We start from the raw sequence: 72,089 nt of genomic DNA, 5'->3' as shown, positions 1-72,089 counted from the left end.
AAAGAGCATGTGTTTATTTATCCCTTGTGAATTTGCTTGGACTGTTTATGAGGATGTTATGATACTTGTGAGACTTTTTACTTGGTGTTGCATCTTTGAATTATTTTATAACTTATTCAGTATGGTGACAATTCCTGTTCAATTATGTTTGCTTTTTTTAATTATTACATTTTCCATGCTTTTACGACTAATTTACTGTGTTGAATGTATTTCCTGTTCAATCATGTTTGGTATTTTCTTTGACTACATTTTCCAAGCTACTATGATTATTAGATTACATTTTCTTTGACTACATTTTCTTTGTCGATATATTTAGCTACTATGCAATTTGGTTATTAGTAATTTGATTTTGTTGTTCGTATAGGTTGTAGCATATTTTGCAATTAGTATGAGATTTGCATTGATTATCGTTTATCAAACAGATGGGTTTGCTGTTTAGAATTTAAAATTAAATACAAAAACGAACAAGAATAGAAGTAAGACTGGTAAATTGGACATTGCAATAACCACTTTACTATCATTGTTGTTTTCCAAGCTTAGCTAAGAAGACTATAAAGTTGGATATTATGTGATTTGTAGTTGCATTGGATGTTTTTTATGTTCAGAAGTTCATTGTTGGATAGGTATTCTCCAGGGAGGTTGATCAACTTCTCCTTTTGTCAACATTTGGTGATTGCATTGGACTTCTACTTTACAGCTTGATTGTTTTATCTAATTCTATTTATGTATTCACATTTTTCTTCTTCTCTTTTTTCCCTAATTGTCTGTATTTTTTCTGGTGGTTGGTAAATTTTCTATTGTTAATCATAAATTCTATAATGGTATTCAATTGGCAAATATGTTGGGCATATGATAGCTGTTGGCTTGAGAATTATGGGCATTATCTTTTTCCATGTGATAGCTGTTGGCTTTGTAGTTATCTATTGGTTCATTTTGTGAGAAGTCTGCTTCTTGTTTTGCTGTTCTGTTGTGACATTCCAGAAGCATTGTTCCATCACCTGGTGCAGTCTGGTTTTGCATATATAAGAGATATGATGACATCTATCTTGACTCTCTCCAGATAGATTATAAAGCCTGGTGACTGATACATCTGCTTATTTTCTACATATACACCTGGTCTCTTTATGTATTCATTTGTTGTCTTTCAGATCTTCTGAACATTGATCTCCTCCTTGATTTTTTGTTGTGTGTCATCCAATAGCTTTTTTGTTTCTGAAATTTTGGGGTGTCTTAGCTTCTGAACCTTAATTTTGGGTTTTTAATGTGATCTTTCATGATCATGGGGTCATCAAAATGTCTGTTTTTGTTGTAACTTTCTGTGATATACTGATAATGAAATTGGTACATTCTCTGTTCTAATGAGTTCATTACATCCATTGTTATTTTTCACTTGGCTATTGAAGAGCCTATAGTTTTTATGTCCTGGTTTTGGTGTTTTAGTTTTGGTTAATTTTTCAGAATTTCCTTTTTTTTTCCTCTTGACATTGCATTGGGTGGTACAAATTATTTTGTGCTTCATCTTTGTGAACCATTGGTATCAGAATTTCTGTGGTCTCTTTCCCTTTATTCAGCTTTTGCTTTTCTTTTCTTTGAGACACATGCCTGTTTCTCTTATTCTATGCTTCATTTATTGTTCAAGAAGCTAGGATGGGGCTAACAGTGAATGCAGTGAACCTTTGGTTGGTGATCTCGAGCAATAATGGTATGTAATTTTGACAGTCTGTTAAATATTCACCAATAGGGTCACTCAGCGAACTGGGTTTTCAATTCTATTATATTTTGTAGTTGCAGCAATCTGTAAGTCATTATATTTTGGTTTCTGAAATTTTGGGATGTCTTAGTTTCTGAATCTTGATTATGGGGTTTAATGCCATCCATCATGATGAGCATGGGCATTTTTATATACAAACTAGGTCATCAAAATGTCTGATTGTACGAATAGATCATAAAAGTGTCAAAGAACCTATAGATTAATTTTCACAATATCCTTTTTTTTTTCTTTGAAATAGATTTTAGTTATACATTGTCTTCAATTCTATATCACAATTTTTGTTGTTACTTTTTGGACATTGTATTGGGTGGTACAAATTATGTTGCACTTCATCATTGTGAACCATTGGTACTAAATCTCTCTGTTGCTCTCTTTCCACTTATTTAGCTTTTGCTCGTCTCTTTTTCTAAACATGTGCTTGATTCTCTTCTATGCTTATTGTTCAGAAGTTAGGATAAGGCTAACAGTGAATGTGGTAAACCTTTGGTTGGTGATCTTGACTAATAATGGTATGTAATTTTCACTTGTTTGGATGGTCTGTTAAATATTCATTAATTGGGTCATTTGGCAAACAAGTTTTTGATTTCTGTAATATTTTGAAGTGGCAGCATTCTGCTAGTCATGTTCGAGTCTAGGGATGTTCAGACGTACTCTATATATGAAGTTTTTTCTTTTGCATTATTTCTGAATTTTTTTTTTATTCCTATATGCATCTATCTCATGTTACTTATTTTGGTTTTGTATCTTGATCAAGGTTCGTGATTTCGTACCACACCAGAGTTTCGACGTTCGCTCGGTACGGTATGATACTGTATAACGAGCGATATATCGTTCAGTATACCGTTCGGTATATATATTTATATTTATATATATATATAATTCGGTGATGTGATCGAAGCAACGTCGTCTCGTTTATATATATGTATATATATATATTATATATATATATATATAATTTATATATATTTATATATAAATATTCGTCGAAAAAGGCGATGTCGTAGAAAAAGGTGATGCGACGTCGTATTTATATATATATATATATATATATATATATATATATATATATATATATATATATAATCGTTTCGTTATGTAACGGGCAGTTTGTGTATCACTCAGCTGACGGACCGGTATGTACTACCCGTACCGAACAGTATTATTCAAAATTGCATACCTTGATCTTGATTATGTTATAAATTATTTCAATATGGTTAAAGAGATCTTACCGGTCCGTATCGAGCTGACTAGTTGTTGGTATTGTACGTATCGAGCTGTATCGAATGTATCGAAACATGGTACATTGGGGCATATTGATATACTACCCATACCGGTTCCTTGTTGGATTGGTATGTACCGCTCATACCGGTACGCTCTGGTACAACGAACCTTGAGTGTAAGAGTTATAAATGAGTTCAATATCTCCTACTGACATCCACATAGTTATAGTTGCCTTGTTTTTTGTTTTGTGTTTTTTGTATGTTCGGTAAATTAATAATTTGTTTGTTTAATGTTTTCTGTTTGGCATTTGTATTGTCACAAAAGTTGCTTCCTCTTGAGTATCTTCAAGAAAAAAGAAACCATGCCCATTGGTGAACATTTTGTTGGCAGCATTCTAATGCATGTTAAGGAACATCATCATGATAATTATAAGCTTCTCTGAGAGCAGTTGTAGGAAAAACTTGGATTTTGTTCTTTACTGGCAGGGCTTATGAATGATACTGGTGTTTTGAGTTCGAGACTTAAATAAGCCCATTAACTTACTCTAGGGGCTGTTCTGGTTATGTAAGCCACACATTAATATGAGCAAATACATCAGAATTTCTAAATTGGATACTGGTGAACCTACATGGTACATGGATGCAGAATGGGGTATTCATAATTTCATATTATTGTCTATCTTATAGCTTGAGCTAATCAGCCGTAAGTGTTATTTTTTTGGTAATGTTGAAAAGAAGTTTCAGGAGTCCCCACAAAATTAAATGTTTCAGTGGCATCAATGTTATACAAACTCCATATACAAAATTCTTGTAAAAACTTCAGTGGTGAAGAACCTCATCGGTTGTCTACATTGATTTATTCAAGGATGTGGAAGGCATTAACAATTTTTTTGTAGTTGAAAGTTTTTTTGTGATGCATCAATATGTTGGCATCTGTTTTTTGTCTTCTTAGAACTCTGACATGTATATTCCTTTTATATTAGAGATCTAAGAAATTTTTATTTTTTATCCGTTGTTAGTTGTAATTTTTTACTAGGATGTTTTTTGATTGTGATGTCAAAAGAGTGCTCTTAAGTGATTTAAAGGTAGCACAGTTGTGGTGTTAGAACACTGTTTTAGTGATCATTCAAGTATTTAGATGTTATTTTAAGCACTATGTAGCCTTGTTTGGGTAACTACCTTTTTATGTCGTGTATTGTGTGTATGCCCTATACTGTGTATATGTAATGTGTACTTGTTGTGTGTATCAAAACAACAGGCGTTTCACATTACAAGTCTTCCCTTTCCTTTTATTTGCATCAGACTTTAGATATTTAGTTGTTTTGTAATTATATATGAATTTTTTGCATGTCTTGCGCAACTGATGTGTGTTCTGTCTTGCAATGTCTATAATTCAAAGACATGAGAATGTCTTGGTTGTTGCATTTGGTAATGTGTATTTATGCTAGATTTATTTTCGACTACATAGATTAGTAATAACTTTATATGTTATATTTATGTCCCTGTTCATGTCTAGTGAATTCATCATGGAAATTTGATATTGCTTAGAAATTGTGATTGTTCTGTTTTCTGAATATTTGTCATGTACTCTATATGTTATATTTATGCAACTTTTGATCCGTTTTCATCCTTTCTTTCTGACTTGTTATCCATTCCACGCTTAACTGACGGAAATTGTCACAATGTTGTATAGTGATGTCATTTTATTCTCCTTCGATAGTATAATTTTGAATTGCCTTGCCGTCCATTCGAACCAAAGAATTGTACCTAAACTATTAGACATACACTAGTTTAGGTCTAAGAATAATATTGAGTATTAGACCTATATCTGTTTAGTCCCACATTGGTATAGGTCTAAACCATATTGGCGGGGAAGGGTGTGGGCGAGGCATCACACATAGAGCCACGAGGCCTTGCAGTGGGAGCATAGGGCGAGGGCGACGGACGGGCTAAGGGTAGAATTACAACAATTAGGGGTACTATTTGGGTAAAATGAAAATAAGGGGTATCTTTTAGAAAAAAAAGGGCATCAACAATATGTTTACGAGCTCTTACTAAACTACTCAGTTGATTTTTCTTCTTTCATGTTGTTAGGGTTCTCTAGTATCATCAATTGAGATGTGATCTGTCATGAACTTAAGCATTCTTTGGTAGTTTTATTATTGTTATAAAATTCTATTTTTTTATGAACCTAGAAGGTCGGGCAGAGAACTATGCCAATAATGATAGCTAATATTTAGATCTGGGCTGTTGGTTATCATTGTGTTTGAAACATTAATTATAGAAGGAAAGCGGAATTTGGGTTTCTTAGTTTCTTTAGTTGATTCTTGGTCTGCTCATGATGAGTTGTAGTTTCTTCAGTTGATTCTTAGTCTGCTCAGGATGAGTTATAGTGTTTCTTTTATCGGTTCTTATTCTGCACAAGAGTAGTATATGATGTATAGTATGTCATCTTATTCTGCACAAGAGTAGTATATGATGTATAGTATGTCAGATTATTGGGAGTCCTGACATTGATAGTCAATTTCAATGAGTTCAGCTGGTTGGTTCATTAATTTCATACATGAAATGGTTCTGGATTTTGGATCCGCATTTTGTCAGTGTCATGAGCAAGCTCTGGTTATTCTAATTGATTAGGTTTTTAATTTGCTGATACTCTTCTCCAAGGGAACCATACTCTTAGCTAGAATATGAGCTTTTGCAATTGAAGAATGTAATTGTTGTGATTGGTCAAAAATGGTTTTAATGTTCTGATACTCTTCTGGAAGGAACCATACTCAGTTAGAATATGGACATTTGCAATTGCAGAATATAATTTGTTGTAATTGGTCGAATAGGCTTTCCTATAATAACATGCAATTAGTAGGATTGGCTTGGTGCTTCCTTCAAATTTTTTAGAATCTTACTAATTTCTGAATCTTCCTGTCATTACATCTTAATATCCTTAAGAAAGTCGCTGGTCGGAAGTGAAACAATCGAAATTTCAACTTGCTCGGGTAGCTACGAAAGCGCATCTGCAAGAACATTCTCTTTCCCTTTTTTGTAAGTTATTTCATAATCAAATCCAAGAAGTTTTGTTACCTATTTTTGCTGCTCAGGGGATGATATCTTTCGCTCCAAAAAGTACTTGAGGCTTTAATGGTCGGTTTTAATTTGAAATCATCGGTCAATCAAGTTGGGTCTCCACCTTGTTGCTGTGCACGTAATGGCGAGCATCTCTCCTTATCATATGTTGACTTATTTTGATGGGAGGGAGATAATGCCTTGCTAGTGTATGTGAGTGGTCGATCATCTTGCATGAGAATGACTCCATTTCCGACTCCAGATGCGTCGGTCTCAATAATGAAGGGTCGGTTGAAATCTGGTAGTGTTAGCATCGGCGTCATCGTCATGATTGCCTTAAGTTTGTCGAAGGCAGCCGAGGCTTTGTCCGACCATTGGAAGACATTTTTTTTCAGTAAGGAAGTAAGTGATGCACTGATAGTTTTTCACGAACTTGAAGTAGTAGATCTACTGCCAGTTTTGCATTCCTCGGGGTCAGCCAGTTTTGCATTGCTCCAATTTTGAAAAGGAGTCTACTGCCACACCTTCCTATGATATGATATGTCCAAGATATTCCACCTTCTTTTGAAGAAAGCAAAAATTCATAGTGGTTGTTGTGTGTACAAAAGGTGATTTTCGGTATGTCTTCTTCGCATACTCGTATTTGATGATACCCGGATCAAAGGTCCAGCTTTGTGAATATTTGTGCTCCCTTTCATCTAGCAATTCATCTACTATTGGAATAAGGTATTTGTCCTTGATGGTTATGTCATTGAGAGCTCGGTAATCAATGTATATTCGTCATGTTCTGTCCTTCTTGCGTACATGTAGCACCGGTAAAGAGTAGAGGTTGCAACTGGTCGAATAACCCCTGTTTCGAGTATCTCTTTTACAAACTTTTCTATTTTATCCTTATGGAGAAGGTTTGTTTGAAAGAATCGTTATATAATGATCATACCGACGGGTAAGAGATAGGTTGTGCGGTTCGTCAAATATATCTGAAAATTCAACAAGCAAAGGAAGTAGGTTTGGATCTTCAAATTCTATTGGCTCTCCGTTAGTTTGCTGCTCAAGTGTACCAAAAAGCCGCTGCATGTTTTATGCAAAACCTTCTTCATTTGTTGTGTGCAAATCGTCGTTACGTCGCCCCCATGTTTCCTATTCAATATCACCTGTTTCTCCTTACTGTAAAATTTCATAATTAGTTGTATAAAATTCCAAGAAATATCATCTAATGTCGTCAATCATTTAATTTTGAGCATGACTTCATGATCATCAAGAGGGAGAAGGAAGAAATATGTAATTATCTTTTGGTAAGGCCTCATGATCAGCAATAGTTTCACTTGCGGGCGCCTACGATCATACTTCAAAATCCATCCATCGGCGACCTTAACGTCAAACCTGTTGTAATTCTCGATAGGTAAGGCCATTTGGATAGTAACCTTACTGTTTAGAAAGTTATTAGTACTGCCTGTGTCGATGAGAACAGTGATCGGTTGTTGTTTGAGAAGGCTTCCAACTTTCATCGTTTGCGGGTTTGAGTAGTCGGCTAGTGTATGTACCGTAACTTCGGTCGGTTGTGGCTCTTCTTCTGCATCTTCATGTTCAAGGCTCTCTTCTAGATGTTCAATGACCTCTTCTTCTATTGGTTCAATTATAAGAAGTCTCCCTTTACTATATCGATGCTCACGGCTCGTCACAATGCCAACATAACCCCTTCGCATATTGCTCCCGAAGCTCTTCTCTTGTTAACCTCTTTGGTGTGGGGACTTGGTCGACAGTAGGGGGGCTGAGGGCTTCAATATTACTGGTTGAGGAGCAACCCTAGTCTTTCGAGCTTCATGGTTCAATTGCTCCTCTTGATATCGTGCGAAAGAGATGGCTGTCATAAGCGTATATGGTTGTCGCGCTTTAACTTCTCCTTGGATCTCCGGCTAAGCTCTCAATGAAGGTCCTCAATAGTTGTTTTTGAGACCAATCACGAGTTCGATTAGATAACCTTTCAAACTTGGTTTGGTACTCCTGAATGGTGGAGGTTTGTCGGATCTTTGCTAGTTGTCCGTCAATATTCTCGTAATCGATTGGTCTGAAGCGGATCAACAGTCATTCTTTGAATTGTTGCCTTGAAAGGACTCCATAAGTATGTTCAAAACAGTCAAACCATTGTATAGCATCCCCTTCAAGATGTATAGCTGTAATTTTCACCATAGATGCATCCGCGGTTTTGTGATACCGAAAATATCACTCCGCGCGCGAGATCTAACTAATCGGGTCTCCTTCTTTCCATCTAGGGAAGTTCACTCTCATGCATGGATAGTTGGGGTCGGTCATAGAGCTTCCCCTCTCTTGAAAGTTATATCTTCGGGCTTGGTGTGATTGGGCAAAGCTCTATCCTTGATGATTTCTTTGGGCTTAGTGGTCGGCCCAATCTGAGTTCGGTAAAGAGCGTCCGAATCTTATCCTTCATTCGTGCCTCGAAGGCTTCGAATTTAGCATTGATTACCTCTTTAGATGTCATAGTATATGTCGCCAAATCTGTGATGTTAAGATCTCTCTTTTGTTGTCGGGTTAAAGATATGTATTGGTTGAGAGAGGTGATGGTCAAAAGAGTTGGTGGATTGGTGGATGTAGGCTACGGTTTAGGTTTGTTTTTGGCTATTTTGGGTGCAGTTTGAGGGTGTGGTTTGGTGGAGTTTTAGGGTTGTAGGTGAAAGTTTTGGATCTATGGTAGATGGTAGCAAAGGTTTGATAGAAATCGGTGGAAGTTGCAGCAAATATGTGCTGTCTTGTAAGAGTAGAATTGTCGTCGAAGAAACAACGGTTTCTCGACGTAATTTCCACCAAAGACTTGAGAGAATTGATGAGGGAATTGATAGCAAAATCACAGTTTATATGATAGCAAGGATATTTAATTTAATCAAGAAAATTTCGGCAGTATAACAGCAAGGAAATTGGTGCAAGTTGCGATTGTAGAATTCTCGTCGAAAATTTTCAGCGGGTTACAACGAAAATTTGCAGCAACACAAAATCGTTTTTAGAGATGAATTTCTTAATAGATCAATCTTAGATGGAAGCCAAGATGATCTATGAAGTGTATAAGAAATTTCATTCAAAAAAGATTGCAAATAGATAGGCTAAGGCAACAATATGCGCCTGAAATATTTTACAGCATAGATTTTTAAGTATAGCAGATTAGACGTAAAAGATCAGTGGTTTATATTGAAAATATTTTGATGAAACCAAAGGGAAATCCACTGTTAGTAAGTGTCAAAGCTATCATAAAAATTTCGTAGAGATTTGGATAGAAACAACATAGTATCAAGATCAAACAGACTGTGATATACGGTTGGAATTCTGCAATGTATCTTTCGTCGTAGAGATGAAAATTTTATGACGAAAAGTTTATGCAGCAATATAGGAATAATTTTTTTGGGCTTTTCAAATAAGGATAACTAAATTGCAGCAGTAGTAAGGTAGAAAACCAGAACCTGTTGCAATTCACGGGGAGATCAAAGGATGATCCGTGGTGGTGGAGATGACGGTGGAATTTGACAACGATCTCTTATGCAATTATGGGAATTGCTTTGGGCGGTTGTGGAGGGTTGATGGATGGCTATGGAAGGGCAGCGAGACGCCAAGAACGTTGCTCTGATACCAGGTGTTAGAACCCTTGTAGATTCTAAACTTGGGGTTGATCTCTTTAGGGGATCGGCCTCCTTGGAACTCTATAGGGGTTCCTCCCTTCAAGTTGCTGCTCAAAGGCTGCAGAAAAGATTCATCTATTGCTTATGAAAAGAGGTGGAATACATGACTATTTATAGGGCTTATAAACCCTAACTCATAATAGGACTCTTACTTAAGACTCCTACTTCTAACCAACTCCTAATAGAACTCTTACTCAAGACTCCTACTTCTAACTAACTCCTAATAAAACTCATATTCCTTTACAACTCCTTATTCTTCTCTAAGAAATAACCTCCTAACCCTAGCCGGCCTTTTCACATCTTTAATAGGGGTCGGCTTAGGTAGGTTTTACATGAATGTCCCTCTCAATTAGGACTCTCATCGCTAGAGTCCTAACAATTTAGCACCGTTACAAATACTTCAATTTGGAGTGGATACTTTTGTCTAGTTGTGTAATAATTTGGAAACTTTTTTGTCTTCACATTGATTGTCTAAATGGATAAGAGGGGGTGGGCATTGTTGTAGATAATGCATGCGAGTGGACGATCGTAATGTGCTGCTTGTGAACGTGGATGCTTGGTTGTGGGTTTCTGTTGTGTTATAATTTGAGATTATCGTTGGTTGCATTTGTGTTTGTTTTGACATAATTTTTAGGTTTATTGCTTGACACTTCCATTGCATGTTTCAAGCCTGGATGAGAAAACGTGGAGGGGGCAATAGCTGATCGGTACCTCTCTGTTGTAAACAATCCAAATGATCTGCGAGTATCACTACATGAGTGCATTGCTCAACCTGCCCATAGGAGCAACTTGTATGACTCTCATGTTTTCTTGATTAACATGTATTTTTTATTGTTAATAACATATCCAAGAAAAGTAAATTTATTAGTGCAAAAAGTATAATTTTTAAGATTTGCATATATTTTTTTTCTAAGTATATAATTTTTTTTAAATATATTACATGTTCATTTAAACTTTTGCTATACATAAGTATATCATCAAAATAAATCAATATAAATTTTCTAATATAATTTTGAAAAATATGGTTCATCATGTTTAGTTTTTCATTTGTCTCGCTCACGCATTCTTAGTAGATGTTATCTAGATTTTAAATTATTTTTTGAAAATATATAGGAATCGTGTAATTAATCCAATATGTTATCTTGCGTATGAGTAGGATGTCTATATCGTGTTTTTGTTGATGGTCTGCAATCAATGTATTTTTTTAAGATTCATCTTTTTGGTTCCCAACAAAACAAGAACTATACATGGATTCATACTTTCTTACACTTATTTTTGGATATCCTTGGTCTCTTCGGGGTTGTATTTATATGTTGGGTTATTTGGTATGCTTACAAAATCAATTTGATCCTCAATTTCTTAAATTAGTGTTTAATCCTTAAAAACTTCCTGGGGTAAGAGATATTTATTGTTTTTTCAAAAGATCAATAATAACACCAAACTTGTATCAATTTTATTAGTAATAATTAAAATATCTTTGTACATAAGTACAAATAAGGGTTGTTTCATGTTTAAGATTTTATTTACATCACTCATTTTGGTGTAAATATTTATTTATTTTTTAATAAGCTCTTTTTGTTCTCTCTTCTTCTGTTTCCTAATATTCTTATTTTTATCACTAATTTTTTTTTTCTTTCTTACTTTATCCCTAAAGTTTTGGTTAATGAAGACTCAAACTCCTCGTATTGTTGTTTTTTATATATTTGATATTAAAAAATTATCTTTGGAGGCAATGGTCGAAGCTGATATTTTTGCCTATCTATGATCAAAGAATAATGGTTCTTGAACCGATCATATATTATCCTTTGATCATATTGCCAAGGTTTTCCTAACATATAACCAACATACATATGTACTACATTACATCAAACTTCATCCTTATATTTACGAATTGAAAAATAAATTAACATTTGATTTATTTGTAGTACATTATCAATCAATCATTGTATTTTGTAAGGTTTTAGATGTTCGATAATAGGTAATTTCAGCTTCTCCACGAGCAAGGTGCTTGTCACATTTATTCAACTTCCATTATCAACATTCACATTGCATAATTTGTTAGTAATCAAATAATAAGTATGAAAAAGATTTTCATCATTTTAATTACTAAGTATGCATTGAACAATTAGATTTTCACCTTTAGTATACTATACATAGAATGTCATCATCATCTTCTCTCACTTTCAGATTTCATAATTTTATCATTCATAATTATAACTCTTTTATTAGGATATTAACGTGTCAAATGTTCATACCAAAGGCACTTGAAACATTTAATGCCTCTAGTTTGATTATGTTGATTCTTACCTAATTGATTCATTTTTGTCTTTGTTGTTTGATTTATTTTTGTTTTTAGTTTTATTAATTTTAAGTTTAATAATTAATGGGTTTATCATCATTTTTACTTTAATGTGATTTTCAAGAAGAATCCGAATAAGGTTTTGAATCATACCTTGTGCCTTTTATTTTGAGTTGTCTCTCAATCTTTATGGGTACATTCACCATGTCCTTAATCTCTACATATTGTTGCCAATCCCTATAGTAATAGCTAGAGACATCTCCTCATGATTTGTTTTATCTCCAACCAAATCTCCATGGGCTTTTTATCATTTCTATGTTTGTCTTTACATAATTAATCCCATCAAATAGTAACATAATTAAAAAATTCAACAACGATTAATTTTATCTTTCTCTTCGGAGTAGTTGTGATATTCAAAGATTAACTTCACTTTTTTGTTCCCACTTTAAATATGCATCTAGATTATTTTTCTCTTGAAAAGATGAAATTTTCATTTTGTTGCCGCTTATGATTTTATCCACACCATCAAAATGTCCTCTCTTAGTTTGTCTCGTAGGATTAACATCTTGATCAATTATTGTAATGTCATCTCCACCATCATCTTCATTATCAACAAAGGTTGATTCTCTCATGTTATGATTCACATTATAATCTATTAATTGTAACATCATGTCTTTTTAGATGATCGTTTACATCTCCCATCACTTTGAACATATGTTAAAATTGTTGATGCAAGAATTATTTGATGAAGAATTCATTTTTTTATCTTTAGACATGTTTAGAAAAACAAAGTTAGAATAACCTCACCGATACTTCCTCACGTGGTTCACTTAAGATTTGATTTATTCCACTTGTGTTTCACACAATTTTTGGTCGATCTCAATATTGATCTCACCACTCTTGTTTTGTACCTTTTTTGTTTTGTTCTATTCTTAGATTAACTAATATACATAAATAAATAATTTAAATTATGATAATTTGAGGATAGTAAAATTAGACAGATATAAAAGAAATTAAAAGATAGGCTAATTTAAAGATACGTGAAATATACTTCATTCATAAGCAAAGATTAGAATTCAAATATGAAAGAAGAATTTTTGGAATAAAGGAAGATTTTCATATCGAATCAAGAATTCGAACGAAGATAGAATTTCGTAATTGATAAGAATTCCTTGATTTTTTTTTAATTTTGATCTCTTTCTCTTCTTTTTTTTTACCATTGATCTCTCTCTCTCTCTCGCTCTCTCGCTCTCTCTCTCTCTCTCTTTGATATTTTTTACCATATTTTTACTTTTTGATTTTTTTTATTTTTTTTATATTATGAAGTGTGAAAAAAATAAACGAAAAATAGTAATAAGACACGAAGCAAAGATAAAGGAAGAATATCGATTATAGATATGGTGTTGAAAGAAGAAAAAAAAAAGAAAAGGAAAAGTTAAAAGATAACAAATAAATGGATACTCAAACTTATGTGTCGCGCTTTGATATCAAATGATGAAAATACAAATTAACATCATCTAGCGAATTGTAACAAGACGGATCGTTTAAGATTGAAGTAAGAAAAACTATTCTAATCATTTTATCAATAAAAAATTGATGAAATAATTGGAATAGTAATTTGATTTTCTTAAAATGTCACAAGCAGAAAAACTTGATAAGTTTTAAAGTTTCTTACAAGAACTTAAAAATAAAATACTCACCAGTGTTGAAAGATGATTATACTTTTTAATTGCCTCCTCACAAAGGGAGTCAGCTTTGTTTATATAGTACAAGGCCAAGTATAAAGGGGATAAATCTATTAAATATATTAAATAATGTTTATATTTTAAATTTATGAATGTAGATCATTTATGAATCTATCTTGAATTGTTTTGAATGATTATTCATGAATAAGCTCATAATTTCTAATTATTGAATTTTAAATTTTGATGATGAAATCAATTGGTAAATTGTTTGATCTAATATATATGTTGAGATAAGTGTGCAGGATTAACTACGATAGTGATAGACATGAGATAAATGTTGAGCCGGAGTTAAGATCGAGATTTTGTTGAAAGTTTGAGAGTTCGTCGGAAGTTCAGACATTCGTTGGAAGTTCTAACGGAATTGACCGAGATGTTTAATAGCTTGTCAAAGAAGCTTGCCGTAACTCGCTAAGAAGATCATCGTAAAGTCCAAGAGCTTGTTGGGAATCCGTTGGATCATTGTCGAAAGATCGTCGAAAGTTTGTCAGAAGCTCGCTAGAAGAACAATCGACACACCAGATAGAGTTTGCTTGTTTAAATGTCTTAAATATCGTAATTAGACCTTAAGTTGAGTTAGGATTGAGAGGTAATCTCACTAACTCAGTTAGGTGTCAATTGGGCCCTTAATATGGCTGAATTGGGCCGGTTGAAATAGCTTATTTAACACCTGAAGTCACGATCGGCGGTGGCACACCTAGGGCCAGCGGTGGCACTGCTTATGACTCGGCCTCCTAGGTGCTCTAGGCGGTGGTACCGCCTAAACTGTATGGTGGTACTATCGATAGTTAATGTTATTAAGCGGTGGTATCGCCAAAGCTCTGTCAAGCGATGGTACTGCCTAGACTGAACGGTGGTATTGCCTAGTGTTAGTTTGCAAGTGGTGGTATTGCCCAATAATGGTGATGGTACTGTTAGTATCCTGAAATCCGAGGATGTGACATTTTTTTGTTCTAATTCTAAAGTCATTGGGGTCTATAAATATCCGATCCTTTTTTGAATGAAAGGACATGAAAGTATGAACAATATCTTGAATTCTTGGGGTGTTAAAAGTATTGTAAAAGTACAAAGAGTCACCCCTTTCTAGTATTGTGATCATTCAAGAGAGGTGTGAGGCTTGTAAGGGTTACCTCCTAAACCCGTGAAAAGGAGAAAACGTTGTAAAGAGATGGTTGGTCTTTGTCTATTGAAAGAAGACCATTAGTGGACACCGGTGACCTCGACGGAGGAGGAATTAAAAGTGGATGTAGGTCACAACGATTGAATCATTAGAAATTTTGATTTGCATTTCTATTATTGTCTTTTACTTTGCAATTGCTTCACTTCCTCCTTGGTTTTTTACTTTTCAAGCAATCTTTCGAGATCGATTTTTATGATATGAAGAAATTTTTCGGATTGTATAACCCTATTAATGGCAAAGTTATTATTAATAGAAATGTTATATTTGATGATCCATTGCAAATGAAGTAAGGATCAGATGGAATTTTTATTTCACAAAGAAAGCATGCAATGGATCTATTCAAAAAATAACTTTGCCACTAACAGGGTTATATAATCAATATGCTTTCGATTGTAAGGAATAACCAATTAAGATATATTTTTTAGATATTTCATCAGGCTTATGATGATTTTGTGAATTCACCAAAGCATAAGCAATATAACAAAAAAATTTTAGATGTCTAACACTTGGTTTTATACCATACCAAGTCTCAAAAAGAGTTTGATTCATAACAGCTTTGTTGGTGAAATATTCAATAAATAAACTGCTATTACAATTGCTTCGGCCCAAAATTGATTTGGAATTTGTTTTCCTTTAAGCAAACTTCTTGTCATTTCAATGATAATCTGATTTTTACGCTCAGCTACAACATTTTGCTCTAGTGTATATGGTGTTGTCAATTATCTGTGAATATCATTTTCTTCATAAAAAAAATTAAACACATTAGATAAAAATTCACCACCTCTATCTGTCCGAAGTGTCTTTATGTGTCTACCACTTTGTCTTTCAACAAGTACCTTGAATTTTAAAAAATTATCAAATGTTTCATATTTCAATTTCAGAAAATATATGTAACTCATGCAGCTATAATCATCAGTAAACAATAAAAAATATGGAAATGGTTTCAAAGGTCCACATAAGTCAGTATAAATTAATTCAAAACAATTAGATGCTCTCCATGCTTTTCCAATAGGAAATGGTTTTTTACTTTGTTTACCATAAATTCATCCTTCACATACATCAAGTGTATTAATCTTGGGCAATCCGAAAATCATTCCTTGTTTACTTAACAACCTTAAACCCTTAATGTTAAGGTGTCCATATCTTAAATGTCATAAATTAGACTCATTCTTTTGAGTTGCAACAAGCGCATGCTTTTCAATATTTGACACATCAAGTGGAAACATCTTGTTTTGTGTCATGCAGACATTTACTATAATCAAATCAGATTTTTTATCTTTAATAGTGCATGAACTATTATCAAATATAACTGAATATCCATCATCTATCAATTGTCAAATACTCAACAAGTTATGTAATAAAGTAGGAACAAAGAAAACATTATCAAGGTATTTTACCTTCTCTTGATGTCTTCACCTCAATTGTTCCTTTTTCTTCAACTTGGATATACTTGTTATCTCCAAGCCTAACTTTCAATTTGTGAGTTTCATCAATATCTCTAAATTTTGATTTTATGCCTGACATATGATTAGATAATCCACTATCCAGAAACCAAATATTATTTGAGATATCATGAACTTATGAATGAGTCATAAATAATTTACTATTTGTTTCATTTTCCTCCATATAGCTTGCTTACTTTTCTCTTTTCCAGTAATCTGTCTTTATGTGACCAAACTTTTCATAATAGTGACATTGAATTTCACTATTGTAATTTTTTTTATCATAATTTGATTACCTTAGTTCATCATGCCCATCAAAGTGTCTATCTTCCTCTTCCTCTTTCATTTCTTCTACCATGAAATCCTCCTCTACCACGTCCTCTTCTTGTTGATTTTATCTTCTTTTGAAGTACAAGACTCCTCCTTAACTTGAAATGTTTTTTCTTCACTTTTTTCAAGTGACCTGTTCAACCTTGCTTCATGTGCTTGTAAGGAACACATTAGTTCATCAAATGAATATGTAGATAAATCTTTTGACTCCTCAATTGTGGCAACAACATGATCAAATTTCGGAGTTAAACTTCTCAAAACTTTTACAACAATTATATGATTAGGAAGATGTTCACCATAAGATTTCATTTGACTTACAATTTCAGTCACTCGAGAAAGAAAATCTTGTACCGATTCATTGTCTTTCATGAATAAAATTTCAAACTCACAACGAAGGGTTTAAAGTTTTATCGTAATCACCCTTGATGAGCCTTAAAATTCATTTTGAAGTATCAACCAAGCTTGCTTTGAGGTTATCGCTGCTACAATTCTCGAAAATATTGTCTCATGTATAGCTTGTTGAATGAAGAACAATGCCTTTGAGTCCTTCTTTCTATTCTCCCTTAGCCTGATTTCGTTATCTGGATCTGCATATCCACTTTCTATTAAGTCCCAAAGATTTTGAGACTTGAATAAAGTCTTCATCTTGATACTTCAAAATTCATAGCATTTGCCCGAGAAGATGGGAATAAAGGGTTGAGACATGGAATTGCCATTGAAAGCAATAATGCCTTGTTTAGATTGAAACTAGGCTTTGATACCACAAATGTTGGGGATAGAGGAGCAAGAAAAAAACAGAATACTATGATGCAAGTAAAAGAATCCATTCGATTTAGGAAAAGCGATGTAGTATTTAAAACAAGAGGATTGATACGAACACTTACAAGATATTCCCAAGTGTACACACTCCCTATATCCCTTGCTTCATGAATTATGGTCCTATTTATAGGACATAGTGGTAACTACCTCAATCATGGGTGACCACTACCTCACTCCTTATGTCACCCATGATTGAGGTAGTTATTGAAACTATCATATAATTGCTAGATCATGATTGAGGTAGTTATTGAAACCACCTATAACTACTAGATCATGATTGAGGTAGTTATTGAAACCACCCTATAACTACTAGATCATGATAACTATATAGATAACTATGAATCAAATATTATCCCAATGGACACCTCTTTATACACCGCAGCTCAATGGTGTCTTTGGAAGGAGGAATCGTACGCTGTTAGATATGATACGGTCCATGATGAGTTTCAACTTTACGTAGGTCTGATAGAGTATCTTATCCTCCTGAGAGATATGTGGGACATATTAAAGGAGAGGATGTTGAGGATATTGATCCTTAGACCTACGAGGAGTCTATTATGAGTATAGACTCCGGGAAATGGCAAGAAGCCATGAATTCTGAGATGGATTCTATGTACTCCAACAAGGTTTGGAACCTAGTTGATACGCCCGAAGGTATTGTACCTATCGGTTGTAAGTGAATCTTTAAGAAAAAGATCGGAGTAGATGGAAAGACAGAGACCTATAAAGCAAGGCTAGTGGCTAAGGGGTATCATCAAAGGCAAGGTGTTGACTACGACGAAACCTTCTCACCCGTAGTAATGCTAAAATCCATCAGAATTCTATTGGCTATTGCAGCACACTATTAGCAGATGGATGTGAAACCCGCATTCCTCAATGGGAACCTCGAGGAGGAGGTGTATATGATGCAACCTGAGGGATTCGTGTCCAAGAACTGCCCAGATAAGGTGTGTAGGTTACTTAGATCCATTTATGGACTAAAGCAAGCTTCCCGAAGTTTGAACATAAGATTTGATGAGGCAATTAGATCTTATGACTTCGTTAAGAATGAAGATGAGCCTTGTGTGTACAGGAAGGTAAGTGGGAGCGCTATCAACCTTTTGGTGTTATATGTGGATGACATCCTGATCATTGGGAATGACGTAGGAATGTTATCCACAGTAAAGGCTTGGTTATCTAGACACTTCTCCATGAAGGACTTAGGGGAAGCATCCTATATCTTAGGGATTAGAATCTATAGAGATAAATCCAAGAGGATGCTTGGCTTGTCCTAGTCCAGGTACATAGAAACCATTGTCAAAAGGTTTGGCATAAAAAATTCCAAGAGAGGTCTCATACCGATGAGACATGGGATATCACTTTCTATGAGTCTTTTAGACTTTTTTTGATTAGTTATCTCAATTGTTTGTTTCACAGAACTTTCAGTAATTAAGCCTATCCTCAAGTATACTTCCAGTAGTTATCTTCACTGATCTAATCAAGGTCTAATACACTAAATACAAATTGCATATGCTCAAGTCATTTAATTCAAAAAATATAGGGATATTTATAAGAATACAATAAAGGGAGTATCACTATGATAATATAATATTAATGCTTTAAGTTATTCAATAAATGTTGAACTATTGATATCATCTCTATTTCATCTTGGGTAAAATATTGGCATAGTTAGTGTTCATATAAAATTATTTATGAATGACTTATAACATCGTCATGAAATAATATTGTTACCTTTGGGAATACAACCCTAAACTGTAAGGATATCAAAAACAGTATTATCCTACCCTATCACATAATTATTCAAAATAGATTCTCCTTTGGGATTATCTAAATCTCCTAATCATGTATGATATTTTGAATATTATTTTTTAATATTATTTACGACTAATTCTTTAATATAATTTTATAGGTTATTGGTCCAAATCACTTTGGTGGCTACATAACCAAATTTAAAATATCATATAAATGATAAGACTTTTATTGTAATTCATATTTCATAAGCCTAATATCCCAGGTTATGAAAGGACATTTGTACCCTCAATGATGTAGTGATTGTGCAGTGTCAATGTGTACAACGATTGCAACAGCATTGCTGCTACTGATTGTAGTAGCTGTGATAGCATCGCTGCTAGAAGCCAATATCAAATAGGTGGCGATTGCACCACGCGCAATGGTTGTGACTGGCAGCTACGACACCTTGCATAGTGGTTGTGGGTGACAGTCATGTCACGTGCAGACGATGATTCTTGCGATTTACATTGCAACAACGACGCATTACGTAGTGGCTGTAGTGCCTCACCCAAGTGGCGATCGGGCACTACAACGATCATGACCCTCTCAAGTGGCGACCACCCTCAATGACACTATCACCAATAACAAACTATCGATAGTGATCCATCAATCAAACATAAGAAACCTTACATCATCTGCAAGCAGGTGATAAGATAAATTGAATAGAAAAACATATCGACAATACTAACGAATCCTTTATGCATCATAAATAAAAACATCTAACACTGTTTTGCAAGTGAAAGATGTTAACAAATAGATCAAAAGTATCTAATTTTAAAACCATAACTTTGATACCAATTGTAAGCATAAAAACATAATATGCTATTATTAAGTGAAAGAATTTTAATGTCAAAAATCTGAAATCAAATAACAATATATACGATGTGTATCTTTCAATGTTGTTCAAAAAATTATTTATCGGATCTATAAGCTCACCATCGTTGAATCTGAGATCTATGTGATGTCGATCTGCAAGAAGAACTAAACTCACTTTCTCCTCTCTTCCTTTCATTCATAGGACCAATATGATCAATGAATTTAGGAAGAAAAAGAATATTAGAGAAGATCTATAATCCTTTAAATGTCACGTGACTAGGGAAGATAAGAGAAGATATATAATCTCTCAATCATGTCATGTATCCACGCATTCTCGTACCTATGTATTTGTATATCCATATATTCAATTAGGCATGTTTTATTATTATGTTAAGTTTCCAAGAGGTCTTGTCTATTTATATGCGAGAGTAGAGGATCTAAGATAAGTAATTAGAAGAGTTCTTCCTATCAAAAATATCTCCTAAGGAATCCTATCATAATTAGACTTCTTTTCTATTGATTAATAACCGTTATCAAAATTTAATTATGTCTAATATATATTACCTAATTAGATAAAGACATAATATAATAGATATATCACTTAATAAGTCCTCCTTACATAAATCATCAGTATAAGATGATCCACGTTTCAATTACCCCTTCCATAGATACGTGTCATTCGTACAATATCGACTCAGAGTGAAAATACAATCTACGTTCCTCACCAGGTTCCATGACTCACTAGTATATAAAAATAATACTATCCAGCTAATCTTAAGTGCCTAATGATGACAGATGGTTCTAGACCGTTAGCCCTTCTTGAAGCACTTCAGCAAGTAGTGTTAATATTTGTTGAAACAGAGGACTGAGCCCCAGGAAAAATAACTAGTCAGACTGCAAGATGATTTAGCAACTTAAAATGGCTAATAAAGTAAAAGAAAGTTTCTTTGCCACCGTTTCCCAATCTCTTTATGACTTTTGAACATTCTTCACTACAAGTTGATCATTGTTTCCTTTGTAATATGGATTCTGAAGCTTTCGATCATATCTTTCATGCTTTATTGTTTTGGGACCTACTCCATTTTATGCTCTCTTACCACTTCAAATGGTTTGATACATAACACCAAGGAGCTTGGTTGGAAGAAGGTTCTGATATTGATAAATCTTCCACCGCCAAACTTTGCTACATCATTGCTACAGGTTTTTAATTCCATTGAAATAATAGAAATAATACCAAACATTACAATCGTTCGACCAAACCTTCCTCTTTGGTTTTTTGTGTTCTATTCTTTGCTAATGATAGTTGGTAGGTTGCTTCACTTCCTCATGATTGTTAGAGACAAGATAGCTACCAATCCCTCTAAAGAAAGTTGTGATCAATTGAAACAGATGACTTTGAACTTACTTCTTCTTCCTATTAGATTTTATGGTCCTTTTATAATTGAATAAGATATACAATATAATAACTAATTGGGTTCGGAAAAGAGGAGAAAGGATCTTCTCCTTGTACTCCTTGCAGACGGTGACGGTGCGTGCAGCAATCTTGGATCGATGACTGCAGCAATCTTGGATCAAAGATAGTGCTTAGCAGATCAAACGAGATCTCTGAAGAGATGACATCAAAAGGTACGCATCGTAATAATTAGATCTATACACTTGATTTCAATCCTGGCATATAAGTTATTTTCGCATTTCAGATATAACATAATTATAGATTTTATGCTTACAATTGGTATCAAAGCTCAGTTTTTGAGATCAATCATGGGGATATAAAGAGGAATAACCTTTGTATATGAACAAATACTAGAAGACCATAATACGCAGTGGAATAAAATGAAAACACAATCAAACAGAACACCAAGATATACGTGGAAAACCCCTTCAATGTGAAGGGTAAAAACCACGGGGCAAACTAGAGATAATCCACTATGAAAATAATGAATATACAAATCTCAATCTCTTGCCCAAAACCCTAGCAACAACCACAAGAGAATAACTGGGATACAAGAATCACGTCACTGCCCACAATATCTAAAACCTCCCCAAGTAATCACAGCAAGAGTCTACTGTAGATTTGATCTAACCTGAGATGAGAATACTGCTAGATGATTGAGAACAGTCTCTCTGCGTTGTCCTTGTCTTCTTCCCTTTCTTTCTCTTGTTTTTCTGCCTTGTTCTTCTCTCTTTGTTGCTACGAGGATGTCAATGTTGCTGCCTTTTTCTGCCTTTTTTCTGCGTCTGAAACGCAGCCCCCACACCCCCCTTATATTGATCTAGGGTTAGGTCAAAGGGGTGTGGGTTGTGGGCTGATAAAGCCCACCATGGGCTGAACCCACTTTGGGCTGCCAACCCAACAACCTCCCCCTTCAGCCCATAAGGGAGGCTATCCCATGACTCCTCAATGTGAAGCCATGCCGACCAACTGTCGGCATATCTCCTGTCTTTCTTTTGGTAAGGTCTTCGTCAACATGTCTGCTCCGTTGTCATTTGTATGAATTTTCTGAAGCTGCAACTGCTTCTCTTCAAATACATTTCGAATCCAGTGGTATCTGACATCTATATGCTTTGACTTGGAATGAAACATTGGGTTCTTACACAAATGGATGGTACTCTAGCTGTCACAATGCACCATATAATTTTTTTGTTTCAACCCCAATTCTTGTAAGAATTCTTTTATCCATAACATTTCTTTGCATACCTCTGTAGCAGCAATATATTTTGCTTCTGTGGTGGAGAGAGCAATACACCTTTGTAACCTGGATTGCCATGACACAGCTCCCCCTGCAAAAGTAAGTACATAACCTGAAGTGTACTTCCTCCTATCTATATCTCTTGTCATATCTGCATCTGTGTAACCTGTCAATATAGGTGGTCCACCTCCAAAGCTTAAACAAACCTTAGAGCTCCCTCTGAGATATCTAAAAATCCACTTCACTGCTGCCCAGTGCTCTTTGCTTGGATTTGCAAGAAATCTGCTAGTAACACCCACTGCATATGCGATGTCCGGCCTCATACATACCATTGCATACATTAAACTTCCAACTGCTGAAGCATAAGGAACCTTTTGCATTTTCTACTTCTCATCATCACTTGATGGACTCTGTTCTGAGCACAACTTGAAGTGACCTGCAAGAGGAGAACCAACTGGTTTTGCATTGCTCATACTGAATCTTTCCAATACCTTCTCGATGTATTTCTTCTGTGACAACCAAATCTTCTTGTTTTTCCTATCACGAGAAATCTGCATGCCTAGTATTTGCTTTGCTGGCCCCATGTCCTTCATTGCAAAAGACTCCCTCATTTCCTTCTTCAACCTGTCAATTTTAGACATATCTTTCCCAAGAATAAGCATGTCATCAACATAAAGTAAGAGAATAATAAAATCCTCACCAAACCATTTGATGTACACACAATGATCTGAAGCCGTTCTTTTGTATCCATTTTCTGTTATAAATGAATCAAACTTTCTGTACCACTGTCTTGGAGCTTGCTTTAGCCTATACAAGCTCTTCTTCAACTTGCAGACAAAATTATCTTTACCTTTGACTTTGAAGCCTTCTGGTTGCTCCATATAAATTTCCTCCTCTAAATCACCATGAAGGAAAGCTGTCTTCACATCTAACTGCTCAACCTCCAAGTCCTGGCTAGCAGCAATACCAAGAGCAACACGAATAGAAGACATTTTAACAACAGGAGAAAATATCTCTTCAAAGTCAATACTTTTCTTTTGACCAAAGTCTTTCACAACCAATCTAGCTTTGTACTTTGGTTGAGAACAATATTCTTGAGTCTTCAACCTAAAAACCCACTTGTTCTTCAAGGCTTCATTCCATTTGGTAGCAGCACCAAATCATAAGTGTGGTTCTTCTGAAGAGCATCCATCTCTTCCTGCATAGCAACTAACCACTTCTCTTTCTACTCACTCTCAATTGCTTCCTGGTAACTCTCTAGTTCACCTGCATCAGTAAGCATCACATACTCATCTGTAGAGTATCTTCTGGAAGGTTGACGTTGTCTAGAAGATCTTCTCAACTGAGGTTTTGCGGGAACTTGCTCTCCTACTTCTTCTTGCTCAACATGTCCTGCAGGTAAATCAACATCAGGCTCTACACTATTTTCCTGCACATCTCCCCCATCACCCTGATATACTAGAGGAATAATTGGGTCACAATCTGTTAATCCTTCTGCAAAAGTCTTGGCTGGTGCCTTCTTCTTCAAATCCTCAAAGAAGATCACATCTCTGCTCCTGAACACCTTCTGCTTTTCTGGATCCCAAAGCCTGTAACCAAACTGATCATGTGAGTAACCAAGAAAAATACATTCTTTAGACTTACCATCCAGCTTGGACCTCTCATTATCTGGAACATGTGCAAATGCACGACAACCAAACACTCTCAAATGCCTGTAGGAAACATCTTTCCCTGACCATACATGCTCTGCAACATCACCATCTAGGGTTGTACATGGTGATAAGTTGATCACATCAACTGCAGTCCTCAAAGCCTCATCCCAAAACCTTTTGGATAGCTTAGCCTGTGAAAGCATACATCTGATCTTTTCCATGATGGTGCGGTTCATCCTCTCTGTAATTGCATTATGCTGAGGTGTACCAGGAACTGTCATCTCATGTTGGATCCCATGTGACCTGCAATAGTCATTAAACAATCCCGTATACTCACCACCATTATCTGATCTTATGCGTTTCAATTTTCTTTCTGTCTCCCTTTCAACCCTGGCATGAAACTCTTTGAAGACATTAATAACCTGATCTTTGGTCTTCAAAGCATAAGCCCAAACTTTCCTGAAAAAATCATCTATAAAAGTGACAAAATAAAGTGTACCACTTATACCAAGAACATCAACAAATCCACCAGGAGTTTTTGTCCTCAAAGGACCACATACATCTGTATAAACACGGTCTAAGGCATGCATTTTTCTAGACAAAGTAGCACTAGCAAATGAAACTCTATGTTGTTTACCAGTCAAACAATCAATACAATGGTTCAGATGTATACCTCTAAGATCTGGCAATACCTCTCTCTTAGAAAGAGCTTGCAGCCCCTTCTCGCTCATGTGTCCCAATCGCCTATGCCACAACTCCATACTGAAATCTTTCTCTGTAGCATTTAACTGCTCACCATAAGCTTTAGCCTGCAACATGTACAAAGTATGACATTTCTTTCCACTAGCTATAACAAGAGAACCCTTACTGAGCTTCCATTGCCCTTTGTGAAATCTGCTTTCATACTCTTCATCATCTAGTCTTCCAACTGAAATTAAATTCAGTCTCAAGTCAACCACATGCCTCACATCCTTAAGTACCAACTTGCAGCCAAGGTTGGTCTTTAAATGGATATCATCCATGCCAATGATGTCTGTTGTGCCATAGTTGCCCATCTTGACAACACCAAAGTTTCTAGACTTGTATGTAGCAAAAAACTCCCTCCGTGGTGTAGCATGATAAGAAGCACCTGTGTCAATCACCCACTCAAGATCCTGACACACACAAGAAAAAATATCATCAGAAGGAGACAAAATCAAATAATCACCACCCTGCACTATAGCTGTAATATTATCCTTTGACTCTGTAGACTCCACTTCTTTTCCCTTTTTCTTGTTCTTCTTAGGTTGCTTACATTGGTTCTTGTAATGTCCTTTCTCACCATAGTTATAGCAAACAATATCTTTTCTTGATCTTGACTTGCTCCTACCCATACGTGAATTGCTTCTAGACTTTGACCTTCCTCTGTTCTCTGAGATAAGTGCTTGTGAATCATTCTGAGATGTTGCCGAACTCTTTCTTCTCAACTCCTCATTCAACAAACTGCTTGTTACTTGACCCATAGTGACAATACCATCTGGCGTAGAATTACTAAGGGAAACCACCAGTGTCTCCCAACTTTCTGGTAATGAACTGAGAAGTAACAATACCTGCAACTCATCATCAAGAGACATTTTCATAGAGGATAACTGGTTAGTAATACTCTGCAATTCATTCAAATGCTCAGCAATAGAAGCACCCTCTCTATATTTTAGGTTCACAAGTTTTCTGATCAAAAAAGCTTTGTTGCCAACTGTTTTTCTTTCATAGAGACTTTCCAATTTTTTCCAAAGAGAATATGCAGAAATTTCAGTAGAAACATGGTGAAAGACACTATCATCAAGCCACTATCTAATAAACCCAATTGTTTTTCGATCTAACCTCTTCCACTCATCATCTATCATAGTTGTAGGTTTTGCACTATCCCCTTGCAAAGGTCCATACAAATCTTTGCAATACAAAAGATATTTCATTCTTGGTTTCCATATCATCCAATTATTTCCATTCAAACTAATCATGCGAGAAATATTACTGGCCTCTATGTTCAAATACAAAAATTAAATCACCAAAACCCCGCTTTGATACCAGTTGATGGGGATATAAAAAGGAATAACATTTGTATATGAACAAATACTAGAAGACCATAATACGCAGCGGAATAAAATGGAAACACAATCAAACAAAACACCAAGATATACGTGGAAAACCCCTTCAATGTGAAGGGTAAAAACCACGGGGCAAACTAGAGATAATCCACTATGAGAATAATGAATATACAAATCTTAATCTCTTGCCCAAAACCCTAGCAACAACCACAAGAGAATAACTGGGATACAAGAATCACGTCACTGCCCACAATATCTAAAACCTCCCCAAGTAATCACAGCAAGAGTCTACTGTAGATTTGATCTAACCTGAGATGAGAACACTTCTAGATGATTGAGAACAGTCTCTCTGCGTTGTCCTTGTCTTCTTCCCTTTCTTTCTCTTGTTTTTCTGCCTTGTTCTTCTCTCTTTGTTGCTACGAGGATGTCAACGTTGCTGCCCACGTTGCTGCCTTTTTCTGCCTCTTTTCTGCGTCTAAAACGCAGCCCCCACACCCCCCTTATATTGATCTAGGGTTAGGTCAAAGGGGTGTGGGTTGTGGGCTGATAAAGCCCACCATGGGCTGAACCCACTTTGGGCTATCAGCCCAACAATCAAATGCATTAGATCTGTAAATTTATTTACGACGCATAAAATTACCTTTATCTTCCAAGAATTGCTAAGCAGCAATGGTCACCGTTGACCTCGTTGTGAATCTGTGACTACGCCAGGTAGCGTGCGCATCTGTGACACGGCCAGAACCCATGCATACGACGGTCGGCCACATGTAGGCAGACAACCCAAGTGGCGGTCATGCGTGAGTAGGTCGTGCATAGGCGGCGGCCACGCGCTGGCAGGAACCGCCGCAGCGGCAGCGGCCGTGCGTGAGTAGTAGCAGCCCCACAGTGGTGGCGTCGTGGTGGCAGCGGCCGCGCGCTAGCTAGAATTGCCGTTGACAACCGCGTACAAGCGACAGCCTGCAGCCGCATACAGGCGGCAACCGCGCATAGGCTGTCGCACCGCAGGCAGCAACAACAGCGCCACTCGCGCAGGCGGCGACGGCGAAGGCAGATTAGGGTTTTTGGCATAATTACGATTTTACCCTCGAGACTAGGGTTTTGTAAATATTACAGTTTTACCCTTGTAAATTTCATAATTTCAGGTTATGTTCTGTCAACATATTTATAATTTTACCCTCGGGTTTAATTTATGCCAAAATTACAGTTCTGTCATTCGTATATTTCTAATTTATAACATTTTAAATATTTACGGTTTTATCAAAATTGAGAAATTTAGTTTATATTCTCAATTATAAATTGATAAATATGATTTATTATAATTATGATTAATTTTAATCATAATTATATTTTTGATTATTTGATTGGATTTAATTTTTAATTTAAAAAAATATAAATTATGGTTTACTTTATAGTTTTCTCATATGAATTATTGATTATACATGTGGTAAATAAAATTAAAATCCAATTATTGTTTTTAGAATTTTATTTACTTATTCACATGTATATATATGAAATTGTGAAATAATGTATACCTTTCACATGAATGCATAATTTATATAAATTATTGATTTTACATGTGATAAATAAAATTAAAGTCTAATTATTATTTTTTGGACTTTTATTTATTTATTCATATGTATATATATGAAATTATGAAATAATATTTACCTTTGACATGAAGGCATGATTTATATGTTATCATGATTATCATATGAGTTTTCTTACTCATTAATGTTCAATAATTATTATTGTTATTTATTATTGAACTGCTTAGCATTAATTTTTAATAATTATTATTGTTATTTATTATTGAACTAGTTAGCATCAATGTTCAATCATTATTATTGTTATTTATTATTGAATTGCTTAGCATTGTTGTTCAATAATTATTATTGTTATTTATTATTGAATTGCTTAGCATTAATGTTCAATAATTATTATTATTATTTATTATTGAACTGCTTAGCATTAATATTCAATAATTATTATGATTATTTTATTATTGAACTGTTTAGCAAAAATTAAAGAAATTGATGAATATTATTTGTAATTCATCTCCCTAAGTTTTATCTGACTAGTAGCTACCAAAGTGGCCTAAAGTTTTATCTGACTAGTAGCTACCAAAGTGGCCTAGGATGATAGACTTTTGTGATATTAATTACAATAAAAGTTTTGTTATTTATAAGATATTTTTTTATTTTATATTATTGCATTAGTCTTATAGCCACCAAAGTGATCTGGACTAATGACTTATAAAATAATATTAAGGAATTAGTCCTAAATGACATTAAGGAAATAATATTCATAATGACACATATAATTAGGAGATTTAGATAATCCCAAATGAAAATATAATTCAAATAATTATATGATGGGATAGATGATACTGTTTTCGTATATCCTTGCAGTTTAGAGTTGTATACCCAAAGGTAACAACACTATTCCATAAGGATGGTATCAGTCCTCCATAAATATTCTTGAGTGAAAACTAGATATGTCAATATTTCACCCAAAGGTGTAATATAGATGATATCAATAATTCATCAATTTTTGACAAACTCAAAGCATTAATGTTATTATATATTTTTTTGCAGTGGTACTTCCGCATATACATTCTTATGCATCTAGTGTCCTTGTACTATCTGGATCAAATTATTCAGAATGGTTAGAGCATGTGCAATTCACATTGAGTGTATTAGATCTTGATTTAGCATTACTTATTGAAAAGCCTGCAGACTTGATTGATGAAAGTACTGTAGAATAAGTAAATGAAATAAAGGCTTGGAAAAGATATGATAGACTTAGTTTAATGTTCATAAGAATGACAATTGCAAATAACATAAAGACTTCATTACCGATTGCAACTAGCGCAAAGGAATATTTAAAGGTTATTGAAGACATATTTAAATCTGTTGATAAGTCATTAGCTGACACATTAATGAAAGAACTGACTACGGCTCAGTATGATGGCACTCGAGGAATTCAAAATCATATCCTCAATATGGCTGACAAAGCTGTAAAACTTAAAACATTAGGCATGAATGTTGATAAATCTTTCCTCGTGCAATTTATTCTCAATTCTCTTCCTTCTCAGTTTGGCCCATTCAAGATTCACTACAACACAAATAAGAATAAGTGAGACTTGAATGAGTTGACTAGCATGTGTGTTCAGGAAGAATTGAGATTAAGGCAGGAAAGTTCATATAATGTCATGGCCACTATTCAAGGAGCTGATAATAAGAAAAGAAAGTTGAAGCATTATCAATCAAAGAAACTTGCTGGGTCTGGAAATATTAAATGGACTAATGAAAAGAAAGCATTTATTGTAAAGTGCTTCTTTTGTGGCAAGAAAGGACACGTGAAGAAGGATTGCATTAAACGCAAGACTTGGTTTGAAAAGAAAGGTATTAACTCGACCTTTGTGTGTTTTGAATCAAACATTACAGAAGTTCCTTCTAACAGTTGGTGCTTCAACTCATGTTACAAATAACATGTAGGGATTTCTTTCAATTCGGAAACCAAAAGAACATAAAATATTCATCATTATGGGAAATCATCTTAAATCGAAAGTGATATCAATGGGAACTTATCGTCTACGCTTAGAGATGGGTCACTTGATGGATCTTGTTGACACATGTTATGTCCCTACAATTTCTAGAAATTTAGTTTCTCTTTCTAGAATTGATGAGTTAGGATATTGTCTTTGTTTTTGTAGTGGCAAACTCAGTATATTTTATGATTTAATAAAATTTGGTTATGGAATTCTTTGTGATGGTTTGTACAGAATTAATTTGGATCTTGAGTTTGCAAAGACATTAATGACCCTACAATCAAATGTTGGATTGAAACATAGTTTCAATAATGAAAGATCTTCTATATTGTGGCATAGACGATTGAGGCATATCTCCAAGGAAAGAATTGAAAGATTAGTGAAGGATAATATTTTGGAACATTTAGACTTCACTGATTTTGATGTTTGTATATATTGCATTAAGGGAAAGCAAACTAAACATATAAAGAAAAATGCCACAAGAAGTAAAGAACTCCTTGAGATTATTCATACTGATATCTACGGACCACTCCATATTCCTTGTTTTAGTAGAGAAAAATATTTCATCACATTTATAAATGATCTGTCTAGATATTACTATGTTTATCTAATACATAAAAAGTCTCAAAGTCATTGATACTCTTGAAGTATACATAAATGAGGTTGAGAGACAATTAGATAGAAAAGTTAAAATTGTCAGATCTGACAAAGGTGGTGAATTTTATGGCAGATATGATGGATCTAGTCAGAATATTGACCCTTTTGCTAGATTCCTAGAACAACGGGGTATTTGTGCTCAATATGCATTACCAGGTGTGCCATAGTATAACGGTGTTGCTGAAAGGTGAAATCGTACTCTGATGGATATGGTTAGGAGCATGATGAGTTATTCCTCTATACTTGAGTCGATGTGGGGTGAAACTCTCAGGACAGCTATGTATATATTGAACAAGGTTCCTAGTAAGTCAGTTTCATCGACTCCATTTGAGTTATGGACTGGTAGGAAGCTCAGTCTAAGACATTTACATATTTGGGGGTGTCCTGCATAGATAAGAGTATTCAATCCACATGAAAAGAAATTAGATCCAAGAATTATTTCATGATATTTTATTGGTTATCCAGAAAAATCCAAGGGATACAGATTTTATTGCCCTAATCATAGTATGAGAATAGTAGAATATGGTAATGCAAAATTCCTAGAAAATGACGAAATTAATGGGAGTGAAAAATCTCGAAAGTTTAATTTTGATATCGAGAAGATTTAGGTTAATTCTTCTATATCATCTCTTATTCGAGAGATTGTTGTTCCTCAAATCAATGAGAGTATTGATGAGGGTGAACAACAAAATAACATCGAAGAACTCTCACATGATGTTGATATCGCCGCTAATGATCTTGTAGAACAATCATAATTGGCAGATTTGAGAAGATCTCAAAGGAAAAGAAAATATGTCATTTTTGATGATTATGTGGTATATATACAAGAATCAGATTATGATATAGAAATAAAAAGAGACCCCTTATCATTTTCACAAGCCATAGAAAGTAACGATTCTGAAAAATGGTATGATGCAATGAAAAAATAGTTAAAATCAATGGTTTAGAATGGTGTTTGGGATCTCATTGAATTGCCCAATGATTGTAAAAGAGTCGGTTGTAAATGGGTCTTTAAGACAAAACGTGATTCAACGGGCAATATCGAACGATATAAAGCCAGACTTGTAGCCAAAGGTTTTTCTTAGAAGGAAGGCACCGACTATAATGAGACTTTTTCTCCAGTTTCAAGAAAGGACTCATTAAGAATCGTCATGGCATTGGTAGCTCATTATGATCTTGAGTTACATCAGATGGACGTGAAAATAGCATTTCTAAATGGGGATCTGGATGAGAAAATCTATATGGAACAACCTGAAGGATTCATTAAAAAGGGAAAAGAAAATTGGGCTTGTAAACTTAAGAAATACATTTATGGCCTTAAACAAGCTTCTAGACAATGGTATATAAAATTTCATAATACCATTACTTCCTTCGGATTTAAGAAAAATACTATTGATCAGTGTATATATATCTAAAGGTAAGTGGGAGCAAGTTTATTATATTGATTTTATATGTGGATGATATTTTACTTGCCAGTAGTGATCTTGGTTTATTGCACGAAACCAAGATATTTCTCAACAAGAACTTTAAGATGGTTGATATGAATGAGGCAGCCTATGTTATTGGTATTGAGATATTAAGGGATAGATCTCAAGGATTATTAGGATTGTCTTAGAAAGGATATATTGATCGTATCTTAGAAAGATTTAATATGCAGCTTTACTCAGCCAATGATATACCTATTACTAGAGGTGAAAAATTTAGTCAAAACTAGTGCCCAAGAAATGACTTAGAAAAGAATCAAATGAAGAATATTCCTTATGGGTGCGTCGTTGGAAGTCTGTTATATGCTCAAACCTGTACATGACCAGATATCAGTTTTGCAGTTGTAATGTTGGGAAGATACCAAAGCAACCCAGGAATGAAACATTGGAAAGCTGCAAAGAAAGTATTGAGATATCTGTAAGGGACGAAAGATTATATGCTCACATACAGGAGATCAGATCAGCTTAAAGTGATAGGATATTCAAATGCTGATTTTGCAAATTGCCTCGACAGTAGGAAGTCCACTTCAAGATTTGTATTTATGTTAGCTGGTGGGGTAATTTCTTGGAAAAGTGCAAAGCAATCGCTTATTGCATCATCAACAATGGAAGCTGAATTTGTGGCATGCTTTGAGGCCACAAATCAAGCTTTATGGCTGTAAAATTTCATCTCGGGACTTGGTGTGGTCGATTCAATTGCCAGGCCGCTGAAGATATTTTGTGATAACACTATAGCAATTTTCTTCTCTAAGAATGGCAAGTACTCTAGTGGTTCCAAGCACATTGAGATAAAGTACTTGGTGGTTAGAGAAAGAGTCCAGAAACAACAAGTGCCAATTGAGAACTTGAGCACCACTATGATGATTGCTGATCCACTGACAAAAGCCTTACAGTGTAAAATATTCAAAGAATATGTTCTTAGAATGGGGCTTGTGAGCAAGTCATAAAGGATATGGTGATGCATGTTTATGTGGATGCTATTATTGACATTCTTCTTGCTTAATTAAAGTTATATGTTTCTGCTATCCTGTTTACATTTATGTTTATGTATATTATGGTTGAATGTAATAACAGGATTATCTTGACAAGACAAATTACAGGGGTCATTATGGACTATATTAGGAAAGATTAACAATGTTGTGATACATAGAAGGGAGTATGACATTAATGAAATACAATCGCTATGACTTGCATTGATAGTTGGACTTAGTATAGTATTATTGTATTTATTGGACTTATTAGCTTATTTTAAAACATGATCATGTATAAAATGCTTTTCAAAAAAAAATTCTTGGAATCCAATTAGGTAAAATTATTTTTAAACAAATTTTGTTTTGTTTATTTTGGATATACTCCTTGCGGTGCCGGCAGTAATCTTGGATCAAAGACGTTGCTTAGCAGATCAAACAAGATCTCTGAAGAGATGACATCAAAAGGTACGCATCGTAATAATTATATCTATATACTTGATTTCAATCCTGACATATAAGTTATTTTCGTATTTAAGATATAGCATAATTATAGATTTTATGCTTACACTTCCTTCATATAATCTTCATCTTTAAGGTTGGAGGGTCGTTATTCTAGCGAAGGCCCACATGATACTTCGAAAACTCTTGATGATAAAACTGACTCTATCCAATATTTATATCAACTTTAATTTTTTTCATCTTACATATTTTGTATATTTTGTTAAAGATTCATTGAAATAACTTTTGGTTCTTAAGCGCTCTTCTTTGCGATCATATATATATATATATATATATAAGTGTAATTAATTTTTATTGACATTCATAATTTATCGAACGGTATATATAATAGACTGATTATATAATTAATTTTTATTGACATTCTTAGTTTATCGAACGGTATATATAATACACTGATTATAACATAAGTTTCTTTTTACCAACTAACAGTTTGTAATCCAATTTAGATTCAGTACATTTTCCTTTTTAGAACAAATAACGCTCACCAATGATCATGATAGGCTTCTGGTATTTATTTATTTTAAACTTTATAAAATTTGTCTATTAATTAAATACTATTTATCTCTTTGTCTACCATTTCCGGTTGGTGGTCATCTTGGGTTCCGATTGTATCCTTCTTTTTATTTTTAGTTTTTTAAGACTGAGTTCACAAAGTTATGGTGAAACTTGACCACCTCCTCCGGAGGTCAAAGTTTGGAGCTACGTTTCCGGTCAACAAAACACACCGCACCACGTGACGAACGGAAGCTTTATCCACCGCTATCTCGTTTCCACAGAAGAATTCTGATATTTATTTATTTATTTATTATATTATTATTATTATTTCTTATGGCAAGCAGCGTTTCGGGTCACGAAATCAACGGAGTGCCTCGAGGATGCGTCCGGGACTCGGGAACCTTCGTCCACCTTCGGCGTAGGCAATTGCGTATATCCAACGCAAACGTCTACCCAACACCGACCGTTCCACGGACCCATCCTTGTCGGCCACAGCTAAGAAGGATCCATCTCAGCCGTTGCTTCTTTCTTTTATTCTCTGATCTAGATCGTTGGCTGCCTCACCGCAACCCTATAAAGGACGGGCTCCCTGCCCTTACTTGCGATCGTTGTTTTGGTTGTTGGCTTGCGTGGTTACGCGTCTGCGGTGTCCTTTAAGTGGATCCTCAGCCATCCGTAATCGATGATTTCGTTTTCGGATTGGACGATCCATCGATCGTTGATTTCGTTTTCGGATTGGATGATCTGTTTCCGATAGGTGGTGCATCCAAATCCTCAGCCATCCCTTAATCGTTGATTTCGTTTTCGGATTGGATGATCTGTTTCCGATACTTGAAACTGATCTACTTTCCATGCGGGGTGTATCAAAAGCCTTGAAACTGATCTGTTTGGATGATCGTTTTCGGATTGGATGATCTGTTTTCGGATAGGTGGTGCATCCAAATCCTCAGCCATCCCTTAATCGTTGATTTCGTTTACGAATTGGATGTTCTGTTCTCGGCACTTGAAAACTGATCTACTTTCCATGCCGGGCGTATCAAAAGCCTTTTGTTCATGTGGCTTTCGTTTTCGGGGACTTGGACATTGGTCTTGAACGAATCGGGTGATCTATTTTCAATCGCTGCGGATCGGAAGCGTTTGATATCTGTTGTTTTCGTTTTCTGAACGAATTGGATGATCTATTTTTTTCCCATAGGAATATTGAGAGGCTAGGAGTTCCGATTATTGGAATCCGACTAGTGGATTATTCTTTAACCGCTCTTTTTTTTTTTCTTGCGATCTATCAGAGGGCTTCACAATTTTGCCGGATTAAGGCCATTTGCGACAGATTTTATATGTACTTTCGAAGCGGTAGGTGAGGCTTTGGTGTTTGTGTGGGTATTATCTTAATGGAACCCTCGCGGAGTCTGTGAGGCAATTTGTGAAGGTTGCTCTGGTATGCGTTGCACGATTAAATATTTTTTCCATTAGATAGTGTTCTATTTAAGGGGTTTCCTTACTGTAATGAACGCTGCTTATTATCATGGATGCAGGTTTTCCGAAATGATCTGAACAAGGGATGTGTCCTTTTTGATCTGGTTTAGTTGGCCTTCGTTACTTTCAACTTTTATTTGTTGCATTTATGTCCACCAGTTGGTTATGTTTGTTTGTTTTTATTTTTTGTGTGCAAGGGAAAGCTTCTGGATATGATATTTGAAAGAGAGATGTGTGTGTTTTGCTACCATGCTATGATATTTGGTTTGAGATATACGCTAACGGTATCTGCATCAATGCTGTGTCTTTTGGATACTCTAGTTGGATTTAGACGGGTATCAGGGAAGAGTTCCATCAACTTCTCATTTTTTGAGGTTGCCTGTTAAATTGTTGATTATTTTTCCTGTCCTCCTTTTGTCAGCATTTTATATATATTGAAGTTAAGTTCTCTTTGTTTTCTGAATGTTCTATTCCTAGGGTTTTTGTGGGCAGTTGCCGAAGCATCATCGTTAGGCATGATTCTATTAAATAGAGATGGTAACTCACCTTTGTTGGATTGTTTTTGGTATCAGACCTAGGATTTTACATTTTTGATAAGGCTAGTTTCTGTGGCAGATTCTATATGTGTCATCGACGCTGTTGGTGGGGCTCTGGTGTTTTTGTGATTATTATCTGTATGGAGCCACACGTAGCTGTGATGCAGTTTGTAAAGGATGCTCCAATTAAGGATGCTCTGGTTTTTGTTGAATGATTTAAATAGGTTTTCCATTAGATAGTGTTATATTTAAGGGGTTTCATTGTTGTGACATACGTTGCTTATTATGATGGATCCAGGGCTTCCGAAATTATCTGAACAGTGGATATGTCCGGTTTGTGCTGGTTTAGTCAGCCCTTGTTACTTTCAAACATTAATTGTTGCCCTTACGTGCACAAGTTGGTCATTTGATACGGTTCTCATCAAAGTATGGTTGTTTGTTTTTATTTGTTGTCTGCTAGGGGAAGCTGATGGACATCTAGTTTTGCATGGGCATGGGACATTTTTTTGAAAGTGAGATGTGAGTGTTCTGCTACCTTCCTATGGTATTTGGTTTCGATATGTTCTACTCTATCATCATTCATGGAAGAGGTTCCTTTCACTTTTCATTGGCTATCTAATTGTTGATTGTCTGTCTACTTATTCCATTGGCATGCTTGGTACATTTTATAAATTTGCACTTTTGAAGTCAGTCTTTCTCTTTGTTTTCCGAATGTCCTATTTGTAGGGTTTTTGTGTGCAGTTGCAGAAGCATCAGTATCAGCATTAGCCATAAGCCTGGTTATTAGGATTATGACCTTTCTTGAATAGAATTTTTGGTATGAGACATACGTTTTGCCTGTTTTAAAAGGATAGTTTAGATTTAGGTGTTTAATTTATGCATGTTTGTGATATTAAGTTTTTGTCCAATTGTTAATTGTTCTTCTTGTTGTGAATTTTTAGCTGTTACTTGCTTGGCAAGTCTTTTTGGTCATACTAATGTCTCATTTGTCTCTTCTTGGATTCTTTGTTAGATTTCTATTTTGCAGCTTAATTATCTTTTTGTTTTAACCTGCCTCTGGTCATCTGATGTTTGGTTTCAGTTAGCTTGTAGATGTTTTTTTAGTATGACATTTAATCATTTTTTGCTTTGAGTAAATAACTTTGATTGGCTCATGTTCTATTGTTCTTTATTCTACTTTATCTCTTATTTGTTGGCATTTTTTAAGTTCTCTGTACAATTTATAGTTTTTTGTTCCATGTAAACTTTTTGTCCTTGTGTGTTTCTAGTGTAACTTTTGACTGGTGTCTTTTATGTTGCCCTATAATGCTGATGTGGCCTCATATGAGAGATTATTTTACCGTAAACAATTCATCATGTTGTTTGTTTGCAGGATTTAAATTGGGTATATGGAAGGTTATTTTGTTTGCCTATTTGGTTTATTACATCCAGTTGTATTCTTGGCTGCTCTTTCCAGATGAAATTTGGATTTTCTGTCCTGGTTTTCTACAATTAGTTATGATGTTTGGTAGCAGGATTTTATTTTGGAGTTAATACATTTCTAAATTGGGTTAATTACATCCTTTGGTGTTCTTGGCTGGTTGTATTAGAGGAAGTCAGATAATTTTGTTGAATAACTTGAATTCTGTGGTCATCATTTCCATTGGCGTCATTGCTGTTCATTTATTGCCAAAATGCAGTCCAACAGTGCAAAGTTGTTACATTTGAAAGGTCAATATTTTCACCGATTTTTTGATCCTTTGGCTTATAAAAGTTCTCTGCTGCGTTTCTCTTCCTTTTAATTAACTTCCATTTCTCTTTTGAATCATGTTTCCTTTATCTTGTGTGGAAGCTAGGACGTGGTAATGATTTTACGTACAGGTACCTGTGCTATTAAGGTGTCTTTGTTGGTGATCTTGGGTTATGATAATTGTACTTGATTGTTATATCGATTTTTGAATCAATTCAATGGCACAATTGATGGCTTCAAAAACAAGTGGGTTTTAAGATGCATTGTTACTTTTTTCTTGTATCAAGTTGGAGGGAGGTACAGACATGCTGTGTTCTCTTATTTTTCCTTGAAATTCATTTTATATTGCTGATTTTTATGGGAAGTTATCTTCTCAGGCTGATGTACTTTTTGCTGCTCATTTTATGTGATGTTTGTCTACTTGAAGCTTGTTTTGGGAGCTGGGTTTCATGTTAAGAAAGTTGGGTTTCTCTTCAGTATGGAGCCTTCATATTGTAAACAAAGGAGTCCAATTTTCATCAAGGAATATTCTTGTGGGAACCCAATTGCTAATTGAATATATTTCCTTTATGAAGATTCTTCAACCATAGCTGATACAAACAAGTTTACAAGATTGTTGTTTTGGTTTGCATGATGAAGAGAATAGAAGTTCTACCTGTACTCCTGGTAATTTTCATCAGCTTGTCATTTTATGTGATGTTTGTCTACTTGAAGCTTGTTTTGGGAGCTGGGTTTCATGTTAAGAAAGTTGGGTTTCTCTTCAGTATGGAGTCTTCATATTGTAAATAAAGGAGTCCAATTTTCATCAAGGAATATTCTTGTGGGAACCCAATTGCTAATTGAATATATTTCCTTTATGAAGATTCTTCAACCATAGCTGATACAAACAAGTTTACAAGATTGTTGTTTTGGTTTGCATGATGAAGAGAATAGAAGTTCTGCTTGTACTCCTAGTAATTTTCGTCAGCTTGTCATGTTGAACGGAGATATCTTCTGGAATGGGCCCAAAAAAATTCATTATTTGTATGTTGTTTTTGATAGTATGTGTAGACAATATACTTAGTTCTATTGTGATCAACATTAGGTCTTTGGGAGTTTATGATATCATAATGTCACGGACTTAGCTAGAATTGCCTAAGTCGTGAGGCACCATTGCAGCAATTGTCACGGACTTAGCTGGAGTTGCCTAAGTCGTGAAGCACCCTTACGTCTACTTCTCAAATTTAGTTGGGATTTCCTAAGTCATGAGATGCCATTACGATATATGCATCCGTAATGGGTCAGCCTAGTTGTAACCTTATGCAGGTCTCGAAAGACCTGTTAAACAACAAGTTAATTAGTTTGAAAACAGATAAGTCTCTTTGTTTCGCGAAGAGGGAAGCTTTACAAGCAATTCAGTGAGCACCTTGAGTGCAAGAGAGAAAAGAGAGGAAGGAGGAAACAAGGACTTTAGAAGGTTGATTGAACAATTGCAAGTCCGCAAACAATTGCCCACCAGGTATCGGGCGCGAAGGCAAGTTCCTATCAAGTTATAATGATTATAACTGAGATTCTTTATTGTGAGAGCTTAAGAATTTTGTTGCCAATTAACCTTCAAAGATGTATAAGCTATGACTTGCAGCTCCACCTTTTCACTTCAATCATTGATGTTCTAGCTTTGTTTTTTTATTAGTTACTGGTCATTGCATGTGGACATGTTGGTGGATTTTTTCTTCTGATGGATTTTGACTTGTCATTTGATTAATCCAATGATGGGGTTGGATGTCTCTTTAGTTCTCCCGGTGTACTTTCTTTTGTTTGGGTAGATAAAATAATTTGCTTACTCTTATTTTGGTGTATATTTTGGTTTTAATAACCATACAATGTCAAGAACTACTGTTGTTTCCTGTGTTTGTTGTATTATGGGCTTATATGGCTTTTAATGAGTATGTAAGTTTATAATTTCTTTGTTTATATGTGTTGTATTTCAAATGTGTTTGGGAAAAAGAAGATTTTTGAGGGCGAGGTGCATCTTTTCTCTTATATCAACAGAATAAACAATTTTATTTGGTTCTTTTATTCCAGTATTCTGAATTTAGAGACTTGAATGAGTTCTATGATGAAGCAAAGACGTACGATGTCAGGAACCAAGATTGCAAAATGTTTGTAAGCTAACTATTGATTTCTTCATTGTATAATAGTCATTGTTTTATTCATTGGATTACAGACATGAAAAGATCGACTTTCTTTTACAAAGCTAATTATTGTTTGAAAGTTAATTATTAATTTCTTCATTGTAGTTGGAACCAAGGTAGGTAATACCCAATGATATCGTTCGGTATGGGCGGTACGTACCGGTCTGACGGCATACCGGTACGCGGACCGCCCGCTATCGGGCGGAACAAAAAATAATAATAAAATAATATATATTTATATTTATATATAAATATTTTAGAAGAAGGCGAGGGGAAGGAAAAGGCGATGTCGCCGAGGTGATCTAACGTCGCCTTAAAAAGGCGCTCGGTCGCTCGCCTCGCTTCACTTCCAGGCAACGTGCTTTAAAGAGGCGTCGCTTGGGCGCTCGCCCAAGCCCAGGCGTTGGGCGCTTCGGGCTAGCGCCTGGGTTAAACCAGGTGATCGAACCAAGATTTTAGCGCCTTTTGTATATTGTTCTTCTTCCTTCTTCTCCTTCTGTATACTGTTAACAGTATACAATATACTGTTAACAATATACTAATAATAGTATTTATATTTATTAGATTAATAATATATTATTTTGATTTTAATATTATTAATTTTCTTAATTTAATAGTATATTTTTATTTAAAATTTTAAATAATTATATTTATTAATTATATTATATATTTTTATATTTTAGTGTCTCGTTTCGCTCGGGCGAGCGCCTGGGCGAGCGCCTAGTGCGTCAAGCGTTTTTGGACCTTAGCGTCTTTTGGCGCCTAGCGCTTTTTAAATTATCGATATATATTTAATATATATATATATACCGCTCGGCATATCGTTTCGTACTGTACCGAAACGGCGAAATGTCGATACGGTACGGTATTGGGAATCTTGGTTGGAACATCTACATAAAGCCTAGCATAATCAATGTTAATGGAAATTCATGGGAAAGACCCATGATTAAGTAGATTGAAAAGCTTGGAATTGACTTTTGAGTTGATCCGCTAGTCCCCATTGCTGTTGCCCATGTTGTTGGCAAGTTTTGATTTTGTAGTAATTTCCTGTTTGTACATTTTTATATGATTCAAAGAAATGTGGAAGGTTCGATTAGGACACTGAAAAGGGTGGAAAATGACTTTTGAGTTGATTCGCTTGTGTCTGTTGCTATTGCCTGTGATGTTTTGCAATTCATTGTTGGATTTTGTTTTATTTTCCTGTGCCCACATTGAATGATTTGCTTATGTTTCGTTACAGGTGATGTGAACAATGTAGTTGGAACATCTACGGAAAGCCTAGCATGATTAAACAGAAATTCATGGGAAAGATTTTATTGGCTTTAACTGGTTTTCCCAGGATTAACATTAGATTGAAAAGCTTGGAACTGACATTTGAATTGATCCACTAGTACCTGTTGCTATTCCCCATGATATTTGCAAGTTTTGGTTCGATTTTGTTCTTTTCCTGTGTGTACATGTTTATATGGTTCAAAGAACTCTGGAAGGTTGTGTTTGGTTGAAAGGGGGCGGGTGCATTTGGATTGAGATTAGCAAATCGAAAAGATTGGAAAATGACTTTTGATTGAGATTAGGGCATCGAGAAGGTTGGAAAATGATTCTTTAGTTGATTCGCAAGTCTCAGTAGCTATTACCGGTGATGTTCTGCAATTTATGGATGGATTTTGTTTTATTTTCCTGTGCCTACATATTTGTATGTTCCAAAGAACTTTGGAAGTTCTGTTTTTGGTTGAAAACATGGTGCAATGGGATGTTGTATCTATTACGCAAATTGGTTGTACCAAAAATTATTGTGGACTAGTACTCAGATTTTGTCATAAGGTATCAGATCAAGGTTTTTGATATGGTTGTGTATGAATCATGTAGGTGGTAAGTTGCATGTTTTGAGCTTCCAATGGTGATGGTGTCTGGCGTTGGTAAGCTGGCCAGATACATTGTTCTTTCAAGTTGGTTCATCCATGAATTGACATTGTATCCATTGATTTAATTCATGATTGTTTGTAAGAAAACTTTTAATGTTCGATGTGTTGGTAATTATACTTCTACTAAGAAGTTTATATAATATTATTTGGTAGCTTACAAGCTTTATTTTTTGTCTGATTCTGGTAGTGTTTTGTCAGTTATTGGGTAGCATGATGTTGGTTGGGGGTGACTCTATTTTGTGTCTTAGATTTGTATGTCTTGGGTTTTCTCTTGAACAGGAGTCTTTGACAAGGCATATCTTTGATGAGGCATATCTGCCATGTTCATGTAGTTTTGTTTGCTCAAAACTTGCTTTTTTGCGACTTGCAATTGTATGACCCTTTTTCTGATATTGTTATGCTTCCATGCTTTAACATTAATGTTTTTTAGTTGGCATCTGTGTGTATTCTTGGATTTTTCATGACTAAATGACTGTTCATCACCAATTTTTGAGTGTTTGTCATGAGGGGAATTTGTCCTCAGTTTTCTTCGTTGGTGAGGTGTTTATGAATCTTAATTTTGTTTATTAGGAATTTCGGAGTATCTAATTTTGGTTGTATTTATTTATTGAATTGTGAATTTTTGTATTACATTTTTGTTTCATGATTATCTTCTATATTGTTTGTTGATATTTCAAAACTATTCCAGTAGTCTATATTTTTTTAGTAATTTGCTAGGTTTAGATAGTAAGCTGAGTTGGAAAATGATAAGTGGAAGGTGTTCATAATTGTCTTCAGGTAACAATAAAATATTATTTAGTAAAAAATATAACTATTGGGAAATAAGCATATGAGATTGTTTGCAAGCATGTTTGGAAACATGTGAAGACAAAATTTGAAGCTTGAAGAATATGAGAAAAGGGTTATATAGCTATCTTGAAATTAAAGAGCATGTGTTTATTTATCCCTTGTGAATTTGCTTGGACTGTTTATGAGGATGTTATGATACTTGTGAGACTTTTTACTTGGTGTTGCATCTTTGAATTATTTTAGAGCTTATTCAGTATGGTGACAATTCCTGTTCAATTATGTTTGTTTTTTTTAATTATTACACTTTCCATGCTTTTACGACTAATTTACTGTGTTGAATGTATTTCCTGTTCAATCATGTTTGGTATTTTCTTTGACTACATTTTCCAAGCTACTATGATTATTAGATTACATTTTCTTTGACTACATTTTCTTTGTCGATATATTTAGCTACTATGCAATTTGTTTATTAGTAATTTGATTTTGTTGTTCGTATAGGTTGTAGCATATTTTACAATTAGTATGAGATTTGCATTGATTATCGTTTATCAAACAGATGGGTTTGCTGTTTAGAATTTAAAATTAAATACAAAAACGAACAAGAATAGAAGTAAGACTGGTAAATTGGACATTGCAATAACCACTTTACTATCATTGTTGTTTTCCAAGCTTAGCTAAGAAGACTATAAAGTTGGATATTATGTGATTTGTAGTTGCATTGGATGTTTTTTATGGTCAGAAGTTCATTGCTGGATAGGTATTCTCCAGGGAGGTTGATCAACTTCTCCTTTTGTCAACATTTGGTGATTGCATTGGACTTCTACTTTACTGCTTGATTGTTTTATCTAATTCTATTTATGTATTCACATTTTTCTTCTTCTCTTTTTTCCCTAATTGTCTTTATTTTTTCTGATGGTTGGTAAATTTTCTATTGTTAATCATAAATTCTATAATGGTATTCAATTGGCAAATATGTTGGGCATATGATAGCTGTTGGCTTGAGAATTATGGGCATTATCTTTTTCCATGTGATAGCTGTTGGCTTTGTAGTTATCTATTGGTTCATTTTGTGAGAAGTCTGCTTCTTGTTTTGCTGTTCTGTTGTGACATTCCAGAAGCATTGTTCCATCACCTGGTGCAGTCTGGTTTTGCATATATAAGAGATATGATGACATCTATCTTGACTCTCTCCAGATAGATTATAAAGCCTGGTGACTGATACATCTGCTTATTTTCTACATAATACACCTGGTCTCTTTATGTATTCATTTGTTGTGTTTCAGATCTTCTGAACATTGATCTCCTCCTTGATTTTTTGTTGTGTGGCATCCAATAGCTTTTTTGTTTCTGAAATTTTGGGGTATCTTAGCTTCTGAACCTTAATTTTGGGTTTTTAATGTGATCTTTCATGATCATGGGGTCATCAAAATGTCTGTTTTTGTTGGAACTTTCTGTGATATACTGATAATGAAATTGGTACATTCTCTGTTCTAATGAGTTCATTACATCCATTGTTATTTTTCACTTGGCTATTGAAGAGCCTATAGTTTTTATGTCCTGGTTTTGGTTTTTCAGTTTTGGTTAATTTTTCATAATTTCCTTTTTTTTTCCTCTTGACATTGCATTCGGTGGTACAAATTATTTTGTGCTTCATCTTTGTGAACCATTGGTATCAGAATTTCTGTGGTCTCTTTCCATTTATTCAGCTTTTGCTTTTCTTTTCTTTGAGACACATGCCTGTTTCTCTTATTCTATGCTTCATTTATTGTTCAAGAAGCTAGGATGGGGCTAAACAGTGAATGCAGTGAACCTTTGGTTGGTGATCTCGAGCAATAATGGTATGTAATTTTGACAGTCTGTTAAATATTCACCAATAGGGTCACTCAGCGAACTGGGTTTTCAATTCTATTATATTTTGTAGTTGCAGCAATCTGTAAGTCATTATATTTTGGTTTCTGAAATTTTGGGATGTCTTAGTTTCTGAATCTTGATTATGGGGTTTAATGCCATCCATCATGATGAGCATGGGCATTTTTATATACAAACTAGGTCATCAAAATGTCCGATTGTAGGAATAGATCATAAAAGTGTCAAAGAACCTATAGATTATTTTTCACAATATCCTTTTTTTTTTCTTTGAAATAGATTTTAGTTGTACATTGCCTTCAATTCTATATCACAATTTTTGTTGTTACTTTATGGACATTGTATTGGGTGGTACAAATTATGTTGCACTTCATCATTGTGAACCATTGGTACTAAATCTCTCTGTTGCTCTCTTTCCACTTATTCAGCTTTTGCTCGTCTCTTTTTCTAAACATGTGCTTGATTCTCTTCTATGCTTTATCTATTGTTCAGAAGTTAGGATGAGGCTAACAGTGAATGTGGTAAACCTTTGGTTGGTGATCTTGACTAATAATGGTATGTAATTTTCACTTGTTTAGATGGTCTGTTAAATATTCATTAATTGGGTCATTTGGCAAACAGGTTTTTGATTTCTGTATTATTTTGAAGTGGCATCATTCTGCTAGTCATGTTCGAGTCTAGGGATGTTTAGATGTACTCTATATATGAAGTTTTTTCTTTTGCATTATTTCTGAATTTCTCTTTTTATTCCTATATGCATCTATCTCATGTTACTTCTTTTGGTTTTGTATCTTGATCAAGGTTCGTGATTTCGTACCGCACCAGAGTTTCGACGTTCGCTCGGTACGGTATGATACTGTATAACGAGCGATATATTGTTCGGTATACCGTTCGGTATATATATTTATATTTATATATATATATATAATTCGGTGATGTCATTGTAGAACGTCATCTCGTTTATATATATGTATATATATATTATATATATTATATATATTATATATATATATTTATATATAAATATTCGTCGAAAAAGGTGATGCCATCGAAAAAGGCGATGCGATGTCACATATATATATATATATATATATATATATATATATATATATATATATATATATATATATATATATATATATATATATATATATATATATATATATAATCGTTTCATCCAGTAACGGGCGGTTCGTGTATCAGTCAGCTGACGGATCGGTATGTACTACCCGTACCGAATAGTATTATTCGAAATTGCATACCTTGATCTTGATTATGTTATGAACTATTTTAATATGGTTAAAGAGATCTTATCGGTCCGTATCGGTATACTGACTAGTTGTTGGTATTGTACGTATCGAGTTGTATCCAATGTACCGAAACATGATACATTGGGACATATTGATATACTACCCATATCGGGCCCTTGTTGGACTGGTACGTACCGCTTATATCGGTACGCTATGGTACAACGAACCTTGAGTGTAAGAGTTATAAATGAGTTCAATATCTCCTACTGACATCCACACAGTTATAGTTGCCTTATTTTTTGTTTTGTATTTTTTGTATGTTCTGTAAATTAATAATTTGTTTGTTTAATGTTTTCTGTTTGGCATTTGTATTGTCACAAAAGCTGCTTCCTCTCGAGTATTTTCAAGAAAAAAGAAACCATGCCCATTGGTGAACATTTTGTTGGCAGCATTCTAATGCATGTTAAGGAACATCATCATGATAATTATAAGCTTCTCTGAGAGCAGCTGTAGGAAAAACTTGGATTTTGTTCTTTACTGGCAGGGCTTATTAACTTAAATAAGCCCATTAACTTACTCTAGGGGCTGTTCTGGTTATGTAAGCCACACATTAATATGAGCAAATACATCAGAATTTCTAAATTGGATACTGGTGAACCTACATGGTACATGGATACAGAATGGGGTATTCATAATTTCATATTATTGTCTATCTTATAGCTTAAGCTAATCAGCCGTAAGTGTTATTTTTTTGGTAATGTTGAAAAGAAGTTTTAGGAGTCCCCACAAAATTAAATGTTTCAGTGGGCATCAATGTTATACAAACTCCCTATACAAAATTCTTGTAAAAACTTCAGTGGTGAAGAACCTCATCGGTTGTTTACATTGATTTATTCAAGGTTGTGGAATGCATTAACAATTTTTTTGTAGTTGAAAGTTTTTTTCTGGTGCATCAATATGTTGGGATCTGTTTTTTTGTCTTCTTAGAACTCTGACATGTATATTCCTTTTATATTAGACATCAAATAAATTTTTATTTTTTATCTGTTGTTAGTTGTAATTTTTTACTAGGATGTTTTTTGATTGTGATGTCAAAAGAGTGCTCTTAAGTGATTTAAAGGTAGCACAGTTGTGGTGTTAGAACACTGTTTTAGTGATCATTCAAGTATTTAGACGTTATTTTAAGCACTATGTAGCCTTGTTTGGGTAACTACCTTTTTATGTCGTGTATTGTGTGTATGCCCTATACTGTGTATATGTAATGTGTACTTGTTGTGAGTGTCAAAACAACAGGTGTTTCACATTACAAGTCCTCTTCCCTTTCCTTTTATTTGCATCAGACTTTAGATATTCAGTTGTTTTGTAATTATATGTGAATTTTTTGCATGTCTTGCGCAACTGATGTGTGTTCTGTCTTGCAATGTCTATAATTCCTTGTACAAGACCATACTGGAAAGACATGAGAATGTCTTGGTTGTTGCATTTGGTAATGTGTATTTATGCTAGATTTATTTTCGACTACATAGATTAGCAATAACTTTATATGTTATATTTATGTCCCTGTTTATGTCTAGTGAATTCATCATGGAAATTTGATATTGCTTAGAAATTGTGATTGTTCTGTTTTCTGAATATTTGTCATGTACTTTATATGTTATATTTATGCAACTTTTGATCTGTTTTCATCCTTTCTTTCTGACTTGTTATCCATTCCACGCTTAACTGATAGAAACTGTCACAATGTTGTATAGTGATGTCATTTTATTCTCCTTCGATAGTATAATTTTGAATTGTCTTGCCGTCCATTCCAACCAAAGAATTGTATCTCAACTATCAGACATACACTAGTTTAGGTCTAAGAATAATATTGAGTATTAGACCTATATCTGTTTAGTCCCACATTGGTATAGGTCTAAATCATATTGGCGGGGAAGGGTGTGGGCGAGGCATCACACATAGAGCCACGAGAACTTCCAGTGTGAGCATAGGGTGAGGGCGACGGACGGGCTAAGGGTAGAATTACAACAATTAGGGGTACTATTTGGGTAAAACGAAAACAAGGGGCATCTTCTGGAAAAAAAAAGGGCATCAACAATATGTTTACGAGCTCTTATGCAAGAGCCATGGGATAAAAGCACCACCTTGTTGTTTCAGCCGTTTTGTGTTTCCTGATATTACTAAACTACTTAGTTGATTTTTCTTCTTTCATGTTGTTAGGGTTCTCTGGTATCATCGATTGAGATGTGGTTTGTCATGAACTTAAGCATCCTTTAGTAGTTTTATTATTGTTATAAAATTCTATTTTTCTATGAACCTAGAAGGTCGGGCAGAAAACTATGCCAATAATGATAGCTAATATTTAGATCTGGGCTGTTGGTTATCATTGTGTTTGAAACATTAATTATAGAAGGAAAGCGGAATTTGGGTTTCTTAGTTTCTTTAGTTGATTCTTGGTCTGCTCATGATGAGTTGTAGTTTCTTCAGTTGATTCTTAGTCTGCTCAGGATGAGTTATAGTATTTCTTCTATCGGTTCTTATTCTGCACAAGAGTAGTATATGATGTATAGTATGTCATCTTATTCTGCACAAGAGTAGTATATGATGTATAGTATGTCAGATTATTGGGAGTCCTGACATTGATAGTCAGTTTCAATGAGTTCAGCTGGTTGGTTCATCGATTTCATACATGAAATGGTTCTGGATTTTGGATTTGTATTTTGTCAGTGTCATGAGCAAGCTCTGGTTATTCTAATTGTTTAGGTTTTTAATGTGATGATACTCTTCTCCAAGGGAACCTTACTCTTAGCTAGAATATGAGCTTTTGCAATTGAAGAATGTAATTGGTCAAAAATGGTTTTAATGTTCTGATACTCTTCTGGAAGGGAACCATACTCAGCTAGAATATGGGCATTTGCAATTGCAGAACATAATTTGTTGTAATTGGTTGAATAGGCTTTCCTATAATAACATGCAATTAGTAGGATTGGCTGGGATGCTAATTAACAGTGCTATATGATGTATAGTATGTCAGATTATTGGGAGTCCTGACATTGATAGTCAGTTTCAATGAGTTCAGCTGGTTGGTTCATCGATTTCATACATGAAATGGTTCTGGATTTTGGATTTGTATTTTGTCAGTGTCATGAGCAAGCTCTGGTTATTCTAATTGTTTAGGTTTTTAATGTGATGATACTCTTCTCCAAGGGAACCTTACTCTTAGCTAGAATATGAGCTTTTGCAATTGAAGAATGTAATTGGTCAAAAATGGTTTTAATGTTCTGATACTCTTCTGGAAGGGAACCATACTCAGCTAGAATATAAGGAGGCGATGAAGACATGAAAGGAAGCGATGAAGACTTGTATAACACAAAAGAGAATTAATTCTTAAAACTAGGAACTCAGAACTTAGAAATTGAACTTTAAAAGCTTACAGGGTTGAGCTCAAGTAAGACTCTGGTTGTCTACCGATGTCTTGCAAGAGTTCTAGGCAAGGGTTTATATAGAAGGGAAGGATAGAATCGGGTGCTCATTGGGCCCCATTGCGTTCATATCCACTCCTTTTTATATAATTCTTGCTTGCAGCTATTACCAGCTGTTATGCACTATGAGCGGCTCCCCGAGGCTCAGCTCATTTCTTGAATGCTAAGAAAACTAAGTACATTGATTGTATAAACACTACTGGTGGTTCTTTTGTTCTTATTTGGCGGCGAAGAAAAGTTGATTCTTTCAGCTGATTGTAGGGGTCCGCCTTTTCCTACATGCTGAAGCTGGTTGTTCTCTGCGCTACGTCTTTTACCAGGGATAAGGCATCTTCCAGCTGTTGTTGCTGTTGAATGATGACTGGTAACCAATCCCTGTACCAGTTGTCTTTTCCCCCACTTCTTTTCTTGTATTCTTTTGTCTTGATTGAGTGGATGTTGATGAATTGCTGGAGCGCACTAACTGCCTGTCTGGAGGCTTCTTTCTGGATGGCTCCCAGTCTTCTTTCTGACAGTCCCATTTTGTTGAATGAAAGTCCTCCACGTATTCCGGTGGTGATCTTATCCAATTCTTGTTGGTATTGTAGGAGGAGGTCACTTGATTTATCATCTGGCTCAGGTGAGCCACTGCCCGAGCATTGGGCTTGGCCTGTACTTCTTGGGTGGCTCCTAGGATCAGAAACAGAGATTCGCTTGGCCATCCTGCAACCAAAACATTGATTAGTCTAGATAATGAATCAGCTAGGACATTATTTTCTCCTTCAATGTGTTCGAATTTGATGTCCACGCCGCTTCCAGTTATATAGTCCACGAAGGCCATCCACCTGACTCTGGAAGGTTTATTTTGAGATGATTTGTTGAAGAAGCTTATTATGGCTTGACAATCTGTTCTTATAATAATCTCCCTTTTGTCCAGAAAATATATCTTCAGGGCTTCTAGAGTCTTCATGACAGCGTGCATTTCTGCATCAATGGTGGATTTGATTGGACTGAACTTGCCGCTTGCATATGCACATATCTTTTCCGTGCTCTTGGGATCATACTTCTGTTTTTTCCACTTGCAAATTCCTCGCCATCCCTCCATACACCCATCCGTTTCTAGGATTATGAAACAATTTTCAGGGGGAACTTCCAAATCAGGGAGATTTTGTACTAAGCCCTTGATTTTTCTTATCAGCTTCCAGTCTTGCTCATTCATTCTTTTTTCTCCTGTCGGGCTTGTTTTTGAGTATAATGGGCTTAGAAGTCTGCCCAAGTTAGGTATGTAATTCCTGGCATAGGTTAGAATACCCAACCACGATCTAAAGCCTTTCTTTGTGGTTAAGTCTTCCTCTTTGTACTCTGCAATTTTCTTGATAATGTGGGGCTGGAGCTTTATCTTTGAGTTTCCTAAAATTGCTCCAAGAAACTCAATTTCTCTTACTGCTATCTTCATCTTTGTTGGGCTTAAAATCAGTCCATTCTCCTGACATATCTCCAACATTTTAGCAAGATGTTGCCCGTGCTTCCTTTCATTTTCTGAAAAGACCAAAATGTCATCTATATATACTGCAATAAAATTTTCAGTGCCCTTAAAGCAGTTATCCATTTTTCTTTGAAACACTGCGGGGGCATTCTTAAGTCCGAATGGCATTGCCAGCCATTCATATAATCCCTCGGGGACCCAGAACGCAGTCCATTCAATGGATTCCGGGTGCATAGCGACTTGGTGAAATCCTGATTTCAAATCAAATTTTGAATAAATTTTGCTGTTGCTAACCTTTTTAAGGATTGTGTTGATACCCGGAAGGCTATATTGGTCTTTCTCGGTGATATCATTGAGTCTTTTGTAGTTGAAGACCATTCTTTCTTTTCTTTTCTTTTCCACCCCAGATATTGGGTCCACCGTTGTTCCCGAATTGACAATTATTGCAGTTGTTCTGTGCTTACTCTTGCTGGGCCTGATGACCCCAATTTCAAGTAATGCCTTTACGTGCTTAGAAAATGCATCCTTCGCCTGTGGTGTTAGATGCCTCAAGGGTTTGTCTTCTACTATGAAATCCTGGTTCTTGATTTCCAATTTGCACATTATCTTGTTCTTCTTCCAGTGTCTGAGAGGATCTTCCCCGATATATCCCTGGGCCTTTAGCTGGTCTAGCAAGCTTCCGAATTTAGCCCTTATAGTTTCATAGCCCTGTTGGTCCTCAGCTGAATATAACACCGATTCCTGTATTTGTATGTAATCATCTTCGTCTAAATCCAGTTCTTCTATTGCTGAGGCTGCTGGGATGTAAGGTAGAGTATTAATAGTCGTCAGATTCTTATAGAATGTAACAGTGTTACCTTCTATCCTTACTCCTCCCTGCATGGCTCTGATAAAATTGCAGCCTATTATCATCTGGATATCATCTCCGAGTTTCATATGAAACGCATAAGTGTACGGGATCCTGAAACTGTTGTTTCCAATGGTCATTTTTCCTCCCCTCAATTTTTTGTTGGCTGTAGTTTTGGATGTGATCCCACTAAAGTGCACTACATAGGGATTTTCTTCTAGCGCCAACTTTGGTACTGCCTCCTTATCTATGCAACAGGTTGTGGCTCCTGTGTCTAGTATTGCATTTATTTCAAAAGGTGGAATATTTAAAATTTCCATTTGTACCTTGAGATTGAAGAGCATGTTTTTGGATTTTCTTGATCCTCCCGTTTCCTCTGTCTCCATGGAGAGGATCTTTTGAGTTTCATCTTCCAAGAGGACAAAAGCCTCTTCATCTTCTTCACTTTCTTCAGTTTTTCTCTTTCCGAGCTTTTGTATTTCTTTAAGTAGATCTACCTTTTCCAGTCGTAGTTGATCTACCTCTAGTGTTTCTCTTTCCAATTTTTCATATTTTTCTCGGAGTTCCAAAAGCTCCTTCTTTAGCTGAAGATTTTCTTGTGCAGTTGCTATTGCTTGAACATTTATTTCCTCAAGCTCCTTAGACTTTTGTCGTTCAAACTCAACTATCAGCTTGAGTCTTCTTATTTCTGCTTCACAATGATTAATAAAATCTTGCTGGGTTTGAAGCAGGTTCTTAGGTTCGTACCTTGGTGGTTCTTCCATCATGACAGGCGTTCTCTTGTCAAAATAGTAGATGCTGCACATTCCGCATGACGTGATTTTACATAAGGGGCAATGTCTCCTATGCCTCCTCTGGGATTTTCTCTTGCAGTATTTGCATTCCTCTAGTGCTGGTGGTAGTTCAGTATTAATTTCCCATACATGCCTGCATCCTGCTTGCTCCTGGGAAACTTGTACTCGTGCCCTGTAGCCTATATCTGGTCCAATCCACCATGTTCTACTATCTTCTATTAATGCAAAGATTTTGTGGGTAAAGAAGTGAATACCATGTTGTAGATCCTCAATGTCTTCACCTTCTGATATTGAATATATAGCATCGCTTTGATTCTCCCCTTCTTGAACAGATAGAATTTCATAGTCTTCCGGGATGTCCAGTTGTTCAAACATTGCTACTCTCTTGATATTCTTCCTGTCATTAGGGCATTCCCTTGCAAAGTGTCCTTCGCCGCAAAGGTAGCATTTGCACTTCTTGTTTCTCACTAAATGCTTCCTTTTCTCAATTCTTGCATGGGAAGAATGGGGCTTTCCTTTGTACGTGGTTGATCTTCTCACCCCGTATTTCTTTTCTGGTTTATTATAATATCCCGGGATAGGGATTTCACTACAGAAAGATAGGTCCTTTAGTGCTCGTCTGAAGGCGGCATCTTTGCATTCTGCCTCCAGATATTTGTAGGAAAATAAAATCCTTGGGATTACTCCTATAGTGTTCCCTCTATACTTGGCTTCAAATGCCCCTTTAATTCTTTTTCCCAATTCTCCTGGCATCTTGGACCATAATTTTTCAGATAATTCAGGTCCTAAAAACATTCTTCCTGTTTTGGATGCCAATCGCATATAATCATTTAAGAACTGAATGATATACTTAAGGTTAGTGCATGATAACCTTTCAAGATCACGGTAGGCCTCCTCCTGAGCCGTGGTAGATCCCTGGAACGGATCTTCTAATATAAAAATTGTTCTTAATTGGGAAAGAATATTTTGTGTACCTCCCGTTCCATCCGCATTGGCTATGAGTAATTGATACTCCTCTGGGTATGCCATCCTCCATTGGATCCATGCCAATTTTTCTGCCTCCCCGAGAAGGTTTTCTATGAACTCCATTTTTGCCAGTGTATCCGTGAATCCTTGTAAAGATACTAAATTTTTTGTTATGGATTCCCATCTCATAAATACTTCATCAAACATTCCCAACTGTGTGGGGATTATGAAAATCGCTCCTTGTTGTTGAAATGCTGAGGGAAGGTTCCAGGCTTCAGAAAAGCTTTTGGTTTTGAACCTGGGTCTTCTCGAGCTTCCCTCATATTCAGGCTGCTGTCTTGTGGACTCAATATTTACTGCTGGGGGGTAGTTTACTAGCCCCATTGTTGAGTCTTCGGGTGGCCTGTAATTTGAGATGGCAGATGATGAGTATATCTGATGTGATAATCTTGCCAGTTGCGGGTATTCCATGACTAGATCTTCTTCTAGTCCTGCCGCAATTAATTCCTTCTGAAGTTTCTGGGGATACGGCATTTCTACGTCCTCGTTTGAAGTGTAGATCTTCTGGAAGTAGTTGTTCAGATTTTCTTGTAATTCTTCCGCATCATTTTCACTTTCGTCGGATAGCTGAATATTGACAGCTATTATGTGGCTTCTTATTTCTTCTTCATCACTGAAAGTTTCATCATCAGCGTTGTTGTAGCTAATTCTGTTTGATGTTGAGGCCGCCTTGTAATTTTCAAAACTGATGGAGATCCTTCCATCAATGAGATTCCTGCTCCTGAGTTCAGCAGGTTGCATGGGGATTGACACCTGAGTAGGTCTTATTGTCCAATCCCTTCCTCTTATGTCTGCTGTGGAGTACCTTCTTCCTGGTAAAGCCCTTACGCCATGACTCGTCAGGTAGTCCACCACCCCTGAAATTTCATAGGCAAAGGCGACATTCGGGGTATTTGAAAGTCGCCCTACCATCCCCCTGGTGATTAGCAAATTGGCTTCTCCATTTTGCCATGTATCATATCCGCGGGTCAATATAGACAGCTGTATGTTGCGGTAGAAGTCTCCTACCGTCATCATTGTGTCTGGTACGACATAGACCAGCTGGCTTCCTCTGGTCAAATCTACCTCCATGGTTGCAATGATGGACCTATCATCGGCCCATCTATTGTCTCTGAACACTAGTAGAGCTAGTGTCCCTTCTTCTTGTCTGTGGAGTGTTTGGATCCTTGTTTGTAGAATCCCGAGGTGAACGTACCTCATTCCACTTCGTATAAGCTGGTCAAAGCTCTGTTCTTGGATAAATGCTCTGTCCTCTTGGTTGTTTGTGACCAGCATGGCTTCCTCTGATCTGTGTGTGTAGACCCGATGGTGTGCGTCATCTCTTCTTGAGTGGTATAAAACCTCAGCAGGTGCTATTGCAGCTCTTTCTCGCATGGATAGCTGTAGTTGTGCCTGGGGGTCTATTTGTTGTTCCAGAATTTGTGTATTTGTGTCTGAATTTCTGGAAATAAGCTGTCCTAGTCGCCTTCTGGCGTTGAATATCCTCCTCTGATTTCTTCTGTAGCTCCGGATTTGGTCTTCTACAAGAGGAGCGGATGTAGATGCTTCCTGGGTTTGAGTTCTGGAAGTCATCCTTTTGCTTCTCGGAAGATTTTTATGGGATCTTTGAATACCAGAATTTTTCCTTTAGTTTCCTTAGGCCTTTCTGAAGGTCCTAGGCTGAGATTTGTAAGTTTGGTGATTAGTTCGTCAGGAACCACCTGGGATTGCACAGCCTTAGATTGCTGTAGTTCCCTTAGTGTCTGTAATTCTGCTCTTATTCCTCTAATGTCCTCAGCAATTTGTACCAGAAGCTGGATTTGTACGTTATGTTGTTTGATAACTGCTACCTGGTGACTGAGAGCTCCTGGGAAGTCACTTGATTTAAGGAAACCAAGTGATGGGGGTTCAATAGATTCAGTAGCTTTTAGTGCTTCTTTATATGACTCGGTACTTCGTGAGGATATATGGCTCATCCAAAGATTTGCTTTTCGATTTTTGAAAGCAGGATTTCAATCCTTTGGATCTTCTGGTCCAGGTTTTTGGATAACCTTAAAGCTTCTTCTTCTATTATTTTTGGCTGCTTAGATATTTCAAGTACTAATTTCCGTATCTCAGTTTTGGTTAACGGTTTGTTTTCAATGAGTAGTGAAGAAAGGATTTTTACTGATGATTCAAGGTCCTTAATCCTTTTTTCAAGATTTTGGTTTTCTTCGAGTAAGAGTTTGAAATTTCTAAGGTTTACTCGACTCGATAGACAAGTCCTATCATATATGACAGAGATATTGTGGGCTAGTTCTTTTCTTGAGGGATTTGTGGTTTCTGCTAAGTTTAAGTAATCAAGATGAGAAGTTCGAGAATCTAGATACCATTTTTGAATAGATTCTTCCCAAAGTCCAGACATGTACTAAGCGAGCATTGTTTTAAATCTACTTACTTTCTTAATCCTGAGGGCTTGCGTCAAAGGTCTTACTTTGGTTCCCAGACCTGGCTGCCTTCCTCGGGCTCCTCACAGATTTAGAGAGCAAGAGATCGTATTATGAAGCATACTAAGTACAAATGTCGAGATGATTTGGAAAAAAAATCTAAATTAAAATAGTAAATCTAGAGGCTCTGATACCAATAAGGAAGCGATGAAGACATGAAAGGAAGCGATGAAGACAAATAAGGAGGCGAGGAAGACATGAAAGGAAGCGATGAAGACTTGTATAACACAAAAGAGATTTGTAAGTTTGGTGATTAGTTCGTCAGGACCACCTGGGATTGCACAGCCTTAGATTGCTGTAGTTCCCTTAGTGTCTGTAATTCTGCTCTTATTCCTCTAATGTCCTCAGCAATTTGTACCAGAAGCTGGATTTGTACGTTATGTTGTTTGATAACTGCTACCTGGTGACTGAGAGCTCCTGGGAAGTCACTTGATTTAAGGAAACCAAGTGATGGGGGTTCAATAGATTAAGAAGCTTTAAGGTTATCCAAAAACCTGGACCAGAAGATCCAAAGGATTGAAATCCTGCTTTCAAAAATCGAAAAGCAAATCTTTGGATGAGCCATATATCCTCACGAAGTACCGAGTCATATAAAGAAGCACTAAAAGCGGGCATTTGCAATTGCAGAACATAATTTGTTGTAATTGGTCGAATAGGCTTTCCTATAATAACATGCAATTAGTAGGATTGGCTGGGATGCTAATTAACAGTGCTTTTGAATTTGAAGAATGTAATGGTCGTGGCTGACTGAAGAGTTTTGTTATGCTCATGCAAAGTTTGTTAAATTTGTTTGTGTTTAGGAGGAAAGCCAATTATAATTCTTTTTGCAGCCTCAAAAAAAGTTTTTCATGTTTGGGCTTTTGAAGTTGATCTTGTGATTGCTTGACAACCATCAGTATCTTGCGGTATGGATTAGATGTGCAAGGTTCATATAGATGGTGCAGGTTTTATTATGTAAAGAAATAGAACACTTCGCCTACAAGCCTTGGTTTCATTATTATTCTTTTTTCATTTCCTTGCTTGGTTGGCAACATGAGCATTGGCATTGGTAGCGGATCATGTAAATGTGAAGCTTGTTATATTGGGTTGAAGCTGCTAATAACTTGATTGATGGTTCTTTGTTTGGTTGATTGGTTGACTGATCATCCCAATGACACTGGAATGGTTGATTCAATTTGTTGGGACTGACCATGGTTGTCTAGTCATTGAGTTATTAGTTGGTACTGACTGTTGAATAATGCTGCAGCATGATGCCGATTATAGTTTATAGTTTTGACTGGCCATCATATAATGGCACTGGAACTGTTTGTTGGTGAAGTTGTGGAATAGTGGTGCAGGTTTTAGGTTGTCGTAGGGTTCAGTTTGATTGGGCTTTGCTAATCAACCACCCTTACCATGTGTATTTGTTCTTATTTCAATGTTTTTTTATATTAAGTTTGGTTTGACATCGTTTTGCTAATGGCAGATGTTGATTATAGTTTGTCTAAGGTAAGGTTCAGTTTGAGGGTTTTGCTAATCGACCACCTCTACCATTTTATATTTCGTTCTTATTTCAATGGTTTTCTACATTAGGTTTGGTTCGACAGATTGGAATGACTGAACAAATATGTCATTGTATGTACCTTTGCACTTATATGCCTTGTACTTTTGTGTGTAGCCTTTTTGTGGGCTTGAAACTTTTCTGCATTTATTTTATGTTTCAGTAGTGTTGGATGGTTTTGTTTGTTGCCTAATAATGTGTGATCATATTTTTTTTCATATAAATACAAATTTAGTTGAATTTGATTGTTTCTTTCTTTTTGTCGAACATTAGTCTTTGAATGTTTGTCATTTTGTTGATTTTGTTGTATTTGGTATATTTTAATATATTATTTTTCTTTGGTTTCTGTATGCTTTTGTTGTAGATGCGGGATGACCCAAACTACCTCTTTCCAATGTTTCTTCAATTTGGAGTTATGATAGTATAATATTGGTTGGTTGGTGGTAGCTTAACGTAGATTGTTTGTAATTTCTTTTGTAGGACTTTAATGTTATGTTTAGCACTGTTACAAATGCTTCAATTTGGAGTGGATACTTTTGTCTAGTTGTGTAATAATTTGAAAACTTTTGTGTCTTCACATTGATTGTCTAAATGGATAAGAGGGGGTGGGCATTGCTGCAGATAATGCATGCGAGTGGATGATCGTAATGTGCTGTTTGTGAACGTGGATGCTTGGTCGTGGGTTTCTGTTGTGTTATAATTTGAGATTATCGTTGGTTGCATTTGTGTTTGTTTTGACATAATTTTTAGGTTTATTGTTTGACACTGCCATTGCATGTTTCAAGCCTGGATGAGAAAACGTGGAGGGGGCAATAGCTGATCGGTACCTCTCTGTTGTAAACAATCCAAATGATCTGCGAGTATCACTATATGAGTGCATTGCTCAACCTGCCCATAGGAGCAACTTGTATGACTCTCATGTTTGGTTTTCGAAATTCGAACTCTAGGGATAATATTTCTCTTTGAGGTTTCTGTGTAGTGTACATTGTATGTATAATATCTTTTCAAAATGGAATGTTTTTTTAAATTAGAATTTTTTCTAGGGAAATATTTCTATAGATGTATTAGAACTTCAAGCAAGTTTGAGATCCTTTTTTTTTGGACAATAGTAGATGTTTCTGAGTGTCATTCAAAAGTTAAGTGTCTTCTATAAAAGTTAATCATAAAAACTTTTAACATCACTAACACTAGTGGGTTTTGGTCACTTTTTAATTATTTTCATGTTTTCTTGATTAATATGTATTTTTTATTGTTAATAACATATCCAAGAAAAGTAATTTTATTAGTGCAAAAAGTATATTTTTTAAGATTTGCATAAAAAAATATATTTTTTAAGTATATCATCAAAATAAATCAATATAAATTTTCTAATGTAATTTTGAAAAATATGGTCCATCATGTTTAGTTTTTCATTTGTCTCGCTCACGCATTCTTAGTAGATGGTATCTAGATTTTAAATCAAAATTTGAAAATATATAGGAATCGTGTAATTAATCCAATATGTTATCTTGCTTATGAGTAGGATGTCTATATCGTGATTTTGTTGATGGGTCTGCAATCAATGTATTTTTTTAAGATTCATCATTTTTTGGTTCCCAACAAAACAGGAACTATACATGGATTCATACTTTCTTACACACTTAATTTTGGATATCCTTGGTCTCTTCGGGGTTGTATTTATATGCTGGGTTATTTGGTATTCTTACAAAATCAATTTGATCCTCAATTTCTTAAATTAGTGTTTAATCCTTAAAAACTTCTTGGGGTAAGAGATTTTTATTTTTTATTTCAAAAGATCAATAATAACACTAAGTAAACTTGTATCAATTTTATTAGTAATAATTAAAATATCTTTGTACATAAGTACAAATAAGGGTTGTTTCATGGTTAATATTTTATTTACATCACTCATTTTGGTGGAAATATTTATTTATTTATTCTTAAGCTTTTTTGTTCTCTCTTCTTGTGTTTCCTAATACTCTTATTTTTATCACTAAATTTTTTTTTATTTCTTATTTTATCCCTAAAGTTTTGGTTAATGAAGATTCAAACTCCTCATATTATTGTTTTTTATATATTTGATCTTAAAAAATTATCTTTGGAGGCAATGGTCGAAGTTGATATTTTTGCCTATCTATGATCAAAGAATATTGGTTCTTGAACCGATCATATATGATCCTTTGATCATATTGCCAAGGTTTTCCTAACATATAACCAGCATACATAGGTACTAACTACATTACACCAAACTTCATCCTTCTATTTACGATTTAAAAAATAAATTAACATTTGATTTATTTGTAGTACATTATCAATTAATCATTGTATTTTGTAAGGTTTTAGATGTTCGATAATAGATAATTTCAGCTTCTCCACGAGCAAGGTGCTTGTCACATTTGTTCAACTTCCATTATCAACAATCACATTGCATAATTTGTTAGTAATCAAATAATAAGTATGAAAAAGATTTTCATCATTTTAATTACTAAGTGTGTATTGAACAATTAGATTTTCACCTTTAGTATACTATACATGGAATGTCATCACCATCCTCTCTCACTTTCAGATTTTATCATTCATAATTATAACTCTTTTATTAGGATATTAATGTGTCACATGTTCATACCCAAGGCACTTGAAACATTTAATGCCTCTAGTTTGATTATGGATTCTTACCTAATTGATTCATTTTTGTCTTTGTTGTTTGATTTATTTTTGTTTTTAGTTTTATTAATTTTAGGTTTAATAATTAATGAGTTTATCATCATTTTTACTTTAATGTGATTTTTAAGAAGAACCCGAATAAGGTTTTGAATCATACCTTGTGTCTTTTATTTTGAGATGCCTCTCAATCTTTATGGGTAGATTCACCATGTCGTTAATCTCTACATATTGTTGCCAATCCCTATAGTAATAGCTAGAGACAAATCTCCTCATGATTTGTTTTATCTCCAACCAAATCTCCATAGGCTTTTTATCATTTCTACGTTTGTCTTTACATAATTAATCCTATCAAATAGTAACATAATTAAAAAATTCAACAACGATTAATTTTATCTTTGTCTTCGTAGTAGTTGTGATATTCAAAGATTAACTTCACTTTTTTGTTCCCACTTTAAATATGCATCTGGATTATTTTTCTTTTGAAAAGATCATGTCTTTTTAGATGATCTTTTACATCTCCCATCACTTTGAACATATGTTAAAATTGTTGATGCAAGAATTATTTGATGAAGGATTCATTTTTTTATCTTTAGACATGTTTAGAAAAACAAAGTTAGAATAACCTCACCAATACTTCCTCACGTGATTCACTTAAGATTTGATTTATTCCACTTGTGTTTCATAATTTTTTGATCAATCTCGATATTGATCTTGCCACTCTTGTTTTTTACCTTTTTTGTTTTGTTCTATTCTTAGATTAACTAATGTACATAAATAAATAATTTAAATTATGATAATTTGAGGGTAGTAAAATTAGATAGATATAAAAGAAATTAAAAGATAGGCTAATTTAAAGATACGTGAAATATACTTCATTCATAAGCAAAGATTAGAATTCAAATATGAAAGAAGAATTTTTGGAATAAAGGAAGATTTTCATTTCAAATCAAGAATTCAAACGAACGAAGATAGAATTTCGTAATTTATAAGAATTCCTTGAATCCATAATTTTTTTTTAATTTTGATCTCTTCCTCTTCTTTTGTTTTTTACCATTGATCTCTCTCTCTCTCTTTGATATTTTTTACCATTTTTTTACTTTTTGATTTTTTTTATTTTTTTTATTATGAAGTGTGAAAAAAATAAACAAAAAATAGTAATAACACATGAAGCAAAGATAAAGGAAGAATATCGATTATAGATATGGTGTTGAAAGAAGGAAAAAAAAAAAAAAGTTAAAAGATAGCAAATAAATGGATACTCAAACCTATGAGTCGTGCTTTGATATCAAATGATGAAAATACAAATTCACATCATCTAGCGAATTGTAACAAGACGGATCGTTTAAGATTGAAGTAAGGAAAACTATTCTAATCATTTTATCAATAAAAAAATTGATGAAATAATTGGAACAGTAATTTGATTTCCTTAAAATGTCATAAGCAGAAAAGCTTGATAAGTTTTAAAGTTCTTAAAAGAACTTAAAAATAAAATACTCACCAGTGTTGAAAGATGATTATACTTTTTAATTGCCTCCTTACAAAGGGAGTCAGCTTTGTTTATATAGTACAAGCTCATAATTGGTATTAAATAGTATAAGCTCATATTAAATAGTACAAGCTCATAATAGTATTATATAATTGTTTATATAGTACAAGCTCATAAGTATAAAGGGGATAAATCTATTAAATATATAGTACAAGCTCATAAGTTTTAAAGTTCTTAAAAGAATTTAAAAATAAAATACTCACCAGTGTTGAAAGATGATTATACTTTTTAATTGCCTCCTTACAAAGGGAGTCAGCTTTGTTTATATAGTACAAGCTCATAATTGGTATTAAATAGTATAAGCTCATATTAAATAGTACAAGCTCATAATAGTACTATATAATTGTTTATATAGTACAAGCTCATAATTGGTATATACTACAAGCTCATAAGTATAAAGGGGATAAATCTATTAAATATATTAAATAATATTTATATTTTTAATTTATGAATGTAGATCATTCATGAATCTATCTTGAATTGTTTTGAATGATTATTCATGAATAAGCTCATAATTTTTAATTATTAAATTTTAAATTTTGATGATGAAATCAATTGCTAAATTGTTTGATCTAATAGATAAGTGTGTAGGATTAACTACGATAGTGGTAGACATGAAATAGATGTTGAGCCGGAGTTAAGATCAAGATTTCGTTGAAAGTTTAAGAGTTCGTCGGAAGTTCAAATATTTGTCGGAAGTTCTGACGGAATTGACCGAGAAGTCTAATAGCTTGTCAAAGAAGCTTTTCGTAACTCGCTAAGAAGATCATCGTAAAGTCTAAGAGCTTGTTGGGAATCTGTTGGATCATTGTCGAAAGATCGTCGGAAGTTTGTCAGAAGCTCGCTAGAAGAACAATCGACACACTAGATAGAGTTTGCTTGTTTAAATGTCTTAAATATCGTAATTAGACCTTAAGTTGAGTTAGGATTCAAAGGTAATCCCACTAACTCAGTTAGGTGTCAATTGGGCCCTTAATATGGCTGAATTGGGCCGGTTGAAATAACTTATTTAACACCTGAAGTCACGATCGGCGGTGGCACACCCAGGGCCAGCGGTGGCACTGCTTATGACTCGGCCTCCTAGGTGCTCTAGGCAATGGTATCGCCTAGACTATGTGGTGGTACTATCGATAGTTAATGTTATTAAGCGGTGGTATCGTCAAAGCTCTGTCAAGCGGTGGTGCTGCCTAGACTGAACGATGGTATTGCCCAGTGTCAGTTTGCAAGTGATGGTATTGCCCAATAATGGTGATGGTACTATTAGTATCCTGAAATCCGAGGATGTGACATTTTTTTGTTCTAATTCTGAAGTCATTGGGGTCTATAAATACCCGACCCTTTTTTGAATGAAAGGACACGAAAGTGTGAACAATATCTTGAATTGGGCCCTTAATATGGCTGAATTGGGCCGGTTGAAATAGCTTATTTAACACCTGAAGTCACGATCGGCGGTGGCACTGCTTATGACTCGGCCTCCTAGGTGCTCTAGGCAATGGTACCGCCTAGACTATGTGGTGGTACTATCGATAGTTAATGTTATTAAGCGGTGGTATCGTCAAAGCTCTGTCAAGCGGTGGTGCTGCCTAGACTGAACGATGGTATTGCCCAGTGTCAGTTTGCAAGTGATGGTATTGCCCAATAATGGTGATGGTACTGTTAGTATCCTGAAATCCGAGGATGTGACATTTTTTTGTTCTAATTCTGAAGTCATTGGGGTCTATAAATACCCGACCCTTTTTTGAATGAAAGGACACGAAAGTGTGAACAATATCTTGAATTCTTGGGGTGTTAAAAGTATTGTAAAAGTACAAAGAGTCCTCCCTTTCTAGTATTATGATCATTCAAGAGAGGTGTGAGGCTTGTAATGGTTACCTCCTAAACCCGTGAAAAGGAGAAAGCGTTGTAAAGAGATGGTTGGTCTTCGTCTTTTGAAAGAAGACCATTAGTGGACACCGGTGACCTCGACGGAGGAGGAATTAAAAGTGGATGTAGGTCATAACGATTGAATCATTAGAAATTTTGGTTTGCATTTCTATTATTGTCTTTTACTTTGCAATTGCTTCACTTCCTCCTTGGTTTTTACTTTTCAAGCAATCTTTCGAGATTGATTTTTATGGTATGAAGAAATTTTTCGGATTGTATAATCCTATTAATGGCAAAGTTATTATTAATAAAAATATTATATTTGATGATCCATTGCAAGTGAAGCAAGGATCAGATGGAATTTTTATTTCACAAAGAAAGCATGCAATGGATCTACTCAAAAAATAACTTTGCCACTAACAAGGTTATATAATCAATATGCTTTCGATTGTAAGGAATAACCAATTAAGATGCTTGGTTTTATACCATACCAAGCCTAAAAAAGAGTTTGATTCACAAGAGCCTTTGTTGGTGAAATATTTAATAAATAAACTACTGTTGCAATTGCTTTTGTCCAAAACTGATTTGGAATTTGTTTTTCTTTAATCAAATTTCTTGCCATTTCAACGACAGTCTGATTTTTATGCTCAGCTACAACATTTTGCTCTGGTGTATATGGTGCTGTCAATTCTTTGTAAACATCATTTTCTTCATAAAAAAAATAAACACATTAGATAAAAATTTACCACCTCTATTTGTCTGAAATGTCTTTATGTGTCTATCACTTTGTCTTTCAACAAGTACCTTGAATTTTTAAAAATTATTAAATGTTTCATATTTCAATTTCAGAAAATATATCCAACTCATGCCGCTATAATCATCAGTAAATAATAAAAAATATTGACTTCCACTAAATAACTTTGTATTCAAAGGTCCACATAAGTCAGTATAAATTAATTCAAGACAATTAGATGCTCTCTATGCTTTTCCAATAGGAAATGGTTTTTTACTTTGTTTACCATAAATACATCCTTCACATACATCAAGTGTATTAATCTTGGGCAATCCGAAAATCATTCATTTTTTACTTAACAACCTTAAACTCTTAATGTTAAGGTGTCCATATCTTAGATGCGATAAATTAGACTCATTCTTTTGAGTTACGGCAAGTGCATGCCTTTCAATATTTGACACATCAAGTAGAAATATCTTGTTTTACGTCATACAGACATTTACTATAATCAAACCATATTTTTTATTTTTAATAGTGGATGAACTATCATCAAATATAACTGAATATTCATCATATATCAATTATCTAATACTCAATGAGTCATGTGATAAAGTAGGAACAAAGAAAACATTAACAAGGTATTTTACCTTCCCTTGATTTGTCTTCATCTCAATTATTCCTTTTCCTTCAACTTGGATGTACTTGTGATCTCCAAGCCTAACTTTCAACTTGTGAGTTTCATCAATATCTTTAAATTTTGATTTTATGCCAAACATATGATTAGAACATCCACTATCCAGAAACTAAATATTATTTGAGATATCATGAACTTGTGAATGAGTCATAAACAACTTATCAGATTTTTGTGAATGAGGGCAAAATAAAAACTTGGAGAAGCTTCAGGTACATTCATTATCAATCTCCAATTGACAGATTTTTGTGATAGTGCATTGGTATTGGATGTCAGTATTGCTTATCACATCTACAATTTATTGTAAATTCTAGCAAAGCCGAAAGGAGATTGGCGAGAGGAATATTGCATCAAGGTTTGTTTATGCTAGACACTACTCCACATATCATGAATGTAAGTGTCTAAGAGGAAACGAGATGAGGTGAACAGTATATACCTATGGCATTGTAGGTTAGGTCACATCCATGAGGGAATGATTCAAAAGTTGCTAAATGATGGATATCTAGATCCATTCGACTATGTGTCATATGCAACTTGTGAGCCTTGCCTTCGCGGAAAACTAACCAACTCTCCATTTAGTGAAACTAGAGAGAGAGCCACTGAGCTATTGGAACTCATACATAGTGATGTATGTGGACCCATGTTAACTCATGCCATTGGTGGTTACTCCTACTTCAATACCTTTACTGATGATTTCTCAAGGTATGGATATGTGTACTTAATGAAGTAAAGTCTGAGGCTTTCGAGAAATTCAGAGAGTATATGAATGAGGTGGAGAACCAGACTGGAAAGAGTATCAAAACTCTTCGATCAGATCGAGGAGGTGAGTACGTAAGTACAGAGTTTACTCAGTTCCTCAAGGACCATGGGATATTATCCCAATGGACACCTCCTTATACACCTCAGCTCAATGGTGTCTCTGGAAGGAGGAATCGTACGCTGTTAGATATGATGCAGTCCATGATGAGTTTCGCTGACCTACCCATCTTATTCTAGGGATATGCCCTAGAGATCGCAGTTTACCTTTTGAACAGAGTTCCAACTAAGTCGGTAGTGTCTACACCATATGAGATATGGAAAGGGAAGAAGCCTGATCTTAAGGTTGTTAAGATTTGGGGCTGCCCTACACACATTAAAAGACACAACCCTGATAAGTTAGAATCAAGGACAAAGCGATCTAAATTTGTGGGATACCCCAAGGAAACTTGTGGGTATTATTTCTATCATCTCGAGGACCAAAAGGTCTTTGTAGCTAATAGAGCAGTGTTCCTTGAGAAAGATCATTCTTGGCGGAGACAGTGGGAGAATGATAGAGTTGAGCGAGGTTGGAGAACCAAGCTCAAGCACCACTCTACAATTCGAGTCTATTCAGGTACCTAATGTTGAATCTCGGATTTTGATGATGAAGTCAATTGTCATTTGTTATCTAATCTATATGTTGAGATAAGTGTGCAGGATTAACTACGATGAAAATAAGATATGCAGCAGGAGTTGCGCCGGAGTCAAGACAATGATCACGTTGGGAGTTCGAGAGTTCGACGGAAGTTCGGACGGTCATCGGAAGTTCTGCGGGAACAAATCCGAGAAGTCCATGAGCTTGCCAAAGAAGCTCGTCAGAACTCGCCAAGTGGATCGTCGCAAGTCCAGGAGTTTGCCGGAAGTCTACAGGAGCATCACCGAGGGTTCATCGGATGATCGACGGAAGTTCGCCAGAAGCTCGCCGGAAGAAGCGATTGATGCACCGGAGCAAGTTGCAGTAAATGTCTTAGGAAATATCGTAGTTAGCACAATGATTAAGTTGGAAATGAGAGGTGATCATATTAACTTAATCTTGGGGCAATTGGGCCCCTGAAAAACCCAAATTGGGCCGAATGGATCAACCCATTCGGACCCTGATTTCTGCCAAGCGGTTGAACCGCCCAAGCCAGGCGGTGGCACCGCCTGCGCTCAGTCTCCGAGCGAGACTGGGCGGTGCAATTGCCCCTGACAGGAGGTGGCACCGCCTGGGCTCGGTCTCCGAGCTCTGGCTGAGCGGTGCAACCACCTCAGTCAGGCGGTGGCACCGCCTGAGCTCTGGCAGGAGGTGCAACCGCCACTGACAGGAGGTGGCACCGCCCAGAGGCTCAGTCTTCGAGCTCTGCTAGGCGGTGCAACTGCCAGATCCCAGAATTCCGGGAATTGACAGTTTTGAGCTCCAAATTCAAACTGGGTTGGGGCCTATAAAATACCCCACCCTTTCAGCACTGAAAGGGCACCCAGAAACCATCGAAATTCTGATTTTACTTTGTGATTTTTAGAGCTCAAAAGTGTTGTATGAGTTGAAAGTTCTTCTTCCTATTTTCTTTCAAGTTCTAATCTGTTAAGAGAGGAAAGGAAATTCTGTAAGGGTTGTCTCCTAAGCCCGTCAAAAGGAGTGAAACTGTAAAAAGGTAGTTGGCCTTCGCCTATCGAAGGAAGGCCTCTAGTTGACGTTGGTGACCTCGTCGGTGAAGGAAGCCAAAAGTGGAGTAGGTCAAGATTGATCGAACCACTCTAAATCTTGGTTTGCATTTACTTTGAGCATCTTATCTTTACTGCAAACCTCCTCAAAAGCTTACTGCCTTCTGCGCATATACGATCGTGTTTCAAGCTTTGCATTTTCCGAATCGGCGTTTGGACGTAAATCAGTTTTATCATACGAACATCATATTTCACTTTGCGCTTATATTTTAACTTTCATCATAACTGCAAACTGCCTTCATAGATTTCCTTTAACTACATCTCGCTTGATTACAAGTTAAAGAGATTTACGAATCGACTCTTCTACCGAAATCGTTTTTATCATACGAACACTTTTTTAATCGTCGAAAGTTTTCCGCTGCACTAATTCACCCCCCCCCCCCCCCTCTTAGTGCTCTTGATCCTAACACCTAATACACAAGTTTCAACTTTACGTAGGCCTAATAGAGTATCTCATCCTCCTGAGAGATATGTGGGACATATTAAATGAGAAGATGTTGAGGATATTGATCCTCAGACCTACGAGGAGGCTATTATGAGTATAGACTTCGGGAAATGGCAAGAAGCCATGAATTCTGAGATGGATTCTATGTACTCCAACAAGGTTTGGAACCTAGTTGATACGCCCGAAGGTATTGTACCCATCGGTTGCAAGTGAATTTTTAAGAAAAAGATCGGAGTAGATGGAAAGGTAGAGACCTATAAAGCAAGACTAGTGGCTAAGGGGTATCGTCAAAGGCAAGGTGTTGACTACGACGAAATCTTCTCACCCGTAGTAATGCTAAAATCCATCAGAATTCTATTGGCTATTGCAGCACACTATGATTATGAGATCTGACAGATGGATGTGAAACCCGCATTCCGCAATGGGAACCTCGAGGAGGAGGTGTATATGATGCAACCTGAGGGATTCGTGTCCAAGAACTGCCCAGATAAGGTGTATAGGTTACTTAGATCCATTTATGGACTAAAGCAAGCTTCCCGAAGTTGGAACATAAGATTTGATGAGGCAATCAGATCTTATGACTTTGTTAAGAACGAAGATGAGCCTTGTGTGTACAGGAAGGTAAGTGGGAGCGCTATCACCTTTTTTGGTGTTATATGTGGATGACATCCTCATCATTGGGAATGACGTAGGAATGTTATCCACAGTAAAAGCTTGGTTATCTAGACATTTCTCCATGAAGGACTTAGGGGAAGCATCCTATATCTTGGGGATTAGAATCTATAGAGATAGATCCAAGAGGATGCTTGGCTTGTCCTAGTCCAGGTACATAGAAACCATTGTCAAAAGGTTTGGCATGAAAAATTTCAAGAGAGGTCTCATACCGATGAGACATGGGATATCACTTTCTATGAGTATGTCCCCAAAGACTCCAGAAGAAATGGCGAACATGGATATGATACCTTATGCCTCAACAATAGGGTCTATCATGTATGCCATGCTATGTACTAGGCCTGATATAGTGCATGCTCTAAGTGTCACGAGCAAGTATCAGGCGGATCCAAGCTTGGAGCACTGGAAAGCAGTAAAGTGTTGTTAGGATCAAGAGCACTAAGAGGGGGGGGTGAATTAGTGCAGCGGAAATCTTTCACTATTAAAATCGAAAGCTGCGTTCGTTTGATAAAAACGATTTCAATGTAAAAGCCGATTCTAATATTACTTTAACTTAAGATTAAGCGAGATGACGTTAAAGTAAATCTACGAAGACAGTTTGCAGTTTATGATGAAAATCAGAATGCAAGCGCAAACTGAAATGCGACGTTCGTACGATAAAACCGGTTTACGTTAAATGCCAATTTTTTAAGATAATGAACTTTGAGATACGTTTTATAAATGCGCAGAAGGCAGTTTGCAGTTATGATTGAAATCAAAACGTAAACGTAAATTGAAATGTAATGATCGTACGAAAAAGCCGATTTACGTCTAAACGCATATTAAACGCATATTCGGAAAGCCCTGAACTTAGAAACTCGTTCGTAAAAGCGCAGAAGGCAGTAGCTATTTAGGAGGTTTGCAGTAAAGATAAAATGCTCAAAGTAAATGCAAACCGAGATTTAGAGTGGTTCGGTCAATCTTAACCTACTCCACTTTTGGCTTCCTCCATCGACGAGGTCACCGACGTCAACTAGAGGCCTTCCTTCAATAGGCGAAGGCCAACCACCCTTTTACAGTTTCACTCCTTTTGACTGGCTTAGGAGACAACCCTTACATAAATTTTCTCTCCTCTTTTTACAACTCAAAACTTTGAAGAACAGAGGGGGAACTTTTGGCCTTTACAACAATTTTGAGCTCTAAGAATCACAGAAAAAGATCAAGATTTCGAGTGCAAGTTATGCTCTTTCAGTGCTGAATGGGTGGGGTATTTATAGGCCCCAACCCAGTTCAAATTTGGAGCTCAAAACTGTCAATTCCCGGAATTTCGAGATCAGGCGGCTGCACCTCCTGACTCGGGCGGTTGCACCACCTGGCAGAGCTCGAAGACTGAGCCTCTAGGCGGTGCCACCTCTGTCAGGGGCGGTTGCACCTCTCTGCTAGAGCTCGAAGACCAAGCTCAAGCGGTTGCACCTCCTGACTAGGGCGGTTGCACCGCCTGCCAGAGCTCGAAGACCGAGCTCAAGCGGTGCTACCTCCTATCAGGGGAGGTTGCACCGCCCAATCTCGCTCGGAGACTGAGCCCAGGCGGTGCTACCTCCTGGCTTGGGCGGTTGCACCTCCTACAACAATCAGGGTCCGAATGGGTAGATCCATTCGACCCAATTTTGGTTTTTCAGGGGCTCAATTGCCCCAAGATTAAGCTAATGGGATCACCTCCCATTTCCAACTTAATCATTGTGCTAACTGCGATAAATCCTAAGACAATTTCTGCAGCTTGCAACGGTGCGTCAATCGCTTCTTCCGGCGAGTTTCCGGCAAACTTCCGTCGATCATCCGATGAACCCTCGGTGATGCTCCTATAGACTTCCGGCAAACTCGTGGACTTGCGACGATCCACTTGGCGAGTTCCGACGAGCTTCTTTTGGCAAGCTTATGGACTTCTCGGATTTGTTCTCGCAGAACCTCCGATGACTGTCCGAACTTCCGTCGAACTCTCGAACTCCCAACGTGATCATTGTCTTGACTCCGGTGCAACTCCTGCTGCATGTCTAATTTTCATCGTAGTTAATCCTGCACACTTATCTCAACACATAGATTAGATAACAAATGATAATTGACTTCATCATCAAAATCCGAGATTCAATAATCTCCCTCTTTTTGATGATGACAATCAATTGATAATGGAGTTAACCTTAACTCCCCCTGTCTATATGCCATACTTGAGATAAGTCATTCTTGAATTCAAAACCTTAAGAATTAAAGAGACATATTGATAAGTTAAAATCATTTGAACTTATCAATATTCCTATCATGATTCCTATCATGATGTCTCTCTCTGAAGATGATGTCAAGGCTTGACATTCATTTTCAAATTTTACATTACAAGTTTGAATGATGGTAATAGTAACAATTCATCATATTGTAAGATATCAGTATGTAAAACTGTGAAGTAAGATTTTGATATCATTACATGATGTACACATTTCAAGTACACATTTCAAATATTTTAGCAAGTATTGCATTTCATCACACGGTAAGATATCAACTTGTAAAATTACGATGCAAGTTTTTTGTTTGATATCTTGACACGATACAAGGCATAATACAAATCATAGCATTTATTCATATATCTCTTGGTGATGCAAGCATGGCATAATTATAGCATCGGTGTTTATAGCATCAATTCATATATTTCTCCCCCTTTGTCATCAACAAAAAGTATGGTAGTTGTGATATCAGGAGAACAATACAAGTAAATTTTGAGTATAAGTGCGATGATTGTTTCATGCCTTTACTTGATTCATGTTATTTCCAATAGTAAATGATAGGAAATTAATTGTTCAAGCACATAAAGGAAAACATGATATGTTGATTGCTTTGATTCATGCTATTTGTGAGTTTGCTTTGAGTCAAGATATGTGAAACAACTTTTTGTAAATAGAAATACTATCATCCATATTTCAAGATGGAATCATTTCATCAAATTCATTTCAGAAAAATATTTTTCATAAGAGTGTACGAGAAAATTCGATTTTTAGCATTCCAATTGTTAAGCGAATCCGAAAATGAAATTAACTCTTTCATGCATTCTGACAAGATTATGCTACAAATTTTCAAATACAATCAAAAGACAAAACATTTTTGTATTCAACACATAATTTTCAACATGTTATTTAGGCATGTAATGGCAGTCAAGTGATTTGATCATTCAATAAAGTCTGAAAGATAATTTTAACTAGTTTATGTGTTCGGACACATCAACATTCCTAATTCTCTTCTTATGAAATCAAATTGTTCTTCACTTAGAGGTTTTGTAAAAATATCGGCTAGTTTAGTATCAATATCATGGCAATGTCATGACTTATCAACTGCATTGGTGTA

At 35.5% G+C, this 72,089-nt stretch overlaps 1 long non-coding RNA gene across 14 annotated transcripts; it reads left to right on the top strand.

The window, feature by feature from the left end:
• The first annotated feature begins 34,839 nt into the window (after positions 1-34,839).
• On the top strand, positions 34,840-58,640 carry LOC135595593 (uncharacterized). 14 transcript variants are annotated; one of them, XR_010480505.1, is made up of 11 exons: positions 34,842-35,015; positions 35,545-35,693; positions 35,791-36,105; positions 36,209-36,268; positions 36,347-36,786; positions 37,640-37,977; positions 38,128-38,293; positions 38,374-38,662; positions 41,411-44,719; positions 45,240-45,302; positions 57,978-58,640. It is a non-coding gene; the product is annotated as an uncharacterized LOC135595593 (long non-coding RNA). The 14 variants fall into 14 exon arrangements; XR_010480504.1 differs by having other exon boundaries at positions 34,840-35,015; positions 41,411-45,302; XR_010480520.1 differs by lacking the exons at positions 45,240-45,302; positions 57,978-58,640 and having other exon boundaries at positions 34,856-35,015; positions 36,347-36,600; positions 36,728-36,786; positions 41,411-42,012.
• The last annotated feature ends 13,449 nt before the right edge of the window (positions 58,641-72,089 follow it).

The sequence above is a fragment of the Musa acuminata genome, chromosome BXJ1-2, assembly GCF_036884655.1.
Source record: "Musa acuminata AAA Group cultivar baxijiao chromosome BXJ1-2, Cavendish_Baxijiao_AAA, whole genome shotgun sequence".
Classification (NCBI taxonomy): domain Eukaryota; kingdom Viridiplantae; phylum Streptophyta; class Magnoliopsida; order Zingiberales; family Musaceae; genus Musa; species Musa acuminata.
This window is presented reverse-complemented; position numbering and strand designations above follow the sequence as displayed.